The following is a 60,948-nucleotide window of genomic DNA, read 5'->3' on the forward strand; positions in this document are numbered from 1 at the left end:
CCTGGTAGCAGGTCGATGGGGCAATCATACGGCCTATGAGGTGGAAGTGTCTCAGCCTCCTTCTTGTCAAAGACGTCCGCATAGGACCAGTAGGGTGCCGGAAGACCAGGTAGCCGGAGTAGACGGAGGTCGAGCCGGGCGTACCGGAACCAGGCAGCTCTCATGGCAATCCTGCCCCCAACGGAGCACCTCACCAGATCGCCAATTCAGGATGGGTTCATGTTTCTGTAGCCAGGGTAGACCTAGCAAAAGGGAGTGAGAGAGACCGGATAGCGCATGGAAGGAGATCCTCTCCGAGTGCAGCATTCCCACCTGAAGGGTTACAGGCTCTGTGATGAACAAGATGGTCACTGGAAGGAGTCTCCCATCCACGGAAGCGACTGCCAATGGTTCGGCCAGACCTTTGGTGGGAATCTGATACTGCTCCACAAGGGACTGAGAAATGAGATTCCCAGCGGCTCCGGAATACAGGTGAGCGGTCTCAAAGAAGCGGGTCACACCACTGGAGATAGAAATGGATAAAGTCAAGAACGGAGAGGATTTACTCTTGCCTAGGACGACCTCTCCGAGCGGTCCTAGACACTGGCTTCACCGGACAGGAACAGATCAGATGCTCCTTACTGCCACAGTAAAAACAGCTCTCCTTGGCTCGGCGCGTCTCTTGGCGAGACTTGACCATCTTGGTCTGGTCAATCTGCATGGGTTTGGGTGAACATGCCCAAGGAATTGCTGGTTGGGAGGCAGGCTTCTGGAAAACAGGAGCGAGACGAGGAAATCTTCTCTCCCGGGTAATTTCATTAACTCGTTCCAAGAAACGGATGTCAATCCACGTAGCTAGTGACACCAGGTCGTCCAGGGTGGAAGAAATGTCCCGGCCGGATAGCTCGTCCTTGATCCGTCCGGAAAGACCCTCCCAGAAGGTGGACACCAGGACTTTGTTTTTCCAGGCAAGCTCAGATCCGAGGGTACGGAACTGTAGGGCATACTGACCCACAGTGAGACTCCATTGGCGGAGAAGGAGCAGTGAGGAGGCAGTAGAAGTCCTTCATCCGGGCTCATCGAAGACCTTCCAGAAGGCAGAGAGGAAAGCCGAAAGATCGGACACCAGGGGATCCCCTCTCTCCCATAGAGGGTTTAGCCATGCCAATGCTTCCCCGGTGAGGTGAGACATGATGAACGCCACCTTGGCCCGGTCGGAGGGAAACTGATGTGCCAGGAGTTCAAAGTGCAGCGTGCACTGGTTCAGAAAACCCCAACATAAGACGGGGTCACCACCAAAACGTGGAGGCGCAGAGAGCCGGGGTCCAGAGCTGGATGCCATGGCACTAATAGGCTGAGGCGCCGCCGGAGTGGGTGCCGCTCGGCTCGAGGCAGACACAGGTGGAATGGACAGTGTCTCCAGGTGGGAGTTCACAGACCGCAGGTAGGTCAGGATAGTTTCCTGTTGGGATCTCTGAAGAGAAACCTCCTAGTACAGGTCAGCAAGCGAAGGGGCCTGGGGGCCACCGGGTTCCATGGCCCATGCAAACGGTTACGGATCCGGGTGGTGGAATCTCTGTGCTGCGGTGCAAGGAGGGGCCAAAAGGGCGTGACTACGGATCTACTCGGCCCGACCAAGGTTGCACGGCGGCTTAGTCGACTCCATGAACCAGGGAGGAACCGAGCAGAGGGACCAGGTGCCACTCTGGGACTGACCTTTTTTTTTTGCTAAGAGAAAAACAGAGTCATCATGGTTTTTTAGAAAGAGACACATATTTTATTAACAATCAATTAAGACAAATCTTATAATCAGAAAAACAAAAGAAAATTGATAAAGAACAAGTGAAAAGGCAAGGTGGACAATGAATTATCCACATAAGCCCAAACGGACCTGCCCCAATATTAGATGCTATAATCAGAAGTAAGCACAACTCTTGTAGCTAAAAATAAGAGGGGATTTCTCCACGAGAAAATGGAAAACCCGCTGCACCTAGAATTTCCAACCAATACGATTAAAATAGCATAAATGATGGACCAATAATTTATCTCAATGGAATAACAAGATTGAGGGACTGTCATTAAATTTAAACGCCTAGTGGCGCCCTATAGTATAATGAAAAACAGGCATCAAAGACAGACCCATCAATTAAGGTGCAGCGTGCATATTAATGTAAACTGTAGAGTTGGACAAATAGAAAAGCATCTCCACATATTTCCTCCCATCCCCCAAACGCCCACTCCTACAAAATAAAAGGAGGGGAGAGTGACCTCTTAGACATTTCAACATAAAGTGCCATAAAGGGCATGACACTCAAATAAACAATGGGGGAGATGTTACTCTTACCAGGGGTGGTGGTGGTGGTGGGCAGTCAAATGGGCTTTGGGACAAATAGTACGTCCCCCGACGCGCGTTTCGCGGCGATTACGGCCGCTTTCTCAAGGGGCAGTGCCTCGGCTCGAGGCAGACACAGGTGGAATGGACAGTGTCTCCAGGTGGGAGTTCACAGACCGCAGGTAGGTCAGGATAGTTTCCTGTTGGGATCTCTGAAGAGAAACCTCCTAGTACAGGTCAGCAAGCGAAGGGGCCTGGGGGCCACCGGGTTCCATGGCCCATGCAAACGGTTACGGATCCGGGTGGTGGAATCTCTGTGCTGCGGTGCAAGGAGGGGCCAAAGGGGCGTGACTACGGATCTACTCGGCCCGACCAAGGTTGCACGGCGGCTTAGTCGACTCCATGAACCAGGGAGGAACCGAGCAGAGGGACCAGGTGCCACTCTGGGACTGACCTTGTATGAGAGCAGGTGACTCCCACGGGTCAGAAGGCAGGAACTGACTGGTACAGCGGATGAGCTCGGCAGGCACACTGACGGGTGGTCCGGGTAGACAAGCAGACTGATTAGACTGATTAGAATGATAGTCAGGCAAGTTCTCTGGGTAGGCAAGCTGACGGGCACAACAGGTAGCTGGCAGGTGCTCCCAGGTAAGCAGGCAGGTGGGCACGGCAGGCAACAGGCAGGTGCTTCCAGGTAAGCAGGCTGGCGGGCACGACAGGCAACAGGCAGGTAACAGGCGGGTGCTTCTGTGGCACCCCAGGGGTCTGGTTACCACAGTAATAGAAATATTATATCTGAGAGCAAGTGGGAGGTTTCTCTGGTCAGGAGCCCTAAGCATGCAACACCGCCCGCCCAGACCTGGGAGGGGAGGAATCTGCCCTTATAAACTGGGTCTGGGGCGGGATTAGGAGAGTCAGAGCATGGAGACAGTTCCAGACACAGGGAAAGTGTCAGCAAGGAGCTCTGTAGGAGCAGGAGCGAGTGCCAGGGGCTGGAAGCTAGATAGCTCGCCCTGGCTGAAGACATTAAGACCGGACACGGAGTCCGAGGCTGTGGGGACATCCAGGTCCAGCAGCAGAATCCAACCGGCAGGGGATTCCATGTCCTCTGGCCAGAGAAGCCTGGAGGCATGGTCACAAGCAAGGGACCAGCACCGCCATCGTGAAGCGGAGGCTAACAGAAGGCCCCAAGTCACCGGCCGTATGGGTGAGCACCACACGGTATACTCAGGGACGTGGGCTACTTCTATGCGCACACAGCAAGGTAGCCAGGAAAGAGTACAGATAGATGGGGAGGCCTACGACTCCACCTGGCCAGGGGAGATCCTGCTAGCTCTCAGACTGACCAGGCCTCTACTGCTAGCCAGTACTCCGGGGAGGGTCTGCTTTATAACATCAGTAAAGACCCTGAACTGCACTGCACGGACTCTGAGTTATTCCTGCTGCTCTCGTGCACCATCACTCCCATCATCCACACTAACTGCCCTGAGGCTATACTCCTCCCGTGGAGAGTCATCCTGTTCTTAGCTGCACACAGAACACCGGCCTCAGCGGTCTGCCTTGCAGCGGCGGTCCCCACTGATCGCAATCCACGGGTGGCGTAGTCGGACTATTATCTCACTAATAAGACTGCCACTGAATTGACCACCCTGGGCACGGACCGAGTCAGCGCCACGGAGACTACAACCCCCAGCGATCCGGCTCCGTGTATTCCCTGCACAACACAGGCCCAGGGGGCGCGTCAACTTTGGCGTAGTCGGCAGGATTCAAACCAACCCGCCCCAATGGGTATTGCGTGCCTGAAAAAAAAAAAAGACTTTTGCACTTACCTGAGAGAAGTTTCCTGCCGTCCAGAATCGTTTCCCGCCATCGAACGCCATCTTGGGTCGTTTCCCGCCATCTTCTGCCGTCTTCCCGCCACCCACGGCCGCTTCCCGCCATCGGACGCCATCTTCGGGATGCCGTGCGGGAAGAAGAGGGGCGTGTACGCCGAAAGCGCGCGAGATCCAAAGCTCCGCCCCACGCGCTGACGCTGCGCAAGGTCCTGGAAGGGAGAGGGAGCGACGCTGACGTCACAGGAGCGCGACGCAAGGTCCTCAACCCCGATGATCGACTGCGGAGCCGCGGCCTATGGAAGAGGATCATCGCAAGGTAGGCCACGGTCCAATAGGGGGGAAAGAGGATGTCGGATACAGAGGGAAGTTTCACCGCCACAGCTGCCGCCAGCGCAACCGCTGCTGCGGTCATGCCATTCACCATGCCCTATATCCCGGGGGCAACCTGGCTACCCCAGTACTCAGGGGAGTCACATACCTTAAGTGACTTTAGGGAAAGACTGGATAGCCTCTTCCAGGTATACCCCCTCACGGAAGAGCAAAAAGTGAGCATCCTGGTGGCCCAGTTAACCGGGGCAGCCCAAAGGGAGGTAAAGTCCTGGCCACCTAGGAAGAAGAGGACTGTCAGAGAAATACTAGCCCGGCTAAAAGACACATTTGATACCCGAACCTCAGCCGAAATAAAGCTCAGATTTTACGGGTGCAAACAACGGGCACACGAAAGTATAAGAGACTATGCTCTAAACCTACAAGAGGCCCTGAGAGCCATTAAGCAGGCAGACCCTGACAGCGTGGGGAATGAAGACAAGCTGTTGACCGAACAATTTATTGAGGGTCTACTGTGCAATGCCCACCGAACCCAGTTGCGGGCAATGGCCTTACAGGACCCTGACCTGGAATTTGCACAGTTCAAGGACAGAGCCATCCGGGTGCTCCGAGAACCGGCACCAGGTGGCGCTGTGACCCACAGGCGCCCTGCTATCACTTATCACCAGGACGCGGCGCCCTTGTCTGCAGGGCCTGTGGGAGCTGATGCGCAGGCTTTGAACAATAACCCGGCTACAGACCTGCACCATCAGGTCCAAGAGCTGACTAAGAGCGTTGCCGCGCTAACCAGAACTGTGCAGTCTTTACAGGTCTCTTCTCCAGGAAAGATCCAGCTGGCATCCGGACCGGAGGACGTCCCGTGGCGCCGACTGAGGAGGACCCCACCGGCCAGAGGAAGACCCAGCGACCGATACAACGAGGACGGACAACCCATCTGCCGCCGCTGCAATCAACCCGGACATATGGCAAGGTACTGTCATTTAAACGGGCACAACCTGGGGTAGAGGGCCAACCCCCAGGCATAAGATCATCAGGCCCATCGAACTGGTGTGATAAATACGTAGGGGGACATCCGGTCTTGCCTGTGGTACTGGATGGCATTCCTATGAGTGCCCTACTAGACACTGGGTCGCAGGTGACTACCATACCGTACGTGCTCTTCAAGCGGTACTGGAATGACTCGGACATAACCCGCTACCCAGATGACGACCTGAGCATTATCGCCAGCAATGGTCAGCCCATGCCACAGATAGGATTTAAAGAGGTGACCATCAAGGTCGGTAAGGTTGAACTGCCGGCACAAGGACTGATCATTGTGGACATTGACCATCGCGAGAGTCACCCAAAAATAACCCTAGGTACTAACGTAATCGAAAACTGTCTTGCAGAGGTGATTCTTATTTTGCAACAGGTTGTCAAGAACGCCAGTTCCAGCCAGCAGCGTGTCCCCCAAAAAGAGATCCGGGCACTGATGAAACGGCAACAGGTGGAACTATCTGGTGGTGAGATTGGTAGCGTGAGAATGTGTGACCCGTTCCCTATTGCCATGCCCCCGAAAAGTGAGATGATGATTTGGTGCCGGGCAGCTATTGGTCTAAGAGGTAGAGACTACCAAGCAATGGTAGAACCCATCTACTCAGACAGTAGGCCCACCATTTTGACAGCACGGGGGGGTAGTCGATGTACGCCATGGGAGGGTGCCCGTCCACATCATAAATATCGGGGAGAGAGAAGTATACCTGCCCCGGTATGCCACGCTAGCCAAATTGTTCACCATCAACCAGAACTCTGTACAGTCCGTGGAACCCTTGCCTCCATCTCAACCAGAGGAAGGTAACGGCTCTAAGAAACCAATGGAGGACTGGTGTCAGCAACTGCATTTGGGTACTGACTCCACTCCCTCACACCAAAAACAGGGAGTCTATCGGGTGGTTCAAGAGTACGAGAGAGTGTTTAGTAAACACCCGCTGGACTTCGGGTGAGTAAAGGGGGTAGAACATCACATCCCCACGGGAGACCATCCTCCCATAAAGGAGAGATACCGACCCGTACCCCCTGCACACTATCAACACGCCAAGGGGATGCTAAAAGACATGAAGGAGGCTGGGGTAATTAGGGACAGCTGTAGCCCCTGGGCAGCTCCACTAGTCCTAGTGAAAAAGAAAAACAACACCATGAGAATGTGTGTAGACTACAGGAAGGTCAACCGTATCACACACAAAGATGCGTACCCGTTACCAAGGATAGAAGAGCCCTTAGCTGCATTAAAATCTGCTAACTTCTTCTCTACTTTGGATCTCACTAGCGGGTACTGGCAGGTTCCTGTAGCAGAGGCGGACCGGGAGATGACCGCATTCACCACCCCGATGGGACTCAGCGAATTTAACTGTATGCCGTTTGGGCTCTGCAACGCACCAGGAACCTTCCAACGGTTGATGGAATGCTGTCTGGGACACCGGAACTTCGAGACGGTCCTATTATACCTGGACGATGTCATCGTCTATTCCAAGACCTATGAGGACCATATGGAACACCTGGCAGAAGTGTTTGAAGCTCTGGCAAACTATGGCCTAAAGGTAAAACCCTCAAAGTGTCATCTACTGAAGCCAAAGGTACAGTACCTGGGACACGTGGTGAGTGCTGACGGAGTAGCCCCCGACCCTGACAAGATCACCGTGATTAAGGACTGGCCAAGACCATCCAGCATAAAGGAAGCACGGCAGTTCCTCGGGTTAGTAGGCTACTACCGAAGATTCATTCCCGGTTTTACCAAGAAGGCAGCTCCTATGCAGGACCTCCTAATAGGCCAGTCCAGGAAGGCCAAAAACCAGAAACTACCCTTCAGATGGGAAAAGCTGGAAGAGGAGTCATTCCGCCAGCTGAAGATGGCCCTCACGGGGGATGAAATCCTGGCGTACCCTGATTACAGCCAACCCTTTATCCTCCACATGGACGCAAGCAACATCGGGCTAGGAGCCATACTGTCCCAGATCCAGCAGGGGAGAGAACGGGTAATTGCTTACGCCAGCCGAAAACTGCGACCCACGGAAAGAAATCCTGAGAATTACAGCTCGTTCAAGCTAGAGTTCCTGGCAGTGGTGTGGGCGGTAACCAAACGTTTTAAGCATTACCTTGCCACTTCCAGGTTCACCGTGTACACGGACAACAACCCGTTGACACACCTGGACACTGCAAGACTGGGTGCCCTGGAGCAGAGATGTATGGCCCGCCTGTCCAATTATGAGTTCACAATCAAATACCGGGCAGGACGCTCCAATACCAACGCGGACGCCCTGTCCAGGATGCCAAACCTACCGGACGGAGGGGAAGATCCAGAAGAACTGGAAGAGGTCGAACTCCCTGCGTTCCACCGTCATGGGATTACCCAGTATTCCCACCGCGTGAGGGGCCAGCGATCCGCTACATTCAACCCCTTACCCCACTACAACTGGGCGGAGACACAAGACAGTGACCCCGCAGTCCGTCTGGTGAAGGAGGTGCTGACCCAGGCTGACGCCCGCCTGGACCCAGACGCTCCGGAAGAGACCAAGCAACTGTGGACGGAAAAAAGCAGACTGTTTCTCTACAAGGAGAAGTTGTGCCACAGAATGGTCAATTCCCGGACACATGAACTGATCTGGCAGGTTGTGGTACCGAGACGGGACGCAGCTATGGTGCTGGAGGCCTACCACAATGGGGCAGGGCACTTCGGATGGAAGAAGCTGGAGTTCCTGCTGCGTGAACGGTTCTACTGGATAGGCATGAGAGGAGCCATTGAGAGATGGTGTAGAGACTGTGGCCCGTGCAATCTAAGAAGGAGGGACCGTGCCAGCCAGAGGACTCCCCTGCAGCCCATCCTCACCAGGCAGCCACTGGAACTGGTCGCTCTGGACCATGTTAAACTGGCTCCAAGCAGAAGCGGGTATGTCTACGCCCTAACCATCGTGGATCACTACTCCGGGTTCCTGGTGGTGGTCCCTGTCAAAGACTTGATGGCTCAGACAGCAGCCAGAGCCTTCCAGCTGCACTTCTGCTGCCCACACGGGTACCCGGACCAAGTGCTGATGGACCAAGGACCAGCCTTCGAAGTGGAGGTCTTCCAGGAGTTCTGCAACCTGTATGGCTGCAAGAAGATAAGAACAACGCCCTATCACCCCCAAACCAATGGACTCTGCGAGAAGATGAACCAGGTGGTGATACATCTGCTAAAAACATTGCCCCTGGAAGAACGCAGTCTGTGGCCTGAGAAACTGCCCGATCTGGTGGACCTGTATAACCACATCCCGGTAGGTTCCACCAACTGTACCCCGGCTTACCTAATGCGAGCAAGACCTGGTAAGCTGCCTGTTGACCTGGATATGGGAGTCCTGACACCCGAGGACACCTCGCCAGAGGCAGACTGGGATACAGAACGGAAGCAGCAGTACCGGAAAGTACAGGAGAGCATCGAGCGAAGTCTCTGTCAATCAAGAGAAAGGCAGGAGAGAACTTATAACCAACATGCTCCCGCTGTTCCCCTGGTACCTGGAGAGCAGGTCTTGAAAAGAAAAAGGCGGCTCCATAAGTTGGACGACCAGTGGGAAAAGGACCCGTACACCGTACTGCCCTCAAGCCACAATAATCCAAAAGTGTACATCATCAGCAAGGATGGAGGAGAGACCACAGCCATTGTTTCCAGAGACCACCTGAAAAAGTGCCCCGAGAAGTTGCAAAGCACGGATGAAGATCAGGAAAACCCTCAACCCATAGAGGAAAGGAGGAAATGATCAGCACCGTACTCGGAGACTTTCCCCGGTCCTGGACACAAGTAAACAACGCTATCGTGGTGCCCATCCTCACATTTCTCCAGCCAGCCCCTCAAGTGCCTACAGAAGACCAGGTAGAGCTGGAAGGGCAGCCGGCCCAGGAGGCAGAAGAGTCCACACCAGCAGTGCAGGAGGATCAACCCTCTGCTAGTAGTGAGCCTGCCGTGCCCCTAGTGAGCCAAAGAGTACGCAGACAGCTGCCCAGCTTACCCATAACACCTCCTACACCCTGTAGTGCAGGACCAGTTAGTGAGCTCCGTAGGTCCACTAGAGTCACTAAAGGTCAGATGCCCGCTCGCTGGAGAATATAAAGTAATGCACTGTAAATTTACCTGTTTCTTGAAGATGTTTACAGTTTTTGTTGTTGCCTGTTATTAATTATGTTTCTCAGTTACCCTGCAGATTTCTATGGACTAACAGGTTATGGACGCTGGATAACCGGAACAATTCTTGTAGATAGTTGCACATTGTGCCTCTTGCGAAGACGGCCACGGAAGAGAAAACCTGTCTGGCGTGGCCTCCTTGCGGCCCAAAGTAGCTAGCTTCAGCCTTGCAGCCACGCCCAAGGCCAACGCAAGGTGTTTTCTTTGGACAGGTCCCCTACCTCGCTTAAAACTTCACCTTGGGTGATATGGACACCCGTTTACGTAAACGCCGTGACCACAAAATGTACTTTTTCATGTTGTCTTGTTATTGTTATACCCTGTATTTATGTTTCTTTAAAAATATGTTTAGTCCCGGAGTACTAAATTTTACTAGGGGGGAATGTGGCACCCCAGGTGTCTGGTTACCACAGTAATAGAAATATTACATCTGAGAGCAAGTGGGAGGTTTCTCTGGTCAGGAGCCCTAAGCATGCAACACCGCCCGCCCAGACCTGGGAGGGGAGGAATCTGCCCTTATAAACTGGGTCTGGGGCGGGATTAGGAGAGTCAGAGCCTGGAGACAGTTCCAGACACAGGGAAAGTGTCAGCAAGGAGCTCTGTAGGAGCAGGAGTGAGTGCCAGGGGCTGGAAGCTAGATAGCTCACCCTGGCTGAAGACATTAAGACCGGACACGGAGTCCGAGGCTGTGGGGACATCCAGGACCAGCAGCAGAATCCAACCGGCAGGGGATTCCATGTCCTCTGGCCAGAGAAGCCCGGAGGCACGGTCACAAGCAAGATACCAGCACCGCCATCGTGAAGCGGAGGCTAACAGAAGGCCCCAATTCACCGGCCGTACAGGTGAGCACCACACGGTATACTCAGGGACGTGGGCTACTTCTACCCGCACACAGCAAGGTAGCCAGGAAAGAGTACAGATAGACGGGGAGGCCTACAACTCCACCTGGCCAGGGCAGATCCTGCTAGCTCTCAGACTGACCAGGCCTCTACTGCTAGCCAGTACTCCCGGGAGGATCTGCTTTATAACATCAGTAAAGACCCTGAACTGCACTGCACGGACTCTGAGTTATTCCTGCTGCGCTCGTGCACCATCACTTCCATCATCCACACTAACTGCCCTGAGGCTATACTCCTCCCGTGGGGAGTCATCCTGTTCTTAGCTGCACACACAACACAGGCCTCAGCGGTCTGCCTTGCAGCGGCGGTCCCCACTGACCGCAATCCACGGGTGGCGTAGTCGGACTATTATCTCACTAATAAGACTGCCACTGAATTGACCACCCTGGGCACGGACCGGGTCAGCGCCACGGAGACTACAACCCCCAGCGATCCGGCTCCGGGTATTCCCTGCACAACACAGGCTCAGGGGGCGCGTCACTTCCAGATAAAGCAGGCTGGCGGACATGGAAGGCAAGAGGCAGGTAACAGGCAGGTGCGTCCAGGTAAAGCAGGCTGGCAGGCACTGTAGGCAACAGGCAGGTGCTTCCAGGTGGGCAAGTGGGCAGAGACTGGACTGGACTGAAGACAGACTGTCGGACTGGATAGTAGTCAGACTGGCGGACTGGACTGAAGAACAGGCTGGCGGACAGGACTGACTGCAGAGGACCTGAGGGCTGAGGCAAAGTAAGTAACACAAAGCAACAACCTTGCACGGGCACCTCCATATTGGAGGAGGTGCCTTTTATAGGGAAAGCCCTCCGGCTATTGGCCGGTGATTTTTTAGGACGGCGCGCGTGGCCCCTTTAAGAGGCGTGCGCGTGCCCTATGCACAGAACCAGGAAAGCTGCGTGCACCAGTAGCAGCAGCAGGGAGGTCGGAGGACGCCGGAGCAGAACTGCGGCGGTAAGGGGGATGGCATCTCTGCCTGGCAGAGGGCAGAGACGCCGATGCTACACAAGGACACTAAACTTCAGGAAGGCAAATTTCCAACGGTTGAGAGATGATCTTAATGCAATAAACTGGGACAATATCCTGAGACATAAAACTACACAAAGCAAATGGGAGAGGTTTATTAGCATCCTGAATAGGACCTGTGCACAACATATACCCTATGGGAATAAACATGCTAGAAATAGGAGGAAATCGCTATGGCTAAATGGAGCTGTAAGGGACGCAATAATTGACAAAAAGAAAGCAGTTAGAGAACTAAAGCAAGTAGGTAGTGATGAGGCATTAAATAAATACAGAAAATTAAATAAATTCTATAAAAACCAAATCAAGGCAGCAAAGATTGAGACAGAGAGACTAATTGCCAGAGAAAGTAAAAATAATCCCAAAATATTCTTTAACTACATAAATAGTAAGAAACTAAAAAATGATAATAAGCAAAAGAGGGACCATAAGTGTTTAAAAAACCACAGAATAAAGCGTAGTTAGAACACCATATGTTGACTAAAAAAGGTGAATACTTTATTTGAATATTTAAAAAGACACATAAGTATAAATTACATGTGTAACATACATAACATGGGCATATGAGGCAACAGAAGGTAGATAGAGACACAGCTGGTATCAAATTTACACTGGACCTATAATAGGTTGCATAGTCCAACTCATACAATCCATTGATCACAACAGAAGTGTGCAGGAAAAGTTATAGTAACATCAGGTCAAACATAGACAGTCATCAAAAATCCTGCAACACACAGAGAATACAGGTATCACATGGATAAGGTTAAATAAGACATACTTAGTGAAGGTAAAAGGATAACCAGAAGTGCCAGGGGAAGCCCTGACACGTGTTTCCGTACTTTTCCTGCACACTTCTGTTGTGATCATGAGGATGAGGAAAAAGCCAATATGCTAAATGATTTTTTTTCAACAGTATTTACACAAGAAAATCGCATGACAGAAAACATGATCAGTAATATTTAATGGAGAATTTTTGCTGTCACTTGCTTAACCCAGCAGGAAGTACGGCAGCGTCTAAAAATCACTAAAGTTGACAAATGCCCGGGCCCAGATGGGATACACCCACGAGTACTGCAGGAATTAAGTAAAGTCATAGATAGACCATTATTTTTAATCTTTAAAGATTCCATAATAACAGGGTCTGTATCACAGGACTGGCGTATAGCAAATGTGGTGCCAATATTCAAAAAGGGGACAAAAACCGAACTTGGAAATTATAGGCCAGTAAGCTTAACCTCTTCTGTGTGTAAAATCCTGGATGGTTTCTGAAGAAAAATAACCTCATGACCCAATATCAACATGGGTTTACGAGGGACTGTTTCTGTGAAACTAATCTGATCAGTTTTTATGAGGAGGCAAGTTCCGGACTGGACCAAGGAAATGCAGTGGATGTTGTGTATATGGACTTTTCAAAAGCTTTTGATACAGTTCTACACAAAAGGTTGATACATAAAATGAGAACAATGGGGATAGGGGAAAATATATGTAAGTGGGTTAAGAACTGGCTCAGTGATAGGAAACAAAGGGTGGTTATTAATGGAACACACTCAGATTGTGTCACAGTTAACAGTGGGGTACCACAGGGGTCAGTATTGGGCCCGCTTCTTTTTAACATATTTATTAATGACTTTGTAGGGGGCATACAGAGTAGTATTTCAATATTTGCATATGACACTAAACTCTGCAGGGTAAACAATACAGAGGAGAACAATTTTATATTACAGGAGGATCTACGTAAACTATAAGCTTGGACTGATAAATGACAAATGAGCTTTAATGGGGATAAATGTAAGGTAATGCACTTGGGCAGAGGAAATAAAATGTATAATTATATGCTTAATTGTAAAACACTGGGCAAAACGGTCACTGAAAAAGACCTGAGTGTATTGGTCTACGACAAGCTCACGTTTGGTGCCAGTGTCAGGCAGCTGCTGCAAAGGCAAATAAAATAATGGAATGCATTAAAAGAGGCATAGATGCTCATGGGGAGAACATAATTTTACCTCTAAACAAGTCACTAGTGTGACCACACTTAGAATACTGTGTACAGTTCTGGTCTCTGGTGTATAAGAAAGACATAGCTGAACTGTAACAGGTGCAGAGAAGAGCGACCAAGGTTATTAGAGGACTGGGGGGTCTGCAATACCAAGACAGGCTGTTACACTTGGGGTTATTTAGTTTGGAAAAATGAAGGCTTAGGGGTGATCTTATTACTATATACAAATATATGAGGGGACAGTAAAAGACCTTTCTATTGATCTTTTTACTCTGAGGCCTGAGATGGGGACAAGTGGGCATCTTCTACGTCTGGAGGAAAGAAGGTTTAATCATAATGACAGAAGTGGATTCTTTACTGTAAGATCAGTGAGACTATGGAACTCTCTGCCGCATGATGTTGTAATGAGTGATTCACTACTAAAATTTAAGAAGGGCCTGGATGCCTTTCTTGAAAAGTATAATATTACAGGTTATATATACTAGATTCCTTGATAGGGCGTTGATCCAGGGAACTAGTCTGATTGCCGTATGTGGAGTCAGGAAGGAATTTTTTACCCCAATGTGGAGCTTAGTGTTTGCCACATGGGTTTTTTGCCTTCCTCTGGATCAACATGTTAGGCTATGGGTTGAACTACATGGACTTAGTCTGACTTCAACCTTAAAAACTATGTTACTATGTATGTTACTAATTTTTGGAAATGTGCAGAATCCCGATTGTGTATCCATCTGCTGGATCACCATTATACTAGTTCTACTGAAATTAATTCTTTGGTACTGATATTTTTGTCACAGTGGTACACACCATATAGTCAAAATTGGTTTTCTTAGTACCGTGGTATATAAAGCAGGCTATATTTCATCTTTTCATTTTTCAGTGCTGATATTGTTCTCCTTACAGGGGTACACATTAGTAATGAGAGTGCACTAAATGTGCTCAACTTAGTGGTTCAGTGGTTTCTCAAAACCTACCCAAATCTGAAGGAGCTGCTTGTGAATGTACAACGCTTGTGTGCCCAATTCAGAAAGTCAGCTATAGCTTCTGCCACCCTGGCAGTGCTTCACCAGCATTTGCAGCTTCCAGCTCACCGACTGTTGTGCGATGTCACCACATGTTGGAAATCAACGTTGCAGCTGTTGGGAAGAATTTGTGAGCAGCAGAGGGCAGCTGTTGAGTACCAGCTTCAACACGCCCATCAGCATTCGGGTCAGCCTCCGCACATAAGAACTGATGAGTGGGCATGGATGTCTGACATCTGTTCTGTCCTCCAAAACTTTGAAGACTCCACCAAGATTTTGAGCAGTGATGATGCCATAATTAGTGGCACCATCCCGCTTCTCTGTCTACTGAAACGCTCGGTGCACACAGTTATAGAGGAGGCGTTGCAGGCGAAGCAAGAAACTATGCATCCCAATGCAGATTGGGTGATATAGAGGAGGAGGAGGATGTGGAGGAGAACATGGACAGTCATCCTTTTGGGGAGAACAGGGAACTCTTGGCTGTCTTGGAAGTCTTGATACCCCTCTTTCAGTCTGTGGAAAAGCTGTATGACTTTCGCTTAATGACCTTCAGTGGCCTAAACCATGGCTTTGCTTATGCACGTTATTTCTCAGAACACATTGCAGATCAGGCCATTGTCCAACTCTGTAGTGATTAAATTCAAGGCGTAAAGTAAGATCTTTGTCTGTGACTAATAACCACTGAGAAGTGTGAACTGATGTTGGACGGGCTGCCATTGCTTATGCAACAAGCTGCATTAGAGGACTTCCTGGGAGAAATAACAGCGGTAGTAGATACGGTTTCCCTCTATGCCAGTCCTCTCACCGAGAAGCTAAAGAATATGGCTGCGATGAAATACAACACTCACCGAGAAACAGTGTCAGACTGAAGAACATTGGGCCCACCAGAGGATTTGATTCTGAGGGACCACCTTTCTCCTCCGCTAAAGAGACCCATAGTAGCTGCAAGGTTTGCGCTATGAACTCTCCTGAAGGAGAAGCCAGGTCCCACTCGAGGATTCTCCTATTCTCTGGTGGGCCCGTCCAACCCTGCCGAGAAGCAGCCCTGGCTAAGAAAAGATACTTGGATACTCTTTGGCTGCTTTTTTACTGACGGGGAAACCCACGCAAATACGGGGAGTACATACAGAATCCTTGCAGATGTTGTCCTTAGTGGGATTTGACCCCAGGACCACAGCGCTGCAAGGCTTCAGTGCTAACCACTGAGCCACTGTGTTGCCCTCTCTGTTGTACCTATGATATTTAACATGCTGGAGAAACTTGCACCTACTGCCACTCAGTACTTTCAGCTCCTTTGTGAGAAACTAATGTATTTTGGCAGCCACTCAGTCTACCAAATAAAATACCTGAGAAGGAAATTGTGGATGGCTTCGCTACTGGTACTGGGGGCACTGCTAATACCATGGCGTCGTACCATAGTTCACAGGAAATATTCCAGGCTGGTTGAAGCCAAGCTGATTCCCATAGAAAAATACCAGCAGCAAGCTAAGGAGATGGTGGCCTCTATCATCATCACGAATTTGGCACTATGAACTCTCCTGAAGGAGAAGCCAGGGCCAGCATAGGAGTCTCCAGTTCTCTGATGAGGGTCTCCTGAAAAAAAATGTTCCCATTATTAGGAAGTGGGTCTCCCATTGTGTTTGCCTATGCAGTGAATGCAAGGGTTGCCAAAAATTTGGAGGCACTCCAATGCCCCTTGGAAGAGACGTGGAGGTCAGAGGGCCTCCTGAAAACAATGTTCCCATTATTAGGAAGTCGGTCTCCCATAGTGTTGGCCTATGCAGTGAGTGTAAGGGTTGCCAAAAATTTGGAGAGACTCCAATGCCCCTTGAAAGAGACGTGGAGGTCAGAGGGCCTCCAGAAAACAATGTTCCCATTATTAGGATGTGAATCTCCCATTGTGTTTGCCTATGCAGTGAATGCAAGGGTTGCCAAAAATTTGGAGGCACTCCAATGCCACTTGGAAGAGACGTAGAGGGCCTCATGAAAAAATATTCCCATTATTAGGAAGTGTGTCTCCCATAGTGTTGGCCTATGCCTTGAATGCAAGGGCTGCCAAAAATTGGGAGGCACTCCAAAGCACCTTGGAAAAGACATGGAGGAGGACCTCATAAAAAAAATGTTCCCATTAGAATGGTACGGGTCTCCTATACTTGTAATGCCCATGCACTAAGTGTATGGGCTGACAAACATTTACCCCTGGAGGGGTATACATGAACATATTGTATAAAAAAATTTTTTTTACGGGCATCATAAACACCCTCTAAAACAATTATGTGGGTGTTGCATCATGGACCACGGTCACCCTGGTGATATAGTAGTGGAGGATGAGGATGAGGAGAAGGAGGAGGACAAGAGCAATAGCTAATATCCATGTGCTGGTATGAAAAGGTGCATGGGAATACACCTCCCAAAAAAAGACACTGGATTTGAGTTTATGTTACGCTGCAATCATTCGGTGGTGTTGAGAAGTCTGGCCCAATCCAGCCCTTGTTCATTTTTATAAGAGACAGCCTGTCAGCATTTTCAGTTAACAGGCTTATCAGTTATAATTCCACCAGCGGCACTAAAAACCTGCTCTGATAAAATGCTAGCAGCAGGGCAGGCCAGGACTTCCAAAGCATAAAGAGCCAGTTCATTCCATGTATCCAGCTTGGCTACCCAATAATTATAAGGCACAGAGGAATCATGGAGGACATTTGTACGGTCGGCAAGGTAATCCCTCAGCATCATCCCAAACTTTGCACTCCTTGTGAGAGTACCCCGCGCCTCAGGGCCTGTGCGACGGGAGGGGCTGAGAAAACTCTCCCAGAACTTTGACAGTGTTCCCCTGCCTCTGCTGGATTGGAGTTGTGTCTCTCTCGCCTGTACTACTTGGTTGTTCAGCGAACTGTGACCTCTGCCCCTTGCGTTTTCAGATGGGAATTTTTTTAACAGTTCCGCAACAAGGGCCTTCTGGTACTGCCCCATTTTAGTAGACCTGTCTGCCTCAGAAATAAGAGATATAAAGTTCTTCTTGTAGCGTGGGTCTAGAAGTGTCACCAACCAGTAATAACTGTCACCCAAAATTTTGAGAATGCGAGGATCACGGAAAAGGCAGCGTAACATTAACTCAGCCATGCGAGCCAGACTTCTAAGAGGCAAGACTTCCGTGTCTTCACCAAGAGGATGACTGACCATGCTCTCCTCCTCCTCCACCTCCTCCTCCTCCCTATCCTCAGGCCATCCACGCTGAACAGACGGTATGACAGTTGTGCAGGTAGTACCGTCTATAGCGCATGAAACTAGCTCCTGTTCTTCCTCCTCCTCATTGTCACTCAATCGACGTTGAGATGAGATGAGGCTGGTCTGTGTGGAATCACGTTGGGAGGATGTGTTCCATCTCAAGGTCCGACTGGGTCATCGCTTCCACTATGTTAACCCAGTGTGCCGTCAGCAAGATGTACCATCCCTGCCCATGAGCACTTGTCCACGTGTCCGTGGTTAGGTGAACTTTCCCAATAACTGTATTGTTGAGGGCACGGCTAATGTTGTGGGACACGTGCTTGTGTAATGCAGGGACAGCACACCGGGAGAAATAGTGGTGGCTGGGGACCGAATACCGAGGCATGGCCATAGCCATCAGGTTGTGGAAATATTACATCTCTACATGCCTAAAAGGGAACATTTCGAGCGCAAGCAGTCGTGAAATGTGGGAATTTAGTAATGTGTACTATGGGGTATTGGCTGCGTATTTGAGCTTGCGTTCCAAGGACTGGGATATGGACAACTGAACGCTGCGCTGGGACAAAGACGTGCTTGCTGATGGTGCTAGTTGAGAGTGTGCAACAACAGGTGCAGGGCAGGAGGCATCTTCACAAGATTAAGAAGGAACTGTTCCTCAACCTCTGGTTTTTGTAAGAAGGCTGTAGATCTCAATGAAAGGTTTTTATGCCGGGACTACCCAGCCGACATAGTCAAGGCGGCATATAAGAATGTGATTGGACAATATAGGTCCAAACTATTGTTACCTCATACCAGACCAGAACCTGAATCCATGACAAGACTGATTGGTACTTTTGACGACCAACATCCACGAATTCTGAGTATTCTGAGAAAATATTGGGGTATATTGCAAACTGACCCCGACATTAAGAAGTGGATTTCACATTCACCCTCAGTCACTTTTAGGAGGGGTAAATCGATCAGGGATCACCTAGTACATAGCCACTATACCCCTCCTAGGAAGTAGGGTACCTGGTTGGATAGAAGATCGGTTGTCACCTTTAGATGTGGCCATTGCAGCTTCTGTAAGTTTGTTTTGCCATCTGCAACCTTCTCTAGTGCAGTAACTAAGCGCATTTATAAGAACAGACACTTAGCCAATGGTACAACTACAGGTGTAATATATCTCTGTACTTGCACATGCCCAAAAGATTATGTCAGAAAAACTAAAGGCAGTTCAAAATCCGTATTGGGGAACATTTAGGTGACATCAGACACAAAAGGGAGACACCCCTAGCGAAACATGTAAACATTTATCATGGTGGTAATCTAGACTCTATTTTGTTTCGCTCTGTTGAAGTGTTTAGCCCTCCAGCCCGCCAGGGCGATTGGGATAAAGTGATCCTGCAGAGGGAATGTAGATGGATTTTTTGGCTGGAATCCCAAAACCCAGGAGGTATAAATGAATAACTAAACTTCTCTAGCTTTGTCTAAGTCTACTCGTTCTATTAGCATTACCCACTTATAGGAATCAATACTGGCATTATGTCATTTGGACTTATATATACATTTACTGTCTCATGGTCGGTATCCTGGTCCATGAAAGTTTGGACAATCAGACTACTGGTATTTCCTGTTAGTCTTTGTATTTAGGCCCTTAGGACATATAGTTTAGTGGGCTTATAACTTTTTATTATTACACCTCTATATTTCCCCCTCTTCTAGTGACCGGTACTGATTTGTATATTAATTCACCGCTTTTTTTCATCAACAAATCCTCTATGCCTAGTGTTAGGATTTGTGTCTTATTTGATGTCTATAACTTCCTGATTTTGCGCTTGTTATAACTTATAGAATTCGTGTTTCCTGCTCTCTTTCTAAGTGCTGGTGAGACGCATCTGCGTCCCACCATGATCGCTCGGCGGAAGTGACGTTATGTGTCTGCCGCGAGCGGAAGTACTGGTGACACGCATATGCGTTCCATTGAGCTCGCTCAGTGGATGTGACTTACATTGCCACATGCGGAAGAAACAAATCGCCGTTGGCACGCACTCAGCATTCCAGCAGTGCCTCAGGGTGGTGATTGCTCAACCGCGCTAGATACGGCTGACAGGTGTTTCCTGTACAATTATTGCAGGGGGTGTATTTAAGCCTGATGGGTCACTGACTCTTTTGGCTTGGTGATTCAATTGATGAGATATATTTACTATTCCATCCAGCCCTACCTATTATGGTGTACTCCTGTGATTGTCCCCTGATGAGCCCTGACCTAGGAGGGGGCGAAACGCGTTGGGACTGGGACCTCATCTTTATATAGTGATAATGAAGCAATCAGCATCAGATAAGTCTGCAATCTAGCAGTTTGTTATTATGTGATTGTTGTGATGTGAATTTATTTAGCACATTGCACTAAGTACTGAGAGTGTAGCGCACATCATTACCATGAATTATTGAGCATCACATGTCTGTTATCTAGTATTCTCTTTTTTTTGGCTGCTGTTATATTACCTCAATGAGAACATTTGACTAACACTGTTGTTATTATATGATTATTAAAGTGGTCTGCAGATACCTTTTTTTGGCCATTATGTGGGTTAACTGAGACATAAAAAGCTATTCTAATTCTATATTTATTGATAGGGATATATGGTCTCTGTCAATTCCATTTTTTACAACTATAGCCCTAACTTCCTTGGGGCATTGACATTGATTGTTTGTGGTCATTTCAATAGAATAAAGTTATCTTTTTGACACTCCTTACCCATCTTATCATAACTGATGCATGGTTGTGATGTGAATTTATTTAGCACATTGCACTAAGTATTGGGAGTGTAGTGCACATCATTACCATGAATTTTTAAGCATCACATGTCTCTGTTATCTAGCAGTCTTTTTCTTTTCTATTTTTGACTACTATTATATTACCTCAATGAGAATATTTGACTAAGACTGTTGTAATTATATGATTATTAAAGTGGTCTGCAGATACCTTTTTCGGCCATATTGTGGGTTAACTGAGACTCAAAAAGCTATTCTAATTCTATATTTATTGATAGGGATACATGGTCTCTGTAAATTCTATTTTTTACAACTATAGCCCTAACCTCTTGGGGCATTAACATTGATTGTTTGTGGTCATTTCAATAGAATAAGTTACCTTGTTGACACTCCTTACCCATCTTATCATAACTGATGCATGTTTTTTTACTCTTACAGCATATAATTTTTGATATGACTGTCAGGTCTCCCAATTTTGGTACACCGGTTTAATTTTTGTTCCTGTTTTTTGTTTTCATGTTTATATGTCTGTATAGGGACGTGCTAGGGACAGGCAAGGGACAGCCTCCGTGGAGCGGGGACACCACGCCGACACATTAGGGTGATTACTCCGCTGTTAGGTAGGGCATTCCTCCCTTAGGGCCTATAGGGTAAGTCTGCATACCATTTTGTGCTGCCCCACTGCCTTTCCTTCCCAATACTTTTATCTGAATTTTTGTCCTCAATTATTGCTATTATCTTTTAAAATATCTGTTAAAAGTTATATCTTAAGGTGTATATTTTATGTTCTTTGTGGTTTTTAACCCAGTGTGCCGTCAGCGAGATGTACCAACCCTGCCCATAAGCACTTGTCCACGTGTCCATGGTTAGGTGAACTTTCCCAAAAACTGTATTGTTGAGGGCACGGCTAATGTGGGACACGTGCTTGTGTAATGCAGGGACGGCACACCGGGAGAAATAGTGGTTGCTGGGGACCGAGTACCGAGGGATGGCCATAGCCATCAGGTTGTGGAAATCTTACATCTCTACTTCTAGACCCACACTACAAAGAGAACTTTATATCTCTTATTCCCGAGGCGGACACGTCTAAAAAAATGGGGCAGTACCAGAAGGCCTTTGTTGCGGAACTATTAAAAAAATTCCCATCTGAAAATGCTGGCGTCAGAGGTCATTGTTCGTTGGACAACCAAGGAGTACAGCAAAGAGACACAACTCCAATCCAGCAGAGGCAGGGGAACACTGTCAAAGTTCTGGGAGAGTTTTCTCAGCCCTTCCCATTGCACAGGCCCTGATATGCTGGGTACTCTCAAAAGGAGTGCAAAGTTTGGGAAGATGCTGAGGGAGTATCTTGCCAACCGTACCAACGTCCTCCATGATTCCTCTGTGCCTTATAATTATTGGTTATCCAAGCTGGACAAATGGAATCAGCTGGCTCTCTACGCCTTGGAGGTTCTGGCCTGCCCTGCCGCTAGCGTTTTATCAGAGCGGGTTTTTAGTGCCGATGGTGGAATTATAACTGAATAAGCGCATCCGCCTGTCAACTGAAAATGCTGACCGGCTGACTCTTATAAAAATGAACAAGGGCTGTATTGGGCCAGACTTCTCAACACCACCAATTGATAGCAGTGTAACGTAAACTCAAATCCAGTGTCTTTTTTTGGGAGGTGTATTCCCATGCACCTTTTCACACCCGCACATGGGTATACGCTTCCTGATTTTGGCTATTTGCTGTTGGCCTCTCAATTTTTGGCAGCCCTTGCATTCACTGCATATGCCAACACTATGGGAGACCCACTTCCTAATAATGGGAGCATTGTTTTCAGGAGGCCCTCTGACTTCCACGTCTCTACCAAGGGGCATTGGAGTGCCTTCAAATTTTGGGAAACACTTGCATTCACTGCATAGGCAAACACAATGGGAGAACCACTTCCTAATAATGAGAACTTTTTTTCATGAGGCCCTCTAGTCTCTTCCAAGGGGCATTGGAGTGCCTCCCAATTTTTGGCAGCCCCTGCATTCACTGCATAGGCCAACACTATGGGAGACCCACTTCCTAATAATGGGAACATTATTTTCAGAAGGCCCTCTGACCTCCACGTCTCTACCAAGGGGCATTGGAGTGCCTTCAAATTTTTGGAAACACTTGCATTCACTGCATAGGCAATCACAATGGGAGACCCACTACCTGATAAAGGGAACATTGTTTTCAGGAGGCCTTCTGACCTCCATGTCTCTTCAAAGCGGCATTGGAGTGCTTCCAAATTTTTGGCAACCCTTGCATTCACTGCATAGGCAAACACAATGGGAGAACCACTTCCTAATAATGAGAACTTTTTTTTCAGGAGCCCCTCCTCTATGCCTCTTCCAAGGGGCATTGGAGTAGGTCCAAATTTTTGACAGCCCTTGCATTCACTGCATAGGCAAACAGTATGGGATACCCACTTCCTAATAATGGGAACATTGTTTTCAGGAGGCCCTCCTCTAAGTCTCTTCAAAGTGGTATTGGGGTGCGTCCAAATTTTGGCCAGCCCTGCCACTCAATGCATACCCAATAACAGTAGAGTAGACCCACTCTTTAGTAATGGGAACAACAAAGCATAGCCGGCTGATGGCTCTCTAACAATAGTGAGGGCCGACTGCTGTCCCTTTAAGAATAGTAAATGCCGCCTGATGGCCCTATAAAAATAGGCTTTGTGACTTTCAGAGTCCCTCCTTCATAAATGAAACAGGATGTGTCTGATCATGTCTCACACACCACATGGCCAGATGAGGTTGTAAAATGTTAAAATTACATTTCCCGGTGAATGCATTTGTCACGGTTGAAAACAATGTAAAAGTGCAAAAAAGCATCAAAAACACTACGTGTGAACATAGCCCAAGGTGTGGAGGAGTATTTTTGATTTTGGTTATTTATTTTGCCTTATATACAAGTCATTACCCTGGAAAGGATGTTCCTTAACATATTTCCCAGGAAAATCCATTTTGGTTTCGTTTTTGTATGTTTTATTGTTAGTCCATTAAAGTGGCGTAATACCTCTGACAATGTTGTTGACAGCAGTGAATTGGCAGTCAGAAATGCGTCCAGGAGTCTTCCCCATGCTACTCCCATGTAATTTGAGCACTGATCCCATCGATTTGGGCAATTTTTAACTAGAGCTAATACCAGCTATTTAACTGAGCTGACTTCTCCTGTTCCCTGCCAGACATAGTTTGTGCTTCCTGGTGAGTGTTTGCCTCATTCTGTTGTTCTGTGTTCAGATCTTCTGCTGCCTGACCCTTTGGACTGTGTTATGAATACCTCCTTGTCTTGCCCTTTGGCTTTTTTCTGCTCTCTCTTGATATTGACCCTGGACTGTGACCTGACTTATGCATCTGCCTTTTCCCTTGGTATCTATGGGCTCTCTTGGTATTGACCTCAGAACGTCTGATTATCCGCCTCACAGTCGCTCCGTGAGTGACTAGCGTTGACAGTGTTCCTTTGCATCTGCTCGATTGCATTTGTGTCTCTCTCGCCTGTACTCCTTGGTTGTCAAACAAACTGTGACCCCTGCCGCCAGCATTTTCAGATGAGAATTTTATTTTGCCTGTCCTGCATGGGAATAAGAGACATAAAGTTCTCCTTGTAGGGTGGGTCTAAAAGTGTCTCCAACCAATAATGACTGTCATCCAAAATTTGGACAACGCAAGGGTCACAGGAAAGGCATCGTAACATAAACTCAGCCTTGTGTACCAGACTGCAAAGAGGCTAGACTTTCGTGTCCTCACCAAGAGGACAACTGACCATGCTCTCCTCCTCATTCTCCTCCTTTTCCTACTGCTCCCTGTCCTCAGGCCATCCGCGCTGAACAGACGGTATGACCGTTGTGCAGATAGTACCTTCTATAGCTCAGGAAACTAGCTCCTGTTGTTTCTTCTCCTCCTTCTCTTCCTCATTGTCACCCAATCCACATTGGAATGAGATGAGGCTGGGCTCTGTGGAATCACCCTGTATGGTTCCTTGCTCCATCTCATCGTGCTCCACCTGCAATGCATACTCTTTAATTGTGAGCAGAGAGCGTTTCAGTAAACAGAGAAGTGGGATGGTGATGCTAATTATGGCGTCATCGCTGCTCACCATCTTGGTGGAGTCCTCAAAGCTTTGGAGGATGGTACATATATCTGACATCCATGTCCACTCCTGAGCTTTTATGTGTGGAGTCTAACCTGAATACCATTGACCTTGTTGATGCTGTGTAGTCAACAACTGCCCTCTTCTGCTCACAAATCTGCAATGTAGAGTTCCAACGCGTGGGGACATCGCAGATCAGTCGGTGAGCTGGAAGTTGCAAATGCTGTTGAAACACGGCAAGGGCAGTGGAAGCTGTAGCTGACTAAAATGGGCACACAGGTGGCATACTTTGACAAGCAGAGCCAACAGATCTGGGTAGGTTTTGAGAAACCACTGAATCACGAGGTTAAGCACGTGGGCCAGGCATGGTATGTGTTTGAGCTCGCCTCGCCTCAGAGCCGCCACCAGGTTCCGGCCATTGTCAGACACGGCCATGCCTGCCTGTAGGTTCAGCTGTGTCAGCCACAGATCTGCCTGCTTTTTCAGAGCTGTCCACAGCTCTTTAGCATTGAGCGGTTTGTCACCTAAGCATATTAGCTTCAGCACAGCCTGTTGCCGCTTGGCAGTGCTGCAGTGCTTCCAGTTTGCGACTGATGAGGTCATTTCGAAGATTGAGGCGGAAGAGGAGGATGAGGTGCAGGAGCTGTAGAATGTGAGGCAATCCTGATTGACCCAGGGCCCGAAATCCTCGGCATCAGGAGGACGTGTTCCATCCAAGGGTCCGACTGGGTCCCAGCTTCCACTATATTAACCCAGTGTGCCGTCAGCGAGATGTACCCTCACTGCCTACAAGCATTTGTCCACGTGTTAGTGGTTAGGTGGACTTTCCCAGTAACTGTGTTGTTGAGGGCACGTCTAATGTTGTGGGACACAAGCTTGTGTTATGCGGGGACGGCACACCGGGAGAAATAGTGGCAGCTGGGGACCGAGTACCGAGGGACGGCCGCCGCCATCAGGTTGCGGAAAGCTTCCGTCTCCACAAGCCTAAAAGGCAATATTTTGAGCGTAAGCATTCGTGAAATGTGTGAATTTAGTAATGTGGCCTGTGGGGCGTTGGCTATGTATTTGGCTTGCATTCCAAGGACTATGGTAGGGACAACTGAACCCTGTGCTGGGCCAAGGACGTGGACGTGCTTGCTGATGGTGCTAGTTAACAGTGTGCAGCGACAGGTGCAGGGTGGGATGCATCTTGGCATGCGCCATAGACTGGGGAATGTCGTGCACGCAGAACAGCGGAACCAGCATTAATGTCAATCGCAGACACTGTTGCTGGACCCTTGGGTTCGGCCTACTTAGTCAGGTGCTTTGCTGCCATGTGCCTGATCATGCTAGTGGTGGTCAGGCTGCTAGTTTTGTTACCCCTGCTGATGCTGGCATGGCAGGTGGTGCAAATGGACTTTTTGGGGTTATCTGCAGAGTCTTTAAAAAATAACCACACTCAGGAAGACTTAACAGTTGTACTGGCAACTTCCGTCGTGTTGTCATTACGTGAAATGCTTTCCCACCTTGTGTCTGTGGCCACCATGCTGCTTCTTCCTGCCTGTTGTGATGCTACGCCTCCCTCCCCCTGTGTGCTGCTGTCCTCGATCTGTATGTCCCCCTGCCAGGTTGGGTCAGTTGCTATATCATCCACCACCTCGTCTTCCACTTCCGCACCCTCATCCTCCTCCTTACTTTCTGGCAATTGTGCCTCATCATCATCATCATCCACCTCTTGCGACAGTAATTGCACTTTCCCACCTTTGCCTTCATGTGATCGTGGCTGCTCCAATATTTGGGCATCGCTACACACGTTCTCCTCTTGATTCGCTTGAAGCTGGCTGGACGAGAGGCCCAAATCTACAAATGGAAAAGTGAACAGCTCTTCTGAGTGTCCAAATGTGGGATCAGTTGTCTCCGGGCACTCGACATGGTGGGAGGAAGGAGGATCAGGGTGAGGAATATGCAGTCCAGACTCACGGCTACTGAAACTTAACTGTGTGGAAGACAGGGTGGTGGTTTCTAAGTGACTGGAAGCAATTTCTGCTATCCAACCAATAACCTTTTGAGACTGCTCTGTGTTCAATAGTGGTGTTCGGTGGTCCTCTAGTAATTGGGACAGGAAGGTCGAGCAACAAGATGTGGGTGTTTGTTGTCGCACAATTTCAGCTTGCCCACGGCCACATCCTCGGCCTCTGCATGCACAATCACGTCCACTTCCCCGTCCCTTGCCATGCACCTTGCCCGTTTTTAATGGAGGATAATATTTTCCACGTTCACGAGAAATGGCTGATTTTGGAATGCAGTTATATGTGATACATCTGACAGAGAACCACAATTTTAAGTAGCAGGCCTGTAATTTGCTAATACTATCCTTCACAGACACCTAGTGTGAATAGCTTGACCGACACACTGTAGTGGAATGAAAATGAAAGAAACGTCTGATTTTGGAACTCTCTTATAGGTGTTATGTCTGACAGAGAACCACGGTTTTAAATAGCAGGCCTGTTATTTGCTAATACTATCCTTCACAGATACCTAGTGTTAATAGCTTGTTGAATACCTATACTAACAGGACATTCAATGGACCCTCTAGTGCTGCATCATGTACTGCAGTCTGCCACATACACTGCCTGCCTGCCTAACTCCTGCTATCACCACTGAATATATGCAGCTGGTTAGTCCTCAGAAGGACTGTTAGTTCAGTTGGATATATATATATGTTGTGGAATACCTATACTAACTATGAAGAAGCAAATCTCTCCCTGACTCCCACAGAAAAGCCCTGTCTCTGAGGATCGACATATACTGGTTTTACTTCACTGTGTAGATAGAATCATAGGAAATGTACTTAAGTTGCATATACTCTTAACCAGAGGTCTCTTTAAATGAAACTGGAGCCAGCGGATAATGGGTCTCAGGTAATATTATCAGTGAATTATGACTTGAAAGGACAAATGTGAACTATAAAAAGGGGGTCTCTGCGTCTGTTCAAAAAGACACTACAGGATGACAACCTAAGGGACCACATCCCTCTTTGGAAAAATACAGAACTGCTCCATTGATCAATGCTAAACTCTCAGAGATGATTTGAAGAATCCAGGTTGAGACAATCAGGTCATTGGCCACATATCTCACTGCCCTTAACCTGGCGGGCCTGCAGGCCACTGACCATAGATGTAAAATACACTTTAGTCAATGCCTAGTCAGGGAGTTGGGTATGAGTCTGTGGCACTTAGCATACATGGGAGCTACATGCAGCTTGAAGGATGGCCTCGTGAACTCAAGTGAAGTTTTAGAACACTAGTAACTGGAATTTCCAAAAGTTACGCTATGATAGGACAAAAGCATTCTCTTCAGGTGTACATCACCACACATATGGGTGGTTAGAGGACATCGCCCCATCATATATTTAGCCAAGACCTCTTAGGCAAGCCGAGGGCGGCTTGGTTCTTCTTCAAGGGGTATATAATGACACAAAAGGGGCCATTACTAGCATTTCTGCTTTCATAGGAATCTGTGGAATAATTTATAATTTGATGTGTTGCCTGGTGTCATTCTGTTAAATTAAATGTAAATTGTTGCTCTGTAATAATACTGGAGACCAGCAGGTGGCGGTATAAGGGCAACGGACTGTATTGGAGGATGTCTGATCAACATCCTCTATAGTCTGGTCACTGTGGTGATCAGGATCAGGTAGAGTTGGCAGTTGGCGACTAGAGAGAGTGAAACCCGACTAGAGGTGAGGCATAGGGTACAAGGGCTGCAAGGATTAGTGATGAGCAAATATGTTCGAAATCTGATCTCAAATGTTACGTTTGACACGAATGTGGCACATTCGGATTTGTGATCGGAAAGGCGAGCAAAATTTGTTAAATTTTGGAAAATCGGTAACGTTCGGCGAATTTACGTGATTGCGGGGCAACTACTGCGTTTTTTACAGTTTTTTTTACAGTTCTTGCATATGATGAGCGGGGAGACGTGACAGATGAGTGGGGAGGCTGGTGAAATCTCAGAACAGGTCAGATCAGCAGCGCACAGTTTTTTTATTTCCTTCCTGTAGGCGGTAACTTTAAGTCTGGATAGCGCGGCTAGCCAATCAGAGCGCAGGAAGCATCCACATTGTCCCAGACACAAGGGCTTCTGTAATTGGCTGCTGAAATCACATGTGCTCTCCATATAAAAAGTGTACATGTTCCCTCAGCGCCCTTTTATGCATGTCACTGAAGGAGACAATCGCTGTTGAGTGTGCTATTTCCTGTGTAATGAGAGATATTAGCTAGATAGATGGGCGCTTCTATGGAAGTCAGATAGTGTAAATAAGTCCTGTGCTGTGTACCTGTTCAATCGACCATGCACCCTTTTTTTTGTGCAATTACTCAGATTCTCACAGAAAGAGCAAGGTCTATGGCTCAGAACAGTGCTGTGCATCGGTTGTACTGTGCTCCATGCAGACCTTCAATAATGTGATCAAGCGAGCAAGCCCTTGTAGACCACTTTTTGTTTTTATGGGGTTGAACTTCAGCTATCTGCAGAGCTTGTCAGTGCAGAGCTTCTGAGTGCTGAGCACAAACAAACTTTTTTTTTTTCATTTGCTAATATGATACTACAAGCTGTGTTAGCCCAGTTTGTCATTTTTATGGTGGATGAACTTCAGCTTTATGCACAGTAAAGCAAATATTTTTTTGCTGTTGCTAGCCACAGTCCACCAAAGATTTTTTTGTGTCGCAGACGTGTTACACTCTGCTATAAGCCACCTAGTGCTTTTAGTGGCAGTGAAATTCAGCTGTTTTCAGTGTAAAAAAATAGATTTTTTCTGTTGCTAGCCACAATCCACCAAAGATTTTTTTTGTGTCAAAGACGTATTACACTCTGATATAAGCCACCTATTGCTTTTAGTGGCGGTGAAATTCAACTGTTTTCAGAGTAAGAAAAAATATTTTTTAACGTTATACAGCTGGGGATATCTTAGTTTGAATTAGTTTGGAGAATATCTCTTATGTTATACAGGCCTTATCCACACTAAAAAATACTTTTTTCTGTTGCTATCGTCATACACTAGGGGACATCTCAGAGTGCCAAGGGAGGGTGGTTCAGTGCGATCGAGGGGGGTTGGTGATACCAGAAAAACTATTAGTGAAGGTGTTAGTAAAGGCAAGGAACAAATAGAAGAGGAAGAGTTAATGGGCAAGCAACAGTCAGAATATGAAAAGGATAATCATTCCCTCTCTGTTCATGTTTGGCGGGTGGGGATGGAGGAAACAAGCATCAGAATTACCCAGTCACCAACACAGCATGGGTCTGAACCTCAGGAAAGAGGCCGACATATGAGTGCATTCTTGCTGCACTACCTGCAACATGATCCCCGTATAGTTATGATTCAAAATAGTGCTGACGATTGGGTTGCCACTTTGTTAGATCCACATTATAAGAGTACATTTTGCCAGATCCTTCCCGCCCTGGAAAGGGACCCGCGAATGCTGGAGCATCGAAACACGCTTTTACACAACCTTAACATCGGTTTTCCCCAAGCCACTTTGGTGGTGCTAAGCCCTAATTTAGGGAAATGTAAACACTTCTGATTGAGTCTCCATCTACTGGGTTGGCTTTAGGCGAAGACGTGTCATTCTTAATTCTACAATTTCTACTGTATTGAAATTGATGCCACTTTACTGGTGTCTGGCACTAATTTTTGGAAATGTGGGGAATCCTGATTGGGTCTCCATCTATTGGGTTGGCTGTAGTGGAAGAGGTTTTTGTCTCCATTAAACTACTTCTACTCTGGTGAAATTGATGCCACTTTGGTGGTGCTAGGCCCTAATTTTTTGAAATGTGGAGAATCCTGATTGGGTCTCTCCATCTATTGGGTTGGCTGTAGTGGAAGAGTTGTTGGTCGCCATTATACTAGTTCTACTGTAGTGAAATTAATTCTTTGGTACGGATATTTTTGTCACAGGGGTACACAAGATATAATATAAATTGGTTTTCTTAGTGCAATGGTATATAAAGTAGGCTATATTTCAGATTTTATAACTGTTCTATAGTAAAAATCGCGCTATCGGTAGTGAAAAAGAGATCAGGAGAAGAGTACTATTATTTTATAAAAATAAGATTTATTTGTTTGGATGCTAGCAATAAAAACTTAATAAAATACAGGATTTAATACAGGATTTAAAAGACGAGTGTAGACAACAATATTTCGATTGGGGTAAAAGAACTAATGGTATACAAGGTGTAATAAATAGTAAAATCCAGCGGTTAATCTGGTGTGGTAAAATGCCTGTGGTGGCTTGGTACCTGGAAAGAAGAGGAGTTTGGTTAGGGCTATTGTTCTCTAGTAATGAATATGCTTAGCTGGCTGTGGATCTGTTACTCACCAGGTATCAGAGTGGGTAAAGTGCAGGTGTGCACTAGGGCTGTGGTCCGTCAGGATTCTTAGAGTGGGGCGTGGTCCTGAACGCTTTGTTATGCTCCTGGAGATTTAATGATATGGGGTTAGTGCTGTTAGCTCTGGGTAGGTAGATAGTGGGGTTAGCGACTTACCCACGGAGGAGCTGTTCTGCTTTTGGAGATTGCTTGTTAGCACTCCCTCAGTGGGGGGTGCAGCAGGAGGCTCTGGATTGTATCTCACTTTGTTGCAGAGATGTGACAGGGGGGCTTTTTGATTGCCAGTAGGCGTAGTAACGCTTGAGGATACTCAATGTCCTGTATATAGATATGGAGGAAGGGTTAGGAACTGAGGAATACAGGAATAGTCCACAGTGTGGTAAACCTAGATGTTTACCTGTGCGTGATTATCAGTAATCCAGGGGTGCAACAGGAGGCTCTGGATTGTATCTGTCTCTGAGCAGAGATGTAGTAGGAGGCTACTGGTTGCCGGGTGATAGGGGGCGTTGTGGCACTCAAGGATAATTGATGTCCTGTATATAGATGGGGAGGGAGAGTTAGGAGCTGAGGTATACAAACAATAAGCCACAATATAAGTAAGCCCGGTTGATTACCTTGTTTAGGGTCCAGGTGTGAAATGGTCAGTCACCTTCTTTATCTGTGGCTGAAGGCCTAAATCAAGGGAAGGTGTTCAAGAGGTTCTGCAAGAGGGTTCAGCCTAGTGGTAGGTGCAGCAGGAGGCTCTGGCTGAGTAATTTACTGGCTAAGTAGCAGTGGGTCTTGTCCCTGGACGCTGAGGTGCAGCAGGGGACCGGCTGCAAATGTGGCAGGAGGCCTGGTCTGGATAAGTATATTCAAGTAGGTGGAAGGCTTTGGTGGCAGGCTGTGTAGTAGATATCCGGGCAAGGTCTATGGTTGTGGAGTCCGGTTTTCAGGCACGGTACCTACTCGTGTGGAGTCAGGCAGGCCGCGTTCCTGGAATCCTGTCGGTAATAAAGAGGTGAGTATGTGTGGTTTTGGTCCTTGTGGTGGCGTGTGTCATAAGCGGTGGGGGCCGTGGCCCAGAGTACTTACGGTCCGTAGTCCTGCGGAGATGTCAAGGAGTTGTGGGGCCCGGGGCGAGAGCGGGGTCCCGGCCGGTGACCGCTGCTACTCGCGGGCTTCCGGGTAAGTGGAGCAGGAGAGGAGGGGCGGAGAAGGTGAGGGAGCGCGTTCTATTGAAAGCGCGCGAGAGGCAGAGAGACGAGCTGACACGTGGTGTGCAGCGTGTATTGAGGACGGATGCCTGTGGGCGCCTTCTCTGCTGGGTCAGTCAATTCCAACGCGTTTCGACAGCTGACGGCTGTCTTCATCAGGGATAGTCTGGCCCAGTAGGTGGAGTCCTTTATATACCTGTCTATAATGACGTCATGGCAACGGTCCGCTGTTGGTGGCGTTGTCATGGTAACTATCAGTCGTTGAAAGCAAATAGCTCAATTTCGCTGTTAAGACCCCATGGTCTCAAGGTGTTTAATTTAAAAATCCACTCGCTTTCTTTTCTTGACATATGTTTGATAAAATCACCCTGTCTCCAATGTTTGTGAACTGTTTGTATGCCTGTCACTTTAATTCCTTTGATGGATCCTTTATGTTTGTCCGCAAAATGCTTTGACAGGGGGTGGCCCATGTATTTATTTTTAATATTCCTCAGATGTTCATTAATTCTAGTGCCCATTGCTCTTTTAGTCCGGCCTATATACATTTTTTTCACAAGGGCACATTAGTCCATAGATAACCCCCGTAGTGGTACATGTGACAAAGTCTGTGATGGGATATGACTCTTTGCGGTAATTGACAGTGTGTGATTTGGCTGGTTTCAGGGTTTTGCATATTTTGCATTTTTGGCATGGAAAGAACCCTGTAATTTTTTGTTGAAAAGGTGTGACTGTTTTTTTTGTGATGATATTATTTTTTACGGTGGGGGCTATGAGTGATCCTAGGTTCCGTGCTTTCCTGAATATGAGCCTGGGCCTATTGGGTATTTGATCGCCAATGATTTTGTCGTCCTTTAGTGTATGCCAGTGTTTTTCCACAATTTTTTTAAAAATGTGCGTATTGGCGGAGTAAGGGGTGATGATGGGCATGATTATATTGGGATTGGGATTGGTTCGTGTTGATTTTGTGGTGTTTGTATCAGTTAAGAGGTTTTGTCTTGGTATTGCAGCTATTTTTTCTTTAGTATTTTTAAGAAACTGAGCATTATATCCTTTTTCCAAGAATTTTTCCGTGAGTGAATCTGCCTCATTGTTGAAGTCTTCCTGTTTGGAGCAGTTCCTATGGAGGCGCAGGTATTGGCTGCGGGGGACATTAAGTAGCCAGTTTGGAAGATGGCAACTGTCTAGCGGAATATAGCCATTGGCATCAGTGGGTTTGTGGTATGTACGAGTCTGAATGGAATTGTTTTCGATATAAATATTGAGATCTAGAAAGTTGATTGCAGTGGAGCTAGTGGTAGATGTGAATTCTAAAAAGAATTCATTTTTGTTTAGTTCCTGTATAAATAGATCCAGGGAGGGTTTGTCGCCTGACCAGATGAATAATATGTCATCAATGAATCTCCGCCATAGGACCAGGTTCGCATGTAGTTTGCCTCCAGGATGAATGACTAGGGATTCCCACCTGCCAACATAGAGGTTGGCATAGCTGGGTGCGAACCTAGTGCCCATGGCGGTGCCCCACTGCTGGGAGTAGTAGTCCCCCTCGTAGAGAAAGTAATTATGTGTTAAGATGAAGGACATGCAGTCTATAATGAATGTACTTTGTTCTGAAGGCATTATTTGTTCGAGAAAATGGAGGGAGGCTTCACATCCTTTGGTATGTTGGATGTTTGTGTATAGTGACGTTATATCCATGGTTCCTAGGATATAGTGGTTATCCCATGGGGTGTTGTTGAGTATGCGGATAGCATGTTTGCTATCTTTTAAATGGGATGGGAGTGTTGGGACCAACTCCTGTAGGTGGTGATCTACTAGTCTGGAGAGATTTGATGTCAGGCATTGAATACCGGAGATGATGGGTCTTCCTGGAGGGTTATTAATGTTTTTATGGATTTTTGGTAAGTGGTAAAAGGCGGCTAGTCTGGGGTGTTGAATATTAACATAATCAAATTCATTTTTATTGATGTAACCATTTTGGAGTCCTTTTAAGGTTAGGTTCCGTAGTTCCTTTTGGTAATGGTTGGTTGGATTAGAGGGGAGGATCTGATAGGTTCTAGAGTCGCCCAAGAGTCTAAGTGATTCCTTGTGATAGTATTCTTGATCCAGAATAACTATGCCACCTCCTTTGTCAGCTGGTCGGATTATTATTTCATTATTTATTTGTAATTGTTTCATGGCGCGAACTTCTAGTTTGGTGAGGTTATTCTTGTATTTGGTGCATTGTTTGTTATTGATTCTGCGGATATCGTCTGTAACGTTTTTTTCAAAGGTATTGAAGGCCTCTGAATACTCTTGAAGAGGGTGGAAGTTAGATTTGTTTTTAAGTATAGTGTGTCTGAATTTTGGTGATTCCTCTGAGCAGAGTGTCTCTGGGGCGTGTTCCTTCTTCATATAGTATTTCTTTATAGCCAGTTGTCGCATGAATTTTTTTATACCTATATACGCTTGGAATTTGTCGAGTTGTGTTGCTGGGGCATATTTTAGGCCTTTATTAAGGACTGCAGTTTCATTCTGTGTCAGTTGATATTTGCTTAGATTATAGATGGACTTGTGTCCATTTATTTCTTTGGGTTTATTCTTTTTCTTTTGGGTGAGTTTCCCTCCCCTAGTGCCTCTTTTGCGTTTTTTCTTGTGGCCATCCGAAAAAAATCCACCTTGCTGTTATGTTTGCGTATCAATGGTTGTAAGATGGTGGTAGAAGTTGGGATGGGGGTTGCTGTTAGGGGGAGGGTTTTATCTGGTTGTAATGATGGTGTTTCTGGGGGTGGAGTGGTTGGATTAGGTGTCTCTACAGTAGTAGTAAGTAAGGGTGAGAATCTATTATGCGTGCTAAGCGGGGTAGGTTGTTCTAGTGGATTAAGATCAGTATGGTTTGGGCCTGGTTCATTATGATTTGGTGGAGAATCTGTTTCGGATGTGGGGTTAATGGAAATTTGATCAATAGAAATAAGTGAATTGTTTGGGCTACCAACCACTTCATCCAAGGTTTCGAAGAAGTTTAGTGGTTCTTTACTGGGGAGGTGGGTGGTGAGAGGTACTGCATCTCTACCAAATTTGGCTCGTTTCTTTTCGACTATATCTTGCTCTTTCTGGTTGATTCTATTTTTAATACTATTGGTTAGGTTTAGAATATCAGGATGATTTTGGTGTGGTTTTATTTCATTGAATAGTGAATTAATTTTAGTTTTATTTTCCATGAGCTGTTTTTTTCTTTTGTTAATTATAAATCGGACAGTTTGTTTGGAGAATTCATGGAACATGGAGTTCCATTCTTCCAAGGTGGTTGGGTCTCCTATGTCGCCTGATAGGGCTTTGGTCACTACCAGGCCTGATGGTATGATATTGAAGGCCAGGTAGTGTCCGAGGGTGGCGACTTCCCATAAGTCCCTCATCTCTTTTAGTAATAGTTGTTCTAATGTTCTAAGCGATTTTTTTATTTGTAGGATGGTTTCTGGGTTAGTGTTTGCAGGTTTTTTTTGGGTTTTATTAAAAAAGAATTGTATATTTTCTATTCTTTCTTTCCTGTCATACCACAGGTCTCCCATTGTGTTGATTTCTTAATTTAGGCCTAGCAGCCTTTTGGTGGTTCTAAAGATAGTAAGGTATTATATGTGTAAAAGGAGCTTATCAGGCTAACTACTACCAATGGCAGCGATAATTGTGGACAGGGAACCACTAATGTCCGTAGTAGATACACTACAATAAAATAACTGTTCTATAGTAAAAATCGCGCTATCGGTAGTGAAAAAGAGATCAGGAGAAGAGTACTATTATTTTATAAAAATAAGATTTATTTGTTTGGATGCTAGCAATAAAAACTTAATAAAATACAGGATTTAATACAGGATTTAAAAGACGAGTGTAGACAACAATATTTCGATTGGGGTAAAAGAACTAATGGTATACAAGGTGTAATAAATAGTAAAATCCAGCGGTTAATCTGGTGTGGTAAAATGCCTGTGGTGGCTTGGTACCTGGAAAGAAGAGGAGTTTGGTTAGGGCTATTGTTCTCTAGTAATGAATATGCTTAGCTGGCTGTGGATCTGTTACTCACCAGGTATCAGAGTGGGTAAAGTGCAGGTGTGCACTAGGGCTGTGGTCCGTCAGGATTCTTAGAGTGGGGCGTGGTCCTGAACGCTTTGTTATGCTCCTGGAGATTTAATGATATGGGGTTAGTGCTGTTAGCTCTGGGTAGGTAGATAGTGGGGTTAGCGACTTACCCACGGAGGAGCTGTTCTGCTTTTGGAGATTGCTTGTTAGCACTCCCTCAGTGGGGGGTGCAGCAGGAGGCTCTGGATTGTATCTCACTTTGTTGCAGAGATGTGACAGGGGGGCTTTTTGATTGCCAGTAGGCGTAGTAACGCTTGAGGATACTCAATGTCCTGTATATAGATATGGAGGAAGGGTTAGGAACTGAGGAATACAGGAATAGTCCACAGTGTGGTAAACCTAGATGTTTACCTGTGCGTGATTATCAGTAATCCAGGGGTGCAACAGGAGGCTCTGGATTGTATCTGTCTCTGAGCAGAGATGTAGTAGGAGGCTACTGGTTGCCGGGTGATAGGGGGCATTGTGGCACTCAAGGATAATTGATGTCCTGTATATAGATGGGGAGGGAGAGTTAGGAGCTGAGGTATACAAACAATAAGCCACAATATAAGTAAGCCCGGTTGATTACCTTGTTTAGGGTCCAGGTGTGAAATGGTCAGTCACCTTCTTTATCTGTGGCTGAAGGCCTAAATCAAGGGAAGGTGTTCAAGAGGTTCTGCAAGAGGGTTCAGCCTAGTGGTAGGTGCAGCAGGAGGCTCTGGCTGAGTAATTTACTGGCTAAGTAGCAGTGGGTCTTGTCCCTGGACGCTGAGGTGCAGCAGGGGACCGGCTGCAAATGTGGCAGGAGGCCTGGTCTGGATAAGTATATTCAAGTAGGTGGAAGGCTTTGGTGGCAGGCTGTGTAGTAGATATCCGGGCAAGGTCTATGGTTGTGGAGTCCGGTTTTCAGGCACGGTCCCTACTCGTGTGGAGTCAGGCAGGCCGCGTTCCTGGAATCCTGTCGGTAATAAAGAGGTGAGTATGTGTGGTTTTGGTCCTTGTGGTGGCGTGTGTCATAAGCGGTGGGGGCCGTGGCCCAGAGTACTTACGGTCCGTAGTCCTGCGGAGATGTCAAGGAGTTGTGGGGCCCGGGGCGAGAGCGGGGTCCCAGCCGGTGACCGCCGCTACTCGCGGGCTTCCGGGTAAGTGGAGCAGGAGAGGAGGGGCGGAGAAGGTGAGGGAGCGCGTTCTATTGAAAGCGCGCGAGAGGCAGAGAGACGAGCTGACACGTGGTGTGCAGCGTGTATTGAGGACGGATGCCTGTGGGCGCCTTCTCTGCTGGGTCAGTCAATTCCAACGCGTTTCGACAGCTGACGGCTGTCTTCATCAGGGATAGTCTGGCCCAGTAGGTGGAGTCCTTTATATACCTGTCTATAATGACGTCATGGCAACGGTCCGCTGTTGGTGGCGTTGTCATGGTAACTATCAGTCGTTGAAAGCAAATAGCTCAATTTCGCTGTTAAGACCCCATGGTCTCAAGGTGTTTAATTTAAAAATCCACTCGCTTTCTTTTCTTGACATATGTTTGATAAAATCACCCTGTCTCCAATGTTTGTGAACTGTTTGTATGCCTGTCACTTTAATTCCTTTGATGGATCCTTTATGTTTGTCCGCAAAATGCTTTGACAGGGGGTGGCCCATGTATTTATTTTTAATATTCCTCAGATGTTCATTAATTCTAGTGCCCATTGCTCTTTTAGTCCGGCCTATATACATTTTTTTCACAAGGGCACATTAGTCCATAGATAACCCCCGTAGTGGTACATGTGACAAAGTCTGTGATGGGATATGACTCTTTGCGGTAATTGACAGTGTGTGATTTGGCTGGTTTCAGGGTTTTGCATATTTTGCATTTTTGGCATGGAAAGAACCCTGTAATTTTTTGTTGAAAAGGTGTGACTGTTTTTTTTGTGATGATATTATTTTTTACGGTGGGGGCTATGAGTGATCCTAGGTTCCGTGCTTTCCTGAATATGAGCCTGGGCCTATTGGGTATTTGATTGCCAATGATTTTGTCGTCCTGGCCACCCCCTGTCAAAGCATTTTGCGGACAAACATAAAGGATCCATCAAAGGAATTAAAGTGATAGGCATACAAACAGTTCACAAACATTGGAGACAGGGTGATTTTATCAAACATATGTCAAGAAAAGAAAGCGAGTGGATTTTTAAATTAAACACCTTGAGACCATGGGGTCTTAACAGCGAAATTGAGCTATTTGCTTTCAACGACTAATAGTTACCATGACAACGCCACCAACAGCGGACCGTTGCCATGACGTCATTATAGACAGGTATATAAAGGACTCCACCTACTGGGCCAGACTATCCCTGATGAAGACAGCCGTCAGCTGTCGAAACGCGTTGGAATTGACTGACCCAGCAGAGAAGGCGCCCACAGGCATCCGTCCTCAATACACGCTGCACACCACGTGTCAGCTCGTCTCTCTGCCTCTCGCGCGCTTTCAATAGAACGCGCTCCCTCACCTTCTCCGCCCCTCCTCTCCTGCTCCACTTACCCGGAAGCCCGCGAGTAGCGGCGGTCACCGGCCGGGACCCCGCTCTCGCCCCGGGCCCCACAACTCCTTGACATCTCCGCAGGACTACGGACCGTAAGTACTCTGGGCCACGGCCCCCACCGCTTATGACACACGCCACCACAAGGACCAAAACCACACATACTCACCTCTTTATTACCGACAGGATTCCAGGAACGCGGCCTGCCTGACTCCACACGAGTAGGGACCGTGCCTGAAAACCGGACTCCACAACCATAGACCTTGCCCGGATATCTACTACACAGCCTGCCACCAAAGCCTTCCACCTACTTGAATATACTTATCCAGACCAGGCCTCCTGCCACATTTGCAGCCGGTCCCCTGCTGCACCTCAGCGTCCAGGGACAAGACCCACTGCTACTTAGCCAGTAAATTACTCAGCCAGAGCCTCCTGCTGCACCTACCACTAGGCTGAACCCTCTTGCAGAACCTCTTGAACACCTTCCCTTGATTTAGGCCTTCAGCCACAGATAAAGAAGGTGACTGACCATTTCACACCTGGACCCTAAACAAGGTAATCAACCGGGCTTACTTATATTGTGGCTTATTGTTTGTATACCTCAGCTCCTAACTCTCCCTCCCCATCTATATACAGGACATCAATTATCCTTGAGTGCCACAACGCCCCCTATCACCCGGCAACCAGTAGCCTCCTACTACATCTCTGCTCAGAGACAGATACAATCCAGAGCCTCCTGTTGCACCCCTGGATTACTGATAATCACGCACAGGTAAACATCTAGGTTTACCACACTGTGGACTATTCCTGTATTCCTCAGTTCCTAACCCTTCCTCCATATCTATATACAGGACATTGAGTATCCTCAAGCGTTACTACGCCTACTGGCAATCAAAAAGCCCCCCTGTCACATCTCTGCAACAAAGTGAGATACAATCCAGAGCCTCCTGCTGCACCCCCCACTGAGGGAGTGCTAACAAGCAATCTCCAAAAGCAGAACAGCTCCTCCGTGGGTAAGTCGCTAACCCCACTATCTACCTACCCAGAGCTAACAGCACTAACCCCATATCATTAAATCTCCAGGAGCATAACAAAGCGTTCAGGACCACGCCCCACTCTAAGAATCCTGACGGACCACAGCCCTAGTGCACACCTGCACTTTACCCACTCTGATACCTGGTGAGTAACAGATCCACAGCCAGCTAAGCATATTCATTACTAGAGAACAATAGCCCTAACCAAACTCCTCTTCTTTCCAGGTACCAAGCCACCACAGGCATTTTACCACACCAGATTAACCGCTGGATTTTACTATTTATTACACCTTGTATACCATTAGTTCTTTTACCCCAATCGAAATATTGTTGTCTACACTCGTCTTTTAAATCCTGTATTAAATCCTGTATTTTATTAAGTTTTTATTGCTAGCATCCAAACAAATAAATCTTATTTTTATAAAATAATAGTACTCTTCTCCTGATCTCTTTTTCACTACCGATAGCGCGATTTTTACTATAGAACAGTTATTTTATTGTAGTGTATCTACTACGGACATTAGTGGTTCCCTGTCCACAATTATCGCTGCCATTGGTAGTAGTTAGCCTGATAAGCGCCTTTTACACATATAATACCTTACTATATTTCAGATTTTAATTTTTCGGTGGTGATATTGTTCATACAGGTGTACACATTAGTAATGAGAGAGCACTAAATGTGCTCAACTTAGTGGTTCAGTGGTTTCTCAAAACCTACCCATATCTGCCAGAGCTGCTTGTGAAAGTACAACGTGTGTGTGCCTATTTCAGAAAGTCAGCCACCCTGGTAGTGCTTCAGCAGCATTTGCAGCTTCCAGCTTACCGACTGTTGTGCGATGTCACCACACATTTGAAATCAACGTTGCAGATGTTGGGAAGGATTTGTGAGCAGGAGAAGGCAGTTGTTGAGTAGCAGCTTCAACACGCCCATTGGCATTCAGGTCAGTCTCCGCACATAAGAACTGATGAGTGGGCATGCATGTCTGACATCTGTGCCATCCTCAAAAACTTTGAGGACTCCACGAAGATGGTGAGTGGCAATGAATCCATAATTAGCATCACCATACCGCTTCTCTGTCTACTGAAATGCTCGGTGCTCATGTAGCACCCTGAGGATTCGGCTGCTACAGGGGTATTGCACCTCAACCCAGAGGTGTGATATTCCACTCCCGGGTAAGGAAGGAGTGTGAAACTGAGCTCGGTAGGCTGCATGCACTACACACATCCCATTTCCGAGGAACAGGCCGACGGTACTCCCACTTAGAAATGTGCAGGTACGACCGAGTCTGTTCCTGGCTGGAGTGGGAGGGGGGTGGTACATCCCAAGTAGTGTAGGGGCAGATAGGGGGAGCAGCCTGGGTAAAGATAGGAGCTCATTGGGTGCTGGTCACCTGAGCTCACACATAGAGGGTGTATATAAGGTGGGCACCAACTAAGAACAGGGTCAGTTGCAGAGAGAAAGTCAGCGAGCGGAGGAGAAGAGAGACCCAGAGTGAGAGAGGAGAGAGAGAGACCCAGAGGGGAAAACAGAAGAAAAGGACTCCAAGAACCCAACTTAAATCCCCGGGTGAAGAGTCGGCACAGGGTACCGGAACCCAAGCTGGTGGGGGCAAAAACACTCCCCAGCCAGAGACCGGAGACCGTGGGCAGCGTTTGTCACGGTCACCCACCACATCCACCACGAAGGCATACCACGAGGAGGGTCAGGGAACCCAAGGCCAAGGGTCTCCCAACAGAAGGCCCGAGGGAGCTGGACCTGGGTGGATCAATAGTGGGGACGGCCAGAGAAAGGACAGAAGGAGAGCTCAGGGTCACGCTCCGGACTTATTTGGGGGTTGGCTGGATCCAGAACCTGGTGGACGCAGCACGGCTCGGGAGGTCACTCGAAGCTGGAGTGACCAGAACATCAGCAGTGAGTAAACATCCTAAACTGCATAACCCGACTCTGTCTCTGATTGCCGTCTACACTGCATCACCACAACCCCCATCCTCTGCACCTGATCCCCCTGAGGCTATACCCCACCCGTTGGGGGTTATATCACCAAAGCTGCACCTACACCATCAGCCTCAGCGGACCCTGCTGCAGCGGCGGCCACAGTGACCGCAACACAACGGGTGGCGTAGTCGACATTAAGAACTTAGTAACATCTGTAGGACTGCCACATACTACTCAGTTTGACACCCTGGGCACGGACCGGGTCACAGCCACTCGGAAGACTACAACTCCCATCTGATCCGGCTCCGGATATTCCCCCTAAAGAATATGGCCCAGGGGGCGCGTCACTCACAGTTAAAGAGGAGGCATTGCAGGCAGAGCAAGGAACTATGCATCCCAGCCTCTTCTCATCTCAAAGTGGATTGGATGATAATGAGGAGGAGGATGAGGAGGAGGAGAACATGGACAGTCTTCCTCTTGGGGAGGACAGGGAAGTCTCGGCTTTCTTGGAAGGCTTGATACCCCTCTTTCGGTCTGTGGGAAAGCTGTATGAGTTTTGCTTAATGACCTTCAGTGGCCTAAACCGTGGCTTTGCTTATGCACGTTATTTCTCTAAACCTATTGCAGATCAAGCCATTATCCAACTCTGTAGTGATTAAATTCAAGGAGTAAAGAAAGATCTTTGTCTGTGACTAAGCACCACCGAGAAGTGTGAGCTGATGTTGGAAGGGCTGCCACTGCTTATGCAACAAGCTGTATTAGAGGACTTCCTGGGAGAAATGAAAGCCAGAGTAGATACGGTTTCCCTCTATGCCAGTACTTTCACCGAGCTCAAGAATATGGCTGTGGTGAAATACAACTCTCACAGAGAAGCAGTGTCAGACTGAAGAACATTGGGCCCATCAGAGGATTTGATTGTGAGGGACCACCTTTCTCCCCCACTAAAGAGCCCCATAGCAGCTGCAAGGTTTGCGCTATGAACTCTTCTGAAGGAGAAGTCAGGACCCACCGAAGGATTCTCCGGTTCTCAGGTGGGCCCGTTCAACCCTGCCGAGAAGCAGCCCTGGCAAAGAAAAGTGTGTGGTAAGGTTCCTGGACACTCTATGGCTGCTTTTTTTGCTGTGGCCTAGCTCTAGTGAGATGTACCATCCCTGGCCACATTCACTTGTTCACGTGTCTGTGGTTAGGCGGTCTTTCCAACTAAGTGCCCTGGGGAGGGCACGGGTAATGTTCTGAGACCTGTGCTTGTGGGAGGCGGGGACAACACCGGGAGAAATAGTAGTGGCTGGGGACCGAGTATGGAGACCCAGCTGCCGCCATGAGTTTGTGAAAATCTTCTGCCTCCATGAGCCTAAAAGGCATTTTAAGTGCAAGCAGCTGTCCAGAAATGTGGCAGTTTAGTATTGCTGCGTTTGGGTGGGTGGGTGGCTGGCTGCATACTTGCGCTTGCATTCCAAGTAATAGAAAAATAAAGAGATGGGTGGCCTCATCATCATCACAACCTGCAAGATTTGCACTATAACTCTCCTGATGGAGAAGCCATGGCCCACCGTAAGAGTCTCCGGTTCTCTGGTGGGCCAGTCCAACCTTGCCAAGAAGCATCCCTGGCTAAGAAAAGTGTGTGGGAAGGTTCCCAGACACTCTATGGCTGCTTTTTTTTTAGTGTGGACTGGTTTGCATAAGATTGCAATCTATAAGATCCCTAACCTTTCTTCCCCGTACATCTCTTAACTAATCTTCCAATATATTCCCTTCCGTAATCTCCGGTCCTTCCAAGACATCCTTCTTTCCACACTTATTTGTTCCTCACCCAATCACCTCCAATACTTCTACCAAATATCCCCCATCCTCTGGAATTCTGTGCCTCAACACGTCCGATTAGCCACGACATTTGGATCCTTCAGACAAAACCTGAAAACCCATCTGTTCAAGACAGCATACAGCCTGCCATTGTCTCGCTGCCACCTCACCTCAACACCACTAATGCAACTCCACGACCTACTGTCTCCTTCCCTACCATCCTGTAGAATGTAAGGCTGCAAGTGCAGGGTCTATAAGACTTAAGATGCAATATGGCATCTTGGCAAAGCCCAGTTATGTTCTCCTTCTAACAATAACAAACATATCATGCTGGAGAAACTTGTGCCTACTGCCACTCAGTGTCTCCAGCTCCTTTGTGAGAAACTAATGTTTGCTCAGCCAGTCTACCAAATAAAATTCCTGAGGTATGGAAATTGTGGATGGCTTTGCCTCTGGTACTGGGTGCTAATACCAAACCGTGGCGTGCCATTCACTGGATATTCCTGGCTGGTTGGAGACAAGCTCATTCCCACAGAAAAGTACCAGCAAGCTAAGGAGTTGGTGCCCTCTATCATCATGAAGGCGTTTGCTCGTTGTCTAGTAGTTGTCTTTTATACTAAAGATCCTGCTCATTTTTATAGTTTTAAGTGAGCACGCAGAGACTGTGGGTTCTACAGCAGCGCACCCAGGCCGGGATGGTGGCGGAAAAATTGCTGTACCATCAGGTTGAGGATGCGAGCCATGCAAGGCACGTGTTTGAGGTTGCCCAGACGTAGGACCACCACTGTTATCACACACGGCCTTCCTTTGCTCCAGGTTCAATGAAGACAGCCATTGCTCAAACTCGGCCTGGAGAGCTGTCCACAACTCTTCAGCTGTATGACTGCGATCTCCAAGGCATAATTTAATTTAATTTAAACCGGGATGGTGGCGGAGAAATTGCTGTACCATCAGGTTGAGGATGCGAGCCATGCAAGGCACGTGTTTGAGGTTGCCCCGACGTAGGACCACCACTGTTATCACACACGGCCTTCCTTTGCTCCAGGTTCAATGAAGACAGCCATTGCTCAAACTCGGCCTGGAGAGCTGTCCACAACTCTTCAGCTGTATGACTGCGATCTCCAAGGCATAATTTAATTTAAACACTGCCTGATTGCGGTTAGACCTGGCTGCGCAGTACGGAGGTGGGGGGATTCTCTCTGCACTGTTGGAACTTGTGTCTCAGTAAGACAGCGGTTGAGGGTGCAGACAGAGGCCCTAGAAGATGTGGAGGATGCAGAAGCACTGGAGGAAGTGTTAGATACAGAGGTTTGTCCTGCAAGCCTTGGGATTCCAACAATTGCTGTGTAGGGATAACTTGGTGTCTAGTGGTTTAGTTCTCCAACCCTAGCCGTTTAGTAAGTTAGTTTTCCAACCCCTGTTGTCTTATTACTTTAGTTCTTCAACCCCTGTTTTCTATTAGTTTAGTTCTCCATGTTCTGGTGTGTATTTGTTTCATTCTCCAGCCTTAGCTGTTTAGTAGTTTAGTTCTCTAACCCCTGTTGTCTTATTAGTTTAGTTCTCCAACCCCTGTTTTCTATTAGTTTAGTTCCCCATGTTCTGGTGTGTATTTGTTTCATTCTCCAACCTTACCTGTTTAGTAGTTTAGTTCTCCAACCCCTGTTGTATATTAGTTTAGTTCTCCGTGTTCTGGTGTGTATTTATTTCTTTCTCCAACCCATCCATGCCCACCCCCAGGGGTTAATGTCTGGTGACGAGGGTTTGGATTCTTCTCTGACCCTACTTTGTCCGGGCCTGGATCAACTGAAAAAAATTTTGGGCATCGCTACACATGCTTTCCCCCTCTTGAGTCTGTGAAGCTTTTGATCAGACCTCTAATGCCCCAGAATAGAATGTGTGAACAGATCTGCAGACTCGCCCATCTGTGCTTCTTTACTGTCAGTTGGCCGGTTGGAGAGTTGTGACGTGGGTGAAAACAAGAGTAATTGGGGTGCCACCTCTGAGGACTGTACTGTGTGTGATGTTAATGTGGAGAAAGAGGAGCAGAGGCCACTTGACGCAGCTCTTGTCATCTACTTGAGCACATGTTCATCCTGCCCCTCATCTGCAAGGCGTACCGCTGTGCGACTGCCAAAGAAAGGGAGTACAGTCCAGTAACAGAAGTTTTCAAAATGCTGCACAATTGCTCACTGCAGCAACAGAAACCTACTTCTCATCTCTCATATCATACGTGTCTCACAACCCTAAACAGCTATTCAGTACTTTCAAGTCCATTCCCTGTCCACCAGCTCCCCTCCCTCTCCTCTCCTTTCCTTCTCAGCTGAAGACTTAGCCTCATTCTTCAAGCAGAAGATTGACAACATAGGGCAAAGCTTTTGCTTAAAGTCCCAACAGCCCCTTCTCATAACGATTCAACTCTCCTCCTCCAAAACCAGCTTCTCGGCCATCACAGAAGATCATCTTTATTCTCCAAATCACATCTCACTGCCTGTGAACTTGACCTAATACCATCCCACCTCATTCCAAACCGTACCACAGTCTTCATCCCAAGCCTAACATTCCTCTTCTACCTGTCAGTAACAACTGGCATCTTCCCCTCGTGAGTCACACATACATCGATCACACCCATCCTCCAAAACCCCTTCCTTGACCCATCAAATGTTTAGCTATCGCCCCATCTCACTTCTCCCCTATGCCTCCAAACTACTGGATCAACACGTCTATTTTGAACTGTCCTTAAACCTCTCCTCCTGCTCTCTCTTTGACCACTTACAATCAGGCTTCCAACCTCACCATCCCACTGAAACTGCTCTGACTAAAGTCACCAACAACCTACCAACTGCCAAATCCAAGCAAGACTACTCTGTCTTCCTCCTCCTAGACCTGTCATCTGCCTTCAACACAGTAGCCCATACTCTCTTACTACAGACTCTCATTTCTCGGCATCACAGACTTGGCCCTGTCTTGGATCTTTTCATACCTAACCGACAGAACAGTCAGTGTCTCCCACTCACACTCCACCTCCTTATCTCACCCCCTATGTGTCCCCTAAGGTTCAGTTGTAGGACCAAGGCTCTTCTCCATCTACACCTTCGGCCAGGGACAACTCATGGTCTCATGGCTTTCAGTATCACCTCTATGCTGATGACACACAGATCTACCTCTCTGGACCTGATATCACCTCCTTACTAACCAGAATCCCACAATGTGTGTCCTATATGCATCTTTCTTCTCTGCTACATTTGTAAAAATTAACATGGATACAACAGAATGCATCATCTTTCCACCAACTCATTCACCCCCCCCCCACTGACCTATCTATCAAAGTGAATGGCTGCCCAATCTCCCCAGTCCCGCAAGCTTGACTCTGATCTGTCCTTCAAACATCAGATCCAAGCCCTATCCACTTGCTGCTAACTCCAACGCCAAAGTATTTGGGGATCCACACATTCCTCAACCATGAATGTAGAAAAACACCAGTGCACGCCCTCATCATCTCCTGCCTCGACTATTGCAAGCTCCTGCTCTGTGGCCTCCCTTCTGCCACTCTCGCATCCCTCCAATCTATCCTAAACTGTGCTGGCCGATTAATCCATCTGTCAACACGCTATTCCCAGGCTTCTCCCGTGTGTATATCCCTGTGCTGGCTCCCTGTTTCCCAGAGACTCCAGTTGAAAAGCCTAACTTTGGCATACCAAGCCATCAAAAATCTAGTCTCCCTGTTTTAGCTACCTGCACTCAACTACTTCTCTACTTCCCTCTTATCTCTTCTTGTCACGATCGCATACAAGATTTGTCCTGTGCACCTCCGTTACTGTGTATTGCTGTACCTCAACACATCAGACTCTCGCCTACCGTGCAAACCTTGAAAAGAAAGCTGAAGACCCACTTCTTGTGACAAGCGTACAATCTGCAGTAAGCCTCGCTCCAGCATACCGCTCCACGACTAGCTATACCCTGACCAACTGTATCCTCACCCATCCCTTGTTGATTGTTTGTGCGCCCTGCCGGGCAGGGTCCTCTCTCCTCTTGCACCAGTCGGTGACTCCTTTTGCCATGTAATGAGCCACGGAATAAATGTCACTGTAATAATAATAATAATTATAGTAACATAGTAACATAGTTTTTAAGGTTGAAGGAAGACTAAGTCCATCTAGTTCAACCCATAGCCTAACATGTTGATCCAGAGGAGGGCAAAAAAAACCCTTGTGGCAAACACTAAGCTCCACATTGGGGAAAAAAATTCCTTCCCGACTCCATACGACAATCAGACTAGTTCCCTGGATCAACGCCCTATCAAGGAATCTAGTATATATAACCTGTAATATTATACTTTTCAAGAAAGGCATCCATGCCCTTCTTAAATTTAAATAGTGAATCACTCATTACAACATCATGCGGCAGAGAGTTCCATAGTCTCACTGCTCTTACAGTAAAGAACCCCGTCTGTGATTATGATTAAACCTTCTTTCCTCCAGTAGAAGATGCCCCCTTGTCCCCGTCTCTGGCCTCAGAGTAAAAAGATCAGTAGACAGGTCTTTGCACTGTCCCCTCATATACTTGTACAGAGTAATAAGATCACCCCTAAGCCTTCGTTTTTCCACAGTAAATAACCCCAAGTGTAATAACCTGTCTTGGCATTGCAGACTTGTACTCTAGGTCAATTGATGGCACTTTCCAGGTGTCTACCCCCAATTTGATGTGTTTTGGCAGCTTTTGGGCCAGCTGTGTATGCGTTTTTTTTGGTCCCCCCATTGAATCCCATGGCATTTGATAACGTTCGCCGAATAAATCGGCGAATATCGCAAATTCGGCGATCGTAATCCAAATCGAATATTGAAAAATTCGCTCATCTCTATCTAGGATTAACTACCATGCCAGACAATCTTTTCAGAGCCCATTGCAGCAAGGCCAAACCTTTTGCCATATAAGAGTATCAGTCCAATTGCATCCAGCCCATCCCTGTATGGAAAACCAGTGTTGCAGCTAAATGCTGGAGAAGCTGTGATTCCTTAATCTGTGATCCAGTAAACCATTTGAACTGTTTATGCCAAGGTCTAGTCTGCCTTCTTCCTACCTACCTCTAAATCCTCAAGATGTACCTCGTGAACAGGTCTGGAGTGCCAGGAACCAGGTAGGAGCACCGTGACTTGCACAACACCGCAGAAGAGTCATACCACCGCTCGGCATCTACGTCTGGGCCTCATAGTGCCTCCTGGCCCCACTACTCGGGTACATTACACGTGACTAACTGGTTTAAGGATATGCAAATTGAAAATTTTAAATTTGCTAATTTTTCAAACTTTTTGCCAAAATTCCGATATTTTCCCAAATATACACAAAACATTCCAACCTAAATTTACCATTAACATAAAGTACATTGTGTCACGAAAACACAATCTCAGAATCACTGAAATATGTTGAAGTATTCCAGAGTTATTACCATATGAAAGAATACTGGTCAGATTTAAAAATTGATATGTAAATGAAATGCAATAGCGCTGCTGCCTTAAGGAATGTGCTAATGAGTTAGCAAAAGAGCTGCAATCCTAAAGCACTATGCGCCCCAGTGCTAAGAAACAAAATGCTAATAAAGAATGCAAGGATGCGCTGCAATGCTATATATGAGTAGATTTAATAATTGGTCCTGGTCATTAAGGTCAAAATTGGCTCTGTCACTAACTGTTTGCAGTGCATGAATAATAAAAAATAGTCAGTTATTAAGGCGCTGTTACTGCAGTATATCTCTGATGACCGAACCTCTCTATACATTGCTTGAATCTTTGTATTAGTAGTCACAGATTGAGACTAGCAGACCCATTTTCAATGTGCTGAGCACTAAAGTAGTACATCACAATCACATTAGAATTTTCTCCTATCCCTACACTGACTCTCATAAAATGGCACTCCTTGGTCTCATCTTTTATATTTCCTGTAATAACCCTCCTGATTGCTTGTGCTAGCTCATGTGATCTGATGGCGGACATTAGCCTGCCTGGCCACGCCTGACACCATTATTCCACTTTCCGAGTCTTTCTCATTGTGTAAAATAGTGCTCGGCATTTTTTGGGGGCCAATACTTTCAAATTGAATCACAGAGTGTTCCAATATGTGGGGACATGAAAATTTCAGAAAATCAATATGCTCATATTCGGTTATCAACCATTGTAAAAATAATAACAGCCCCGTGGGTTTGACTTTTTTAAAATCCTTTATATAAAAAAAACAGTATGTACTTTAAAAGAAAAGCATCGTGTGTGCAATTTTTATCCAATGTATCACTGTAAAGATGTGGTTTATCACAGGCCAGTCTCTACAAAAGCAAAAATGCCTTTAATCCTTTTAAGCAATCTAGAGATAAGTGTAGATAATTAAGTATAGTTGATTTCTAATCAAACTTTACAAAAAAGCTATATTTGCCGAAATGCCTTTTCTTAATTAGCTTCTGCAGCTAGCCAACATTTTTCTTGACCGTAAAGGGCCATCAAAGAAAAACATAAACATAAAAAAACATGAAAAAACCCTTATACTCACCTCATCTTTCACCTCTCCAGCTATCCCCTACTCGCCATTACTTGTCCTATTGTCATCACATCTTATGATTCCTGCTGTGAACACTGAAATCCTTGGGATATTTCTGCACATGTGTGCACTCTTTGTTAAGTCATGACATTTCACAATTTTAATGCTCAGATGATGCGACGAGGAACAGACAAGTGAAGGTGAGGAGTGGAGGGGCAAAGAGGTGACTGGTATGGTGATTAGAAGGATTTTTTTTATTTTTTACATATTACATTTAATACTCTCTGGGGTCTGAAAAGACCTCAGAGCATAATAAACGGCATTAAAATTGTGGAGAATTACCTTTCTGCTAATTGAATTTCCTGGGAAAATCTGGCAAATAGGTAAATTAGAATTTTGCTTCATTCTCTTATCTGTAATTCTGACTCCCTGCAGAACTCTGGACCAATATGTCACGCCAGGTGTGGGAAAGACTTAGTGCAACACAGAGGGAAAAGGGAAAGGGAGCCCAGACACTAGGGAAAGGGGAAAGTTGAGACCTCCTAGTCTGATCTGGCGTCACCCTGTCTCAACTAGCATCCCTGTATTGCCTCTTCAGCAATCGCCGCACGCGTACCTCGCCCTACTCTTCCTGGCGTATGGCTACGGCTAGGGATGGGAGGAGATGAGAACTAGTCAACCTCTGATAAACTCTATAGACAAAAAGGGTGGACAAAACAGGGGAAAGCTTCACAAGTAGAAATGAGTATAACCGGCGACCCCCTCTCAGACACACCAGGTATATATACACCCAAGCCAGAGAACTAATTAGCAAGAGAGAGGTAGCTGCTTGGTCCTAAAGACAGCCTCTTATCTAAGGAGCTGTCTGCAATGCCAAATGTAGAGATCTCCTGCAACCCACTGCAGGGCAACTGTCTGTCACCCCTGACACACCCGTGACACAATAGCATCCTTCATTGAAGTTTAAAGGGGTTATGATTAGTGATGAGCAAGCACTAAAATGCTCGGGTACTCGTTGCTCGGGTCAAGCAAATTGGAATGCTCGAGTGCTCGGTCTGAGCAACGAGCCCAATGTAAGTCTATGGGAAACTTGAGCATTTTTCAGGCGGCCCCCCACGGCGGTCTACAGAGGGACTAAAAATTGCCCAAAATAATGGGAACAGTGCTCAAATGTCATGGGAACAGCATGGGGAACATCCCTGGAAGCATCTCTGACTCCCAGGTCACTGCTGTCAACAATGTTGTCAGAAGTATTACGCCACTTTTACGGACTCACAATAAAACATACAAAAACGAAACCAAAATGGATTTTCCTGGGAAAAATGTTAAGGAACATCCTTTCCAGGGTAATGATTTGTATATGAGGCAAAATAAATATACAAAAACAAAAATGCTCCTCCACACATTGGGCTATGTTCACACGTAGCGTTTTTGATGCGTTTTTGCACTTTTGCATTGCTTTCAAACGTGAAAAATGCATTGACCAGGAAATGTAATTTTAACATTTTACTGCCTTATCTGGCCATGTGCTGTGTGAGACCTGATCAGACACATGCATACAGTGCTGAAAAGACATGGGAACAGCATGGGGAAGACCCCTGGAACCATCTCTGACTCCCATGTCATTACCTAAAACTGTGGTCATCTCATCGGACATGATCCTATATTACTGCGGAAATAATACAGATATTTTTGGCAACGTGACACATTTTAAACTCCATTTAAAATTGGCAAGGTGTGTGTCAAGGGACAGGGAAGCGAACGTTATGGTGATGGTGATAGTGCACGCAGAGGCCGTGGGCAAGAAGAAACTGTGCCTGCTGAAGGAGCACAACAAACATCCACGTCATGTCGAACTACCTTCGTGTCCCAATTTCTAGGGGGCCTCGTAACACCACTCTTGAAGCCACACCAGTGTGAAAAGGTTGCTGGTTGGATAGCAGATAAAGCTTCCAGTCAGTTAGCCACCACCACCACCCTGTGTTCCACATGGTCCAGTCTAAGTAGATGTGAGTCTGGACCACATTATTATTATTATTAATTTATTGCAATTAATTTACATGTGAAAAAGGGGTATATATCGCAAAAACAATTACAATTATCGTGGACAAAAAGGTAGAGAGTTCCAGAGAAAAGGGGATGCACGGGAGAAATCTTGTATGCGATTGTGGGAAGAGGAGATAAGAGGGGAGTAGAGAAGGAGATATTGTGAGGATCGGAGGTTGCGTGCAGGTAAGTACCAGGAGACTAGTTCACAGATGTATGGAGGAGACAGGTTGTGTATGGCTTTGCATGCCAAGATTAGGGTTGTGAACTGGAGTCTCTGGGCAATGAGGAGCTAGTGAAGGGATTGACACAGAGGAGAGGCCAGGGAATAGCGAGGGGACAGATGGATTAGTTGGGCAACAGAATTTAGGATAGATTGGAGGAATGTGAGAGTGTTAGAAGGGAGGCCACAGAGCAGGAGGATGCAGTCGTTGAGATGGGTGATGATGAGGGCGTGCACTAGTGTTTTTGTAGATTCGTGGTTGAGGAATGAGGGGATCCAGGAGATTTTTTTTTACTCGGAGTCGGCATCTTCCTCACCCTGATCCTCCTTCCTCCCACCATTCTGATTGCCCTGATACAACTGATTCCACACTTGGGCACTCCGAAAAGCTGTTTTGTTCATCTTTCCATTCATAGATTCTGGCCTCTCGCTCGGTCCGCTCAGAAGTGGAAAGAGCTTGGATATGTAGCTTGAAGGAGAGATTAGAGTCCAGGGTTACCCCAAGAGCTGTTCACTTTTCCATCAATAGATTCAGGCCTCACAACTGGCCAGCTTCGAGCAGGGCAAGAGAAGATCGCATGTAGCGATTTGAACAGCCATGGCCACCTGAAGGTGACGGTGGGGAAGTGCAATTACTGTCGCAAGAGGTGGATAATGATGGGACACAATGGATAGAAAGTCAGGAAGAGGACCAAAGTACGGAAGTGGAAGACGAAGAGGTCTACGATGAAGTCACTGACCCAACCTGGCAAGGAGACATGCAGAGCGAGGACAGCAGCATACAGAGGCAGGGAGGTGTAGCGCCACAACAGGAAGGAACAAGCAGTGTGGTGGCCACAGACACAAGGCGGGGAAAGGCTCCTCGGAACACCAACACGATGGAAGTTGCCAGTACAACTGCTAGGTCTTCCTGAGTATGGTTCTTTTTTAAAGACTATTCTGATATAGCCAAAAAGGCCATTTGCAACATTTGCCAGGCCAGCATCAGCAAGAGCACCAAAACTACCAGCCTGTCCTCCACCAGCATGCTCAGGCACGACAGCAAAGCACCTGACTAGCTGGGCTGAACACCAAGGTCTATAAACAGTGTCTGCGGGTGACATCACTGCCTCTTCCGCTGTTGTGCGTGCACGCCAATCCCCTGTCCATGGCACATGCCAAGATGCCTCCCGCCCTGCACCTGTCTTTGCAGACCTGCAGCCATCACCGTCCACATCCTTGTCCCTTCGCAACATTCAGTTGTCCCTACCACAGTCCTTGGAATGCAAGCGCAAATATGCAGCCAACCACCCACCCACAGGCCGCAATACTAAACTGCCACTTTTCTGGACTGCTTGCTTGCACTTGAAATGTTGCCTTTTAGGCTCGTGGAGATGAAAGCTTTCCACAACCTCATGGCGGCGGCCAGGTGTCCATACTCGGTCCACAGCCACCACTATTTTTTCCGGTATTGTCTCCGCCTTCCCCAAGCGTAGGTCCCAGAACATTACTTGTGCCCTCCCCAGTGCACTTAAGTGGGAAAGACCACCTAATCACAAACACATAGTAACATAGTAACATAGTTTTTAAGGTTAAAGGAAGACTAAGTCCATCTAGTTCAACCCATAGCCTAACATGGACAAGAGAATGTGGCCAGGGATGATTCATCTCACTGACGCATTCCACTGGGTTAATATTATGGAAGCCGGGACCCAGAGGGACCCTGGGATGGAACACGTCCTCCCGATACAGAGGATTGTGGGTCCTGGGTCAATCAGGGTTGCCCCTACATTCTACAGCTCCTGCACCACCTCCTTCTCCTCCTCTTCAGCCTCCATCTCCATCACTTGATTCATTTTTTCAGGACATATTCCAGATTATTTACTTAAACTTCATGTGTGCCAATAACAATAAGCAGGACTGTATGCTTAGGCGACAAACCGCACACCGTTGCAGAGTTGTTGAAAGCTGTATCAGAAAATCTGGTGGTGGCTCTGAGCTCAACTTAGTGGTTCTGCAGTTTCAAAATCTACACGGATCTGCCAGAGCGGCTTGTGAAAGTACGCCGCGTGTGTGCCCATTTCAGAAAGTCAGCTACAGCTTCCGCCGCCCTGGCAGGGCTTCAGCAGCGTTTGCAGCTTCCAGCTCACTGACTGGTGTGTGATGTGGCTACGCGTTGGAAATCAACGTTGCAGATGCTTGAAATGATTTTGAGCAGCAGAGAGCAATTTTTCAGTACCAGCTTCAACATGTCCGTTGGCATTCAGGTCAGCCTCTGTACATAAGAGCTGATGAGTGGGCATGGATGTCTGACATCTGTGCCGTCCTCCAAAACTTTGAGGACTCCACCAAGATGGTGAGCGATGATAACACTATAATTAGCATCACCATTCCGTTTCCCTGTCTACTGAAACGCTCTCTGCTCACAATTAAAGAGGAGGCATTGCAGGCGGAGTAAGGACTATACAGGGTGATACTACCCAGCCCAGCCTCATCTCATCTCAACGTGGATTGGGTGATGATGAGGCAGAGAAGGAAGAGAACATTGACAGTCATACTCTTGGTGAGAACAGGGAAGTCTTGGCAGTTGGCAGTCTGGCACACAAGGCTGACTTTATGTTCCCCTGCCTTTACCATGACCATCACGTTGTACACATTTTGGGCATTACCGAAAACTCGCACGGCAGAAAAGAATTCTTGGAGACAGAGGTGTGAGGTTCTGATTAAGGAGGATGTTAGTCTTAGATCAGTTGCAGAACGGAGGGCACGGGAGGGGTGATGCACAGAAATAAGGGATGAGATATAGGGCAGTGCAGAACTGTGAAGAGCTTGGTGGGTGAGAGAGATGAGTTTGTATTGCATTCTCTCGTGAATGGGTAACCTAACCCATGCCATGACAGGCACAGGGTAGAGGCATCGGTGAAGCAGCTTGATAGAAATATGACTCTGGCTGCTGCATTCAGAAGGGATTGGAGAGGAGACAGTTTGTTTATAGGGAGACAGATTAGAAGAGAGTTGCAGTAGTGAATAAGAGCGACAGTAAGAGTTTTTGCAGTATCAAAGGTGAGAAAAGGTCGAATTGTGGAGATGTTTATAAGGTGCAGGTGACATGAGCAAGTGAGTGATTTTTAACGTTGAATAAAGGAAAGTTATGGGTCAAATATGACTCCACAATAGCAGGCGTGCCGAGTGAGAGGTCGGTGGCACCACCTAAAGGAAGTTGCAAAGTCAGGTATAAGTAGGTTAGTAAAGGGAGGAAATCGAAGGAGTTCATTTTTGGAGATAATAAGTTCAGGCTCTTGTTGAAGAATTATAACAAAAAAAAATTCCCATCTGACAACACTGGCAGCAGAGGTCACAGTCAGACAGTTCATTGGACAACCAAGGAGTACAAGCAAGAGAGACACAAACGAGATGCGGCAGAGGCAGGAGAACGCTGTCAAAGATCTGGGACAGTTTTCTCAGACCCTCCCAGCGCCTAGGCCTTGCTACACAAGGTACTCTGACAAGAAGGGAAAAGTTTTGGAAGATGCAAGCTGGACACGTGGCATGAACTGTCTTCTTACGCCTTGGACGTTCTGGCCACTAGCATTTTGTCAGAGATGGTTTTTAGTGCCCCAGGGGGCATTAAAACTGATAAAACTGATAGGTGCATCTGCCTGTCAGCTGAAAATGCTGACAGGCTGACTCTTATAAAAATGAACAATGGCTGGATTGGGTCAGACTACTCTCAACACCACCAGATGATAGCATCAAACAAACTCAAATCCAGTGGTTATTCTTTTGGGGGTCTTTTCCCATGCACCCCTTCACACCCAGACATGGGTATACTCTTCAGGAATTGTTCTAATTAATGTCGTCCTCATCCTCCATCACCATATCACCAGGGAGACTGTGATGTAACACCCACATAATTTTTTTAAGGGTGTTTCTGATTAGAGAAGAGCAAATATTTCAATATTCGTTTCGGATTACAATCGCCGTTTTTGCAATATTCGCCAATGTAATTGTCGAATATTCGCCAAATATTGCCGAAAGCCATTGGATGCAATTGCTACCAAAACCAAATATATACAAAACACCTTCAAACAGGACCAAAAGCTGCCAAAACACATCAATTTAGGGGCAGTCACCAGGAAAGTGCCATCAATTGACCCAGAGTACAAGTAGTATAATCATTATTATTTATTATTGTAGTGCCATTTATTCCATTGCGCTTTACATGTGAAAAGAGGTCACTGACTGATTTAAGAGCAGGGAGAACCCTGCCCGTGAGGGCGCACAAACAGTCTATAAAGGATGGATGAGAACCTGGGGGAAAGCCACGCAAAGACGGGGAGAGCATACAAACTCCTTGCAGTTGTTGTCCTCGGTGGAATTTGATCCCAAGACCCCAGCACTGCAAGGCTGCAGTGCTAACCACTCAGCCACCGTGCTGCCTTCATACAGACTTTTCTAAAGCCAGGGCTGCTTCTCGGAAGGGTTGGACAGGCCCACCAGAGAATCCTCGGGTGGGCCCTGGCTTCTCCATCAGGAGAGTTCATGATAGCGCAAACTTTGCAGCTGCTATGGGGCTCTTGAGCGGGGGAGAAAGGTGAGCCCTCACAATCAAATCCTCGGGTAAGCCCAATGTTTTTCAGTCTGACACTGCTTCTCGGTGAGAGTTGTATTTCACCACAGCCATATTCTTTAACTCGGTAAAAGGACTGGCATAGAAGGAAACCATATCTACTCCGGCTGTCATTTCTCCTCGACCAGGTTTCGCCCACTGTAACACATGACCATGCCTGGCTGTATGTTCAGCGGTGAGAGCCACAGATCAGGCTGCTGTATTACATCTTTCAACAACTCTGCAGTGGTGGGCGGTTTGTCCCCTAAGCATTAAGCATATTATCTTCAGCACAGCCTGTTGCCGCTTGGACAAGGCAGTGCTGCAGTGCTTCCAGCTTGTGACTGATGTGGTCATTTCAGAGATGGAGGCCAAACAGGAGGAGGAGGAGGTGCAGGAGTTGAACAATGTGATTACATAGAGGTTACATTGGCAAGTTTGGTTTTTATACTAAAAAGATCCTACTATGTTTTTTTTTTTTTTTTTTTTTACGTCTCTTCAAATATGTATTGGAGTTCGTCCTAATTTTTGGCAGTCCTTGATATTGCTGCATATGCAATAACAGTATAGGAGACACACTCCTTAATAATGGGAAGGACAATTCAAATAGATTCTATATTCTAGAACATTAACTGTCTTATCTGAAATTCTTTTACCGGTGAGGCAGTATTGATAGCGTATTACATCGATGCAGCCAGGTATTATTGCCTTATACTGCAAGCTGCTGGTGGTGCCCAAAAAATTGTAAAATCTATTCTATTCCCTAGTGATAACGCTGTTAGATGCATTTTCAATAGGGACAGGTGCTGCTAGGTGTAGGTATCATCACCAGCTACAGATGAGTGTTCATTCTGGTCGCATAAATGTCTTCCACAGTCCATAACTTTATATTTTTTTATTTCTTTGCAATTATATACTATATTGTCATTACCCTGGAAAGAATGTTTATTAACATTTTTTTCCATTTTAGCTTGTTTTTTGTATGTTTTTTTTGGTCAGTCCATAAAAGTGGCATAATACTCTGACAACATTGTTCACAGATATGCTATTTGTCATCGGCCAACTGTGAATAGGCTTGAAACCACAACAGCAACACCTTAAATGGAGTGTAATATTTGACACGCTCACAGTAATTGCTAGATTATTAGGGCAGTCATATAGGATAACGTCTGATGGCCACGGTTTCAGGCAGTCACCTAATAATATGGTATTTGTCAGCAACCAAGTGTCAACTGGTTCAACAAATCACAGGTGGCTGACTTTAAATGGAGTGGAATATTTGGCACGCTCCACAAATTTTTTGTATTATTACGGCAGTCATATGGATCACGTGCGTCTGATCATTGAAAAAAGTTCATCTGCTTCCACAATACGGTAATATGAATAAAACTAAAAAAATCAGTCTGTATTCTGCAAACAAGCAAATGGTGCGGTAAAATGGTGTACACTGACAAACTGCTGCAATCTATAAATGGAGGACAATATTTTCCACATTCACTAAAAATGGTTGGATTTGAACCTCAGTTATATGTGATACATCTGACAGAGAACCATGGTTTTAAATAGCAGGTCTGAAGTTTACTAATACTATTCTTCACAGCAACCTACTGTGAATAGCTTAACCAACACACTGCAACAAAATGGAAATGGAAGCTAGAAATGACTGATTTTGAAACGCAGTTGTATCTGTTATGTCTGACAGAACCACGGTTTTAAATAGCGGGTCTGTAGTTTACTAATACTGTGCTTTACAGAAACCTAGTGTGAATAGCTTGGCCGACACAATGCAATGAAATGGAAGACAGAAATGGCTGATTTTGGAACTCTGTTATATGTGATACGTCTGACAGAGAACCACGGTTTTAAATAGCAAGCCTGTAGTTTACTAATACCATTCTTCACAGAGACCTAGTGTGAATAGCTTGACCGAAACACTGCAACAAAATGGAAAAGGAGGCCAATATTTTCCACGTTCAGTTCAATTTTCTGGATTCTTATCGCTGTAATATGGAAAAGATCTGGCTGTATTCTGGAGCAGAAAAATGGTTTATTCTGGATTGCTTTTTAAACAAATAACCAGGCTTAAGATAAAAAAATTTTCCTGGCCCCTGATACCTGGGGTAATGTCTACAAATATTTGTTACATCAGGATCAGTCAGAAGTTGAACATGCAATGGACCCTCTTGTGCTGTATCATGTACTGCAGTCTGTCACATCCCCTGGCTGCCTCGGTTTTAAAGCAAATAACCAGGATTAAGAAAGAAAAAACATTTCCCTGGCCCCTGATATCTGGGGCTATGTCTACAAATATCTGTAAGAACAGCAGCATCAGGAACGTTCAATGGCACCTCTTGCACTATATGCACTGTAGACTGCCACATACACTGCCTGCTCAACTCCTGCTATCGCCACTGAATATATGCAGCTGGATTAGTCCTCAGAAGGACTGTTAGTTCAGATGGATATACAGTACAGACCAAAAGTTTGTACACACCTTCTCATTTAAAGATTTTTCTGTATTTTCATGATTATGAAAATTGTACATTCACACTGAAGGCATCAAAACTATGAATTAACACATGTGGAATTATATACTTAACAAAAAAGTGTGAAACAAATGAAAATATGTCTTATATTCTAGGTTCTTCAAAGTAGCCACCTTTTGCTTTGATAACTGCTTTGCACACTCTTGGCATTCACTTGATGAGCTTCAAGAGGTAGTCACCGGAAATCTTGAAGGAGTTCCCAGAGATGCTTAGCACTTGTTGGCCCTTTTGCCTTCACTCTGCGGTCCAGCTCACCCCAAACCATCTCGATTATGTTCAGGTCTGGTGACTGTGGAGGCCAGGTCATCTGGCGTAGCACCCTATCACTCTCCTTCTTGATCAAATAGCCCTTACACAGCCTGGAGGTGTGTTTGGGGTCATTGTCCTGTTGAAAAATAAATGATGGTCCAACTAAACGCAAACCGGATGGAATAGCATGCCGCTGCAAGATGCTGTGGTAGCCATGCTGGTTCAGTATGCCTTCAATTTTGAATAAATCCCCAACAGTGTCACCAGCAAAGCACCCCCACACCATCACACCTCCTCCTCCATGCTTCACGGTGGGAACCAGGCATGTAGAGTCCATCCGTTCACCTTTTCTGCGTCGCACAAAGACATGGTGGTTAGAACCAAAGATCTCAAATTTGGACTCATCAGACCAAAGCACAGATTTCCACTGGTCTAATGTCCATTCCTTGTGTTCTTTAGCCCAAAAAAGTCTCTTCTGCTTGTTGCCTGTCATTAGCAGTGGTTTCCTAGCAGCTATTTCACCATGAAGGCCTGCTGCACAAAATCTCCTCTTAACAGTTGTTGTAGAGATGTGTCTGCTGCTAGAACTCTGTGTGGCATTGAACTGGTCTCAAATCTGAGCTGCTGTTAACCTGCGATTTCTGAGGCTGGTGACTCGGATAAACTTATCCTCAGAAGCAGAGGTGACTCTTGGTCTTCCTTTCCTGGGGCGGTCCTCATGTGAGCCAGTTTCTTTGTAGCGCTTGATGGTTTTTGCAACTGCACTTGAGGACACTTTCAAAGTTTGCCCAATTTTTTGGACTGACTGACCTTCATTTCTTAAAGTAATGATGGCCACTCGTTTTTCTTTACTTAGCTGCTTTTTTCTTGCCATAATACAAATTCTAACAGTCTATTCAGTAGGACTATCAGCTGTGTATCCACCTGACTTCTGCACAACACAACTGATGGTCCCAGCCCCATTTATAAGGCAAGAAATCCCACTTATTAAACCTGACAGGGTACACCTGTGAAGTGAAAACCATTTCCGGTGACTACTTCTTGAAGCTCATCAAGAGAATGCAAAGAGTGTGCAAAGCAGTCATCAAAGCAAAAGGTGGCTACTTTGAAGAACCTAGAATATAAGACATATTTTCAGTTGTTTCACACTTTTTTGTT

The 60,948-nt window shown here is 46.6% G+C and overlaps 3 long non-coding RNA genes across 5 annotated transcripts; 1 reads left to right on the forward strand and 2 right to left on the reverse strand.

Moving 5' to 3' along the window:
- Nucleotides 1–30,751: 30,751 nt before the first annotated feature.
- On the reverse strand, nucleotides 30,752–31,976 carry LOC141258191 (uncharacterized). 2 transcript variants are annotated; one of them, XR_012318234.1, is made up of 5 exons: nucleotides 31,660–31,976; nucleotides 31,443–31,578; nucleotides 31,202–31,363; nucleotides 31,036–31,131; nucleotides 30,752–30,955 (listed from the first exon to the last, which is right to left on the reverse strand). It is a non-coding gene; the product is annotated as an uncharacterized lncRNA (long non-coding RNA). The 2 variants fall into 2 exon arrangements; XR_012318233.1 differs by having other exon boundaries at nucleotides 30,752–31,131.
- A 4,035-nt stretch (nucleotides 31,977–36,011) lies between these two features.
- LOC141258192 (uncharacterized) lies at nucleotides 36,012–36,810 on the reverse strand. The gene is made up of 4 exons (XR_012318235.1): nucleotides 36,703–36,810; nucleotides 36,462–36,623; nucleotides 36,296–36,391; nucleotides 36,012–36,215 (listed from the first exon to the last, which is right to left on the reverse strand). It is a non-coding gene; the product is annotated as an uncharacterized lncRNA (long non-coding RNA).
- Nucleotides 36,811–38,795: 1,985 nt separating this feature from the next.
- On the forward strand, nucleotides 38,796–40,309 carry LOC141258193 (uncharacterized). Of its 2 annotated transcripts, XR_012318237.1 has the most exons (6): nucleotides 38,796–38,941; nucleotides 39,033–39,401; nucleotides 39,483–39,618; nucleotides 39,698–39,859; nucleotides 39,930–40,025; nucleotides 40,106–40,309. It is a non-coding gene; the product is annotated as an uncharacterized lncRNA (long non-coding RNA). The 2 variants fall into 2 exon arrangements; XR_012318236.1 differs by having other exon boundaries at nucleotides 39,930–40,309.
- Nucleotides 40,310–60,948: the final 20,639 nt, after the last annotated feature.

This window comes from Phyllobates terribilis, unplaced genomic scaffold (genome assembly GCF_046119375.1).
Source record: "Phyllobates terribilis strain yellow unplaced genomic scaffold, ASM4611937v1 Scaffold_3__8_contigs__length_932513732, whole genome shotgun sequence".
Taxonomy (NCBI): Eukaryota; Metazoa; Chordata; class Amphibia; order Anura; family Dendrobatidae; genus Phyllobates; species Phyllobates terribilis.